Below are 72,089 nucleotides of genomic sequence, written 5' to 3' on the forward strand. Positions count from 1 at the left end.
AGTTAAGCAAATACTAAAGAGTTGAGTTCATTTCTCAAAAATCTATAAGGGAACTAAGTATTCCCAAGAATTTAAAATATTTTCACATTTGAACAAGAAAGGGAAACATCGATTTCCAAGAGAGCTTTTAAGCTAAGTTTTGAGTAATTATCTCAAACCAAAGAAAGAAGTTTGTTTTTAAAACATATGAGCTAAGTATATTTTGGGAGTAGTATTGAGCATCGATATGGGGATACGAGTTCATATTAACTCAAGTCCCCATAAACCATGTAGCCATCATGGGTAGTAAAAGATCATACTTTTTAGATGAATTCTTAAGTGCTTTTTAGCATAGACTAGTGGATCCACTTAGTTAAGGCGTTCTATATGACGGCAAAGTATAGGACAGTTCTAACAGCATGGGCAAGACGTTGTATCACCACTTACGCTCATAGTGGTGGTTGTCGGTTAGAGAAACTCCCACATAAACTATATTACTTTATTATATGAGTAAAGTTGAGTTTGTTATTGCATTTTCTTTAACGAACTAAGGTGTTTTCCACTATTTTTACAAGCTTTCTATATATTGCATATGCTTTATTGCTTTATAATGAGTTAAGTTATTCAGGAGTTGAGTAAAGCGAAGGTAAGCGTTCCTTTCAGATTCTTTTCAAGCCTATGTTGTGTTTAGCATTCCAACTCGCATACTCGTACATTCAATGTACTGATGCTAATTGGCCTGCATCTTCTTATTACGTAGACGCAGGTAACTAGGATCATCACCCAGCGCCTCGTTGATCCAGTTGAGCACTCAGAGTTAGTTGGTGAGCCTCCTTGCATTCCGGAGGACTCCTTTTGCTTTGCTTTTAGTATTTCATTGTTAGGATGATCGGGAGTCTTGTCCCGACATCCCTCTTTGATTTAGAGGCTTCATAGACAGTTAGTAGTGCATTTGTCTTTACATTATCATTTCATATGTTAAGACTTGAGTAGCCATTTTGGCCAAGTTAAATGTTGATTTTTAAACATTCTAAGTTATTTTATTTAACAATTGAGTAAGTGCATTTGATCATTGTAATAATGCTTAGAGTCTTCCGCTGAGTAAGTAAGTCAGGCCAAGGGTCCGCTTGGGGCCAACAATGGTTCTCGAGTGCCAGCCACGTCCGGGGTGTAGGCTCGGGGACTGACAATTTTGATGAAAATAACTACTCATACAACATACATATGTGGTGTCAAATATTCACTCCAAAAAATTTAGAACAAAAGCTAACTCAGATGGAGAGTAGATGTTAATTTAAGCCAAGTGAATAGCATTATCCCTAGATCTATTGATTCAATAATATATTACTCAGATAAGGAGAGTCAATACAAATTATCAAAACTAGAGCTCAGATTAAATCTAGTGACTCGTATTAATTTCATCTGATATGGAGGAAGGTCTAAAGCCAACACATGAACTTCATACTTCACAAAAATTTAGTCATGAAGACCATAAAGAACAATGCCTATCACCACTATATCATAGTCAAGTAATTTTCATTAAAATTAATTTTAAAGATACAAAGAAATATCTAAAATCATTATCTAAACGACCTCAAATTGCCAAATCACTTCATAACAATGAATATCTTAATGAACCTACTGAATTTCAGATCAATTAGAGTTCAAAAATAATATTTATCTCCAAAGCTATGATCAAATTCAGATTCAAACGATTTAAAGAAAAATAATTAAATCTATATCCTTATCATATATATATCAATTCATGTTAACTCATCACGTGTAATCATGTACCACATATAACATAAATAAAATAGATATAAAGGATGACATTCATTCTAAATCATATTTTAATTCCATAGAACAACTATAAAATCATTTTTACGACCTCAAAAAAATATAACCACATAACAATGTGTACTTCTTACTAGGCCGTTTACAATGAACTTACCAAATTTTAGGTCAATTGGAGTCTATAAAGAATCTTTATTTCCAAAGCTATGATCAAATTCAAATTCAAGTGATTTAAGCATCTTTAGGAATTAAAACAACATGACCTACATTCTTATCACATATCAATTTACGTTAAATCACCATGTGAATTCATGATAAATATAACTGACATGAAGAATGACCTTATCATATACAAATCAAATTTTAATCGGACAAACTACCTAAAATCCATCTAAACGATTTTCGATGGAACTATCAAATTTCAAGTCAATCAGAGATCATAAAATTCAAGATTGCCTAAACTATGACCAAATTTGAAAAATAATTGTTCTAGGCATGGTTAAAGATTAAAATAACTTGATTCAAATTTTCATTCTCTTTTTATAATTATCTCATGAGCACAAGGTATACGATGTGTCCTTCCTTTGTCGAAGACACACAACACCTTCTTATCAAATATAGTGTTTCTACTTTTCAGACCGGTGAAAACCTTTAATAACTCTTCTCATGAATTAATTAAGTGTTACTAGTATCTAAAGGTAAATTTCCTTCCGAGAAAAAAAATTCACCACTAATATTCACTTAGAACAATTTATACATGATACCTATTATTTAATCATAATTCTCAATTCATATATTAATATCTCACATATATAAAATGTTAAGATCTTGTAATAATTCCAAATAAACAAACCACATTAATGATAACCATTTATTAATTATAAATTCTTAATATATGTATTATACTATATTGTGAGGAACAAATGCTCATGTAATTAGTCAACAAAGAGAAAAACAATCTAAAACATTTATGATTCTTGAATCACATTGGAACGAAGATGCCTACCGGACCATAATTTATATCCAACAATGTGCATAATTGTTTTTTTTTTTTTTAAAAAAAAATCCTAATTTATGTTCAAACATCACAACGACTTCACCGCCGTAGCTGTCGAACTAAACCCTCTCTTCCTTTAGCAACCATACATAAAACCATGTATTGGTATGATTAATTCTTCACATGCAGTAACACATTAACGTTCTTTACCGATCAATTCCTCTTCAAAAATATTATCTCGGCCATTAATCGAACTCTAGTTAAAACTACATATTAATGTATATATAATAATCATATACATACATAAAACACGTTATCTAAGAAGATGTAAGCATGGCTCTTGATGCCAATTGTTGGAAAACAATATGCACAACGGAAGCTTATCAGAATCTTACTGTTTACATGAATAATAGATAAGCAATAATGTTTATGATAGAACACATTAATCATGTTAGAACACATAAACTAGCTGAAATTTAATTCAAGAATTACCTCTTGAAGTGTGAGTAAATACCTTCAAGCAAATCCTCAAGTTAGACAGACCTTCAAGCGAATCTACAAGATAGACAACAGTTATGATCTTCTACAGTGATCCCAAGCTCACATCCGAACTTTCTCAATACTTGGGCGGGCAAGTATGAATAGAAAACTAATTTAATCTTTTTTCTAGGTTAGGAGAATCTATAAAGAGATTCTTTGTCAATCCAAAAAGGAGTAGAAAACCTAGTTTTTTATGGAAAATCCAGAAAAATCCACATTATTCTTCCTTTTCCCATACAAATAAGATTCTGAGTTCTAGTTAAATATGGGAACTGTAGGGACCACAAAATTAATTACTGAGGCTTCATATTATGGAAATAATTCCAAATAATTAATTTGAATTATTCTTATCATAATAAATTACAAATCATTCCACTAGAAATTCGTAATTGCGCTCCTCTGTTTATATTTCGAAATCCCTCATTAAACACTTATGTAATTCCTCATGTTAAGATTACAGATACTAATCAATAAATTAAATTAAATTACTGACGAAATTTAACTTAATGATTAATTTCCTTTAGAGCACTACTTAGCTTATTTCATGTGTCAGATTCATAAATCCACTTGCAAGGTTTGACACGATGAAAACTTATAAGTTTCTCAAAAAGACATATCTATCAATCTCTATAACGAGAAATGGATTCCATCAACTAACTTATTATTTCACCAATATATATTATTATCATCCAATCTACAAGGCATATTGACCCATCTCAGAATCTCACCTTTTAATAAATCAAAACAATAATTAATATATACAGATCATAATAGTTATATTAGGATTAAGTATATAAGTACATTTACTAGTTTAGAGAATGTGTTTTTGTCAGTCAGTCTAAAACAACTATCTCTACTCGGCCCCGTTCAATACATACAAAATGCACTAGCACAAGAAGTTGGAACTATACTGTTCCCTTAATTAAGATAAATTACATATAATCTTGTGCTACAATCATACCGATGACATGTCCAATTTTCATCTTATATTGTGAACAAAAAACTTTATACTTATAAGAACTGATGATTTAATCCTCTGTTTATAAGTTAAATCTCTATACACTAAATTATCTATTATATAAGTAAACAGACACCATAAACAAATAAATGATCTATTAAAACTGAATAAATATTTATTATATAATAAATATTATATCTTAACATATGGTTAATAGTATATATCCCAACAGGTCAACATTTAGTTTCTAAATTTATATTTATTTATTTTTCTTCTATGATTACTTTGAAAATTCTGTCATCCATTCTCTCAAGTTAAAAATTACTAAATGATGAAAAAGATCTTTTAAGTGAAAAAAGATTCTTTAACTGAAAGAATCAGGTGAATTGTTATAAAAAAGAGTAACTTATACTATTATAAAAAAGCAAAATTCCTAAAATTACATACCAGTAAATGAGATATAAAATTCGGATATTGAAAACTACACTTCTTTATTAACAAATAAATATATAATTATTTACCATGGCAAAAGAGAGTGTAGCTAGAAGCACAAAATTAAAATCACATGCCACATTAAAACTAACAAAAATGTATAGCAACGTGTAGTGTTTGTAAGAATCTCCTCATTGATTTAGTGGCACACTTGGCTCGTAGTTTGAAGCGGGCCTATGGCACTATCCTTAAGGATATTTCACCGATAAAAGTGTATCCTCAGGATTCAACAAACTCTTCTAGTATTAAAACTAGAAGCCAGAATCTAACGAAGAAAGATATTTTACTTTAAATCTGTGCCAATAAGGCACAATCAAATTTTGAATAATGCCATAAAGGCAATTATCCACTGCCATATTCACTCAATAAATTTGTTGGCCACATTTAAGAATTACTTAATATAATAGTAATAAGGCTAAAGTAATATAAGGTAATAATATGTAATAAATTCTTTTGACCATCTTTAATAATATTTCAAATATTATTCTTATACATTTTAAGATAATAAAGATACTTTATCAACCCTTGGTACAATATGAAATCCAAGAAGTATGACAACTTCATATATTTATTGTTAGTAGTACTTGTAATAATTATTCCTGATTATTTTTCTTAAATGATGGTATTTTACATTGTAGTGCTAAATTTGAGTATAAATTGTCATTCAAAATTTATTATATTATCGTTCTTTTGAAATACTAACCAAGACAAATAAATATATTCAAGGGGCCAATTAGAAGATATTACCTTTTTTAATTCTTTTTTTTCCATATATAGTAAAGAATTAACAGAGAGAAAAGAAAAATAAATGAAACAAAAATAGAGAGTAGAAGATCTTATAAGTTGGGTATTAAGAAAGTAAGTAAAAATTCTCCAAATTTATCAAAAGATACATAAATCTGCATGTTACTCAAATAAAAATCATTCAAAAGGCATCATACATAAGCTTTAGGTGGTGGTGGGCATAGCTACAACGACATTTTAAGCAAATCATTATTCATCGAATCACTGGAAATATTTTTGTTTTATTTCCAAAGAATTTCTTATCTGATTGAAACTGCAAAGAATTAAGCAAATCAGAATAATCAAAAGCTAATACACTTTTTTCCATCTCTAGAAGAGTATGAATGTCACGATCCAAAATTGACGTGATGGCACTCGTCTTATAATCCCACCAAGAAAAATCAGCCTAAACCTCAATCAATACGATAAATTTCGAAAATAAAACGATAATAATATTCCAATACTATAAAATAATCCGGAAATTTGTAATCAACTTAAATATACCTCCAAAACCTGGTTGTCACGTGCACAAGCCTCTAATGCATTATACAAGAATTGAAAGAAAAATACAAGTCTCATATGACATTGTTTCTAAAGCAGAACAAGATCATAAATAAGAGTAAGAAGGTTCGCTGAGATGACAAACATCTACCTAACAAATCTCCAGGAAGCCTCAAAAAAGAAGAGAATAGAAAGTATCATGAAGATTCGGTCTCATAACCTACAAAAATGTAGAAGCAAGGGGTGAGTACCAAACCACACGATACTCAACAAGTAAACTTCTAAACACAAGCTAAGGGAATAGAATACGGGTACTCCTTACACCCCATCCGAACCTCCACAACTACAACCTGCATAAAACCAGCCCAACCTAACAATTCACAGTTTACATAGCACACAGCTCAACAACAGCACTCTAACAATTAGTTATCCTCAACAACAAACTCAATATTCATCAATCACACGTTCCACAGAAAGACTCTCACAAGATCAGCAACACACAAGATCAAGTTCACCAATGATAAAGATGTGCAATGCAATGAAATTTAATGTCAAGTATAATGATGCATGTCTGACCTAATGATACACACCCGTTGTCTCACAATCCGGGACCCATAGGGAACATATATGTTCATGCATCCATCGCAACACGCGATACGTCCCTCGATATATAGTATCTATCGCGGAGCGCGATACGTCCCTCGATATATAGTATCTGTCGCGGCGCACGACACGTCCCTCAAAATGGTACATCCTCTTATCACATAGTACTTATCACAGCCATGTCTCAGAGCCAATGCAAATGGCATGTTCACACAAATAATGAGGATATGATCATTTTCACAATAATGCACAATTCACAACAAAACAATCGTGATACAACATCAACAATGAATTAATAAGCCTTTCAAACCATTCTCAACACGTCACACACCAATAATTAATCACATTGCCTTTTACTACCCCTTTTTCATTGTTAGAATTATTCAATATGGACAAGTCAACCCATCACCAAGTCCCATTACTCCCCAACACATACCACAAGGAAATACACGATTTTATACACTTAACAAGGGTTTAGAAATCTACTTGCCTTAAATAGTTGAACGATTACTCCTGGACTTGAGTCTTCCTCTTTCGTTGGACTTCCAAATCAATGCAATCTATCCGAATAAATAATCACAATAAGATTTCGATACTAACAATTCCCATATGTCTAGCTTAGACCCAAGAACTCACCCAAACCTATAATCAAGTTCCTAAATCTTGATACCACTTAACATATCATCAACTCTTTCAATTTTCTCCAAATTTCAAGCCTAGTGTCACGGACTTAGAGTCTTACTACAGCTCCGTGCGGCACTTGACAACTTACTCACGAATTTTTCACGATCTTGTAAGCTCAAGTAAGTCCTTTGAAACTAATATCGCTAAGAGAATGAAAAGGAAGACTTAGAGAATTTCGGAAGAAGGCTTTTTGTATTGCTTGGAGAATGCTTACAACTTGCTTGCTTGGATGGTTGGATGCCTTTGCAAATGAATGCCACCCACTATTTATACTAACTCCTAAGGACTAAAGTGCAATTAAAAATTACTTACAAGTCCCTAAGATATTTACACAAAAGCCCCTCTCTAGAATTCTCTACACACTCTAGAGAATTCTAAGGCTTTCTTGGAAACTATCTAAATTATTCTAGAGAATTCTAAGGAATTCTCTAGCATTCCTGAATAATCTTAAAGGTTCTAGAGTTCTCCGCAAACCTCTCCATAACTCTAGACCTTTCCGTCCCTATTCGAACACAAAATTCGACTGCGAAGTGGCGGGACATGACACTCTCCCCCACCTATTGATGTGATGACCGCATCGCATTGCTGCTACATCGTCATCCGAGCCTTGTGCGTGCGCGACCAATAGTCCATTGACTCGATTAAGGCCCTTACGCAACGCCTTCAACGTCTTCCATATCGCTTCTAGCTCGGTCTTCTGACCTACCTCCTTCCTAGGAGGCAAGCGCTTCGACATCTTCGTTGGCATCACGACATCGTTCCCTTTTGGAACCTTTTTCGAGTGTGGCGGCAGGGACCCTTTCGCACCATTGTCTTTCTTCGAACTTGCAATGGTGGCTCCAGACATCGACTCTTTCTTCTTAGGGTTTTTCTCGAACTGCATGGCCGTTAGGCGGACTTGTCCTTCCGTCTTTGGCACCTTGACCATGGGCACCATACATGATCTTCCTTGCTCCATGACTAGAAGTTGTTGGAGGTAGGGGTCGATCACCGCGTGGCACTGCTGGAAGAACTCTTGCCCAAGAATTATGTCAAAGAGATCTAAAGGAGCGACAGTGAAGTTGGCCTAACGTTGCCACTCGCCTAGCGTGATGCTCACTACATGCGCAAATCCGCTCACAGGAGTCGGGGGTGCATTGACCGTCCTGAGTTAGGTGTTACTTGGATTGTAACTCAACCCCAACCTTGTCAATGCCGTCTTGGTCATGATATTGACCTCTGCACCCGTGTCGACCAAAGCACAAACGGGTTTTCCATTGATCTTAAGGTCGACATACTGCGCGTCGTATCCTCTTGGCTTCTCTGGCTGCTTTGTGATGGCTCCGCATAGTCCTATCAAGACCAACTACGTCGTCTCTGCGCCTTGTCCTTGCTCTTGGGCGTCTTTCTCCTTCTGCTCTCACAGGATAGAACCAAGGCTCTTCAGTTCAGGGCACCTTGCATAACCATGCGGCCCGCCACATATGTAGCAACCACCTTTGTTGGCAACCTCTGTCTTCCTCTCTGTGTTGCCATGACGTCCAGACTTCTTGCCATTAGACTTGTAGGTATCATGATTCTTGAGATGTGGCCGCTGCTCCTCGCCTTTGCCACGGTCTCCCCCACCATGGTCATGACTACCTCTCATCTCTTCTCCTCTGGCTCTGTCAGGCTTCTCATGCCTGAAGTCTGTCAAAGCTTCGGCTTGCGTGATGGCTTCGTCTATGGTCCTGACTTCCCGACGTTCCAACTCCGTCCTGGCCCAATTTTGTAGCCCATCCATGAAGTGGAACAACATATCATCATCCGTGAGGTTAGGAATTTGAAGCATGAAGGTAGTAAACTCCTGCACATATGCGCAGATGCTGCTCGTTTGCTTCAACTCCCTCAACTTGCGCTATGACTCATAGATGACGTTGTTAGGGAAGAAGGCTTTCTTGAATTCCTCCCGAAATTGCTCTCAGGTGTTGATGGTGCACGTCCCCTTCCCTATCTCGGCCTCCTTACGCCTCCACCATAGCATGGCCATCTCTGAAAGATACAACACGGTGGTGTTTATCTTACTCTCGTCGTTCTTCAGTCCGTTGCACTTGAAGTAATTCTCCAAATGCCAAAGGAAATTCTCCACCTCTTGCACGTCACGGACGCCTTTGAACATAGGTGGCTTCAGAGCCTCGACCCTGGCCTCCCTATCTCGGTCAAGCGACGATGATCCTCCAGCTGCCACACCTTCCTTGAGTGTTTTCATCTCGGTCTTCATGGTCTCAATCGTGCTCAACGCCTCCATGAGCCGACAGTCCAAGGAAGTGATAGACTCCTTCATCTCAAACTCGGCCAGCTGACGTCCCTTCAACTCTTTACGGATGTTTTCGATCTCCTTAAGGGTGAAGTCTTCGAGAGTCTTGAATTTGCCATCGGCCACGTTCATGCGCCGGCCTAATATCTCCACAGCCTGCCTCGCCACTTCAACCCTTGAGACCCACTCTTCTCCTGCGGTGACGTCGATGGCCTCCTCGCTGTGTTCATCGTCACTGGCCTCGGTGGTTGAGGGTGGATGAGATGTTAGAGGCTCGCTTGGTGTGGGATCCAACAACATTTCTTCATGACTCTTTTGGTGCTTCTTTCCCTTTCGGGCCTTCTTTCCGCCATCCGAACGGACATTGGTGGTGCTGGCAGCGTTTACGTCTCCTTCGGTTGCCATTCCCTTAGTATCAAACCTTTGCTCTGATACCACTTTGTCACGGACTTAAAGTCTTACTACAGCTCCGTGCGGCACTTGACAACTTACTCACGAATCTTTCACGATCTTGTAAGCTCAAGTAAGCCCTTTGAAACTAAGATCGCTAAGAGAATGAAAAGGAAGACTTAGAGAATTTTGGAAGAAGGCTTTTTGTATTGCTTGGAGAATGCTTACAACTTGCTTGCTTGGATGGTTGGATGCCTTTGCAAATGAATGGTACCCCCTATTTATACTAACTCCTAAGGACTAAAGTGCAATTAAAAATTACTTACAAGTCCCTAAGGTATTTACACAAAAGCCCCTCTCTAGAATTCTCTACACACTCTAGAGAATTCTAAGGCTTTCTTGGAAACTATCTAAATTATTCTAGAGAATTCTACGGAATTCTCTAGCCTTCCTGAATAATCTTAAAGGTTCTAGAGTTCTCTGTAAACCTCTCCATAACTCTAGACCTTTCCGCCCCTATTCGGACGCAAAATTTGACTGCGAAGTGGGGGGACGTGACACTAGGGTTAAGTTCCAATATCTCCAAATATTATAATTCTAATGATATTCACATAATACCATACACCTAATATTTAATTACATATCTCAATATATCATAAATACTTAATTTATAAGGTAATAATTAAATAAAAACTTAAATCGAAATTCACTGGTGGCGAAACCAGTGACACACTACGAAAATAAGTTGTTACACTAACCTTCCAATGTATATGTATTATCACACCATAATCAATGTACAATGATTATATCATAACAACCTTTAAAGCATCTTGTCCCCCCGTTGAAAAGATTACCAACAATAGCACGTGAATTGCAAATTTCTAACTTCACAATTCATTATTCTTTCTTCTTATTAACTTTTCTCTCAACTCCAACAATATTATATTATAATAACATGCTATACCCCTATACACAACATATGAACTAAGACTTGATTATACTTTCGCTTATTCCCCTCGATTTCTCCTTTCTCTTCCACAAATCATAAAAATAATAATTAAAATGTGACATCTACTAATATATTCAAATTCACAGGTTGTGACATTTACCTGAAGTATTTGGCCCTCGTTTGAGGCTGCGCTGGTGAGCTTCTGTTATTCTCCCTTTCTCTCTTTTCTTTTCTAATTATCTACTAAAAGTGACAAATCCTAGTAACTCATTTTAATATATGGGCAAAAAAATAAATTATAAACTTGACCCATTAACCACTAATTAAATTAAAAGAAATTATTTAATAAATACATGTCAATTAAGTAACTATAGTTATCGAATGGTTTAAAATTTTCAACCAACTTCACCGACCAATCATAAATGACTCGAGACAACTATCGGGAGGGGTAAAAATGATAATTTTATAAAAGTTTTCAAAAATGACCTTGCGGGTCATTACAATGAATATATTTTTTCTTGTATAGAGATGTGATACAACATTAAGTTATGCATGTATTTATAGTGTCTGAGGTCATGACCTACTACTTTATCATACCATTTTGGCATAAAATTAAAGCATAAGTGAGCTAGCCTCAGTGGGAAGAATCTAGAGTTTGGGAGAGATTTGGAGAAGACTCTAGAATATTCAAGAAGTTACCTGTAAGACCTTAGAAAACTCTAGACTTGTAGAGAATTCTAGAAGAGGGGCCTATTTGTAAACATATAAGGACTTGTGTAACAATTTCTTATTTGCACTTTAGCTCCTAGGCGTATAGTATAAATATAGGGGCATTCATTTGTATCTCAACCAAGCAAGAATCAAGTAATCTTCCAAGCTAGGGGTGGGCATAATTACCGAAAAATCGAATTGAACCAATTAATTTCGTTATTCGATTCTGTTTTGGTGTTTTCTTTTTGGAATTTCAATTTTTCGATTTGGTATTCGGTATTGGGGTCAAAAAAATCGGAGCACTGAAAAACCAAAATTTATTAACTAAATTAAAAATAATATTTTAAATTTTATTCATTATATATTTTAAACTTTAAGTTTTAACTTATAAGTTATAACCCAAAAAAGAATATTAATTTTTGAAGCCTTAGATTCAAAATAAAAGAAAATTATCACGACCTGAGCCTACAATTGGACGTGGCAAGGAGGCTCACCATAGCTAACTTGAACTGCATGTGGTATCAGCGAAACGCCTGTTGATGATCCGGCCTGAATACATGTATATGCATCATGAAATGATGCAAGCCAAATGGCTCAATACATGAAATGTACGAGTATATAAGGGGAATTCTAAAGCATAAACATAAGCTTGAACTAGTAGAAAGAAACATACTTACCTCTTCTCAAACTTACTCAACTCAAAGAATACTCAAGGACACTCAAAACTACTGAAACTTACTCAACTCATAAATAAGGTTCTCAACTTAAATATAAGATATTCAACTCAGTGAAATAAGGCTCAACTTAATAATAAGACACTCGACTCTTGGTACTCAAACTCTGGATACTCAACTCAATATAAAGCAACAATAAGAGATGCAATATATGAAAAGCTTTTAAAACAGTAGAAAACAACTCAATGTATTTAAGAATACAATATACTCTGTTTGTATGCAAGGATTCAATATAAACTATGTTTGTATATGAAAATACAAAATAAAATCTCTGTATATAAAAATATAAAATATCTCTGTGCGAGTTTCTCTAACCCACAACCATCACTATGAGCTATGTGATGATACAACGTCTCGCCCACGCTGCCAGAGCTGTCTTATACTTTGCCAGGGTATAAGACCTCTCAACTAAGTGGATCCACTAGTCTATGCTAAAAAGCATTAAGGAATCATCTAAAAAGTATGACCATTTTCTACCCACGTTGGCTACATGGTTTATGGAAACTTGAGTTATTATGAACTCGTCCCTATATCGGTGCTCAATACTACTCCCAAAATATACGTAGCTCATATGTTTAAAAACATAACTCTTTATGTGGTTTGAGATAATTACTCAAAAACTAGCTCAAAGGCTCTCTTGGAAATCGGTGTTCCTCTCTTGCTTAAATGTGAAAACATTTACTATTTGGGAATACTTAGTTCCCATATACTTTTTTGAAGAAAGTGAACTCAACTCTCCTCTTTGTCAAAAACATTTCAAAATCATATTATAATATGATCATTGATGACTCGGGAGGTCATACTGCATAAACATTGATGGTATATCTAGATACAATATTGCTCATACATTGATGGCATACCAGATTGTCATACTAATCATGTTTTTAGAAAACTCTTTTCTCAAAACTCATCTTTACTTTCTCAAAACTCAGTTTAAGAACTCAAGTGTTGGGTTTTAAAAAAAGCTTTTTAAAATTTATAACTCAAATCATAGGGTTCATGTGGAATTATGAACATGAACGACTCAACTTAGGGATCTTAATAGAAATAAAGAACCTTGATACTCAGAACTCAAGACTCAATTATGGGCATGAACAACTCAAATCAAGGGCTTCATGGGTAACATGTAGTAGTCCCATGATTAGGAATAACATCTCAAAAGGGATTAGGAACTCAATACTCAAGACTTATAACTTAAAGATACTACTCCTCTCAAAGATACTCAACTTATGGAGTTCATGCGGAGTTTATGGGCATGAACGACTCGACTCGAGGGTCTAAAGAACATTATGGAACTCATGTATACGACTTTTCTCATCCTCATTCTTACTTCTTCAAAACTTAACTCAAAATCGATAGTTGATCTCAAATGATTCACAATTTAACTCAAAGGCTTTCTTGAACTCTACTCTTGACTCTCTCTTGAATGTGAATTATGAATTCAAGAGTTATGGTTCATGATACGAAGGATCTCGTGATGATTAAGTAGACTCATGAATGAATTCTCATACTCACTTGCTCGAGTCTTGAAACAAGTTATTAAAAATTGTAGAAGACTACTCAAAAAGACTCAAAGGGACTTACTCAAAATGTTCGAAAGAACTCTCAAAACTTAACTCTTAACTCTACCTTGAATTTGAATTATGAATTCAAGGTTATGATCATGCTAGCAATGATTTCTGGGTGTTTAGAAGTAGTTTAGAGTGTTTAGAATCGATAGGGCTTGAAGGTACCCTTTTAAAGGACTTATATGGGCGAAACGGCGGAGAAGGGGTGGAGGCAGGCGACCCTGGCGCACTGAGTAGCGCGGGGCGCCAGCCCTCTATCTATAGAGGAGTGGTTGGGGCGCTCTGGCTGGCGTGGGGCGCCAGGTCCCAACCCAGAGAATTCCGATGACTTTCTTTGCTCGTTTTCTCACCCTAACTCGCCTAGAATCGAATGATTTCTTTCCCAATCACTTGGATTCGATTACTTAACATAAGTACACTCTAATCTACTCAAAACAACACCCAAATCACTAAATTTCATCTCAACAAATCATCAAAAACCCCAACAAAATAAGATTTAGAATGAACTTCAAGAATACTAAACAAGAACTTAAATCTTTCAATCTTTATGGACGAATTCGAATATGAAAATCATGTTTGGCGATTGGGTGAACGAACCCAACGCTATGGAAACTTACATACCTCTTAGGGATTAAACCCATGGCGAAAATCCGCAACAAACCTTAAGAACCTCGACGAACGCTTTGATCCTCTCCTCTTTTCTCCTCTTTTCTCTTCTTTTCTCTTCTTGAAATCTCAACTAAAACCCTAGGCGTATATTAGGATTATAAAACTGAACCTAATCAGATTAGACCTCTAAAACCTTACTAAAAATGAATTAAATCTAATTGGGTAAGGAAAAGACCAAAATACCTCTTACTATTTTCGGGTAACTTTCCTTATTTGGACAACACAACTTCAAATGGACATATCTCCCTCATACGAGCTCGAAATTTAGCAAACTCGGTGGAGTTGGAAATATTATTCAAAGTCCTTTCATTTGATACCTTGTAGCCCACCTAACTCATCTTGTACTGAGAGTTATGGTCATTTGAAATTGACCCAAAACTCAGAAGAACTTAGGAATGATTTATCTTTATTTCTTTTTGGAACTCAAGGTGCTACATCTAGTGACCTCAACACTGAAGAAATTTTAATTTCATGGAATAAAATCCTACTCACAACGAAGGATGGTTCGAGTCTCAGTTCAAAAAATTTATGGGGTGTTACAAAAACTCATCTCATACATCAGTAGTTTAGTACACTACAGTCACAAACATTCCAATCTCCATAGACCACCGTCTGCCAATCTTCCTTCGCAGCCAGCTGCCGCTTAAATAGCAGCTGAAGAGCTAAATAGCAGTTGCAGCAAGCAGCAATCAGCATCCATCAGGTGGCTTTGCAATGCTGCACAACTGCAGTGTTGCGAACAGCCAACAACAACTATCAGGTGGCTTTGCAATGCTGCAAAGCTGATTCTCATTTTAGTTTTTATTTACATCGAAAAATCATTTTAAAAGAAAATCGAAATATTATGATTTGGTATTTGGTGCACACTTTTTCAAAACTGAACACCGAAACACCGAACCAAAATTTGATAAAACTGAATTGAAGAACCGAATGTCCACTCCTATTCCAAGCAATATAAAAGCCTTCTTAGAAATTCTCTTGTGTGTTTCTTCATTCTCTTAGCGATCTACTTTGAAAAGACTTACTTGAACTTACAAGATCATGAAAGATCCGTGAGTAAGTTGTCAAGTGCCGCACACAGTGCATAGTAGAAGTGTAAGGATCCGTTTGACCATGCAGTATGAAATCATAATTTGAAATCATGATATGAAATTATGAGACGAAGTTGGAGTTTTGTTTCGACGTGCGATTTGAACTTTTTATATTGTATGTTTTTTCAAAATAAAAAAAAACTCAATAAGTTGTAAAACTATTAAGGCAGAATGGCCTGAGAGGTCCTTGTACTTGACTCGATTTGTAAGTTGGATTCTTGTACTTACGACTTTGCCAACTAAACCCTTAAACTCATTCAAATACAATATTTTAGACCCCTTTCTCATCCGATGTGTGTGCGTGTAGTACACTCATTTTACACATGAAATACCACATCATTTTTTAATGACACATCATTATTATTATTATTCTAATGACACATCAGAAATTAAATATTTAAAAATAAATAATATTTTAAAAAATGCAATTTTCTCTCTCTCTCATTGTACTCATTTCACCCCTTCCCACTTCATCTTCTTTGTACCCACCATCTCCCATTTTCATCCCAAAATAAAAATCACCATTTTCATCTTCATAGTTCACACTCAAAAATTTCTTACAAAATGTGATAGATTATAATTAGTTCTTGCACATTTTTTAGGGTTCTATTTATTTTGATTTGATAAAAAGGGATATCAAGAAAACTTTAAATTGAAAAAAATATGTTTATATGTAAATTCAAGTAATAGATCTTAAAGAATTAAGTTTATAAAATGGTGAATGGTATATTTTCTTGCAAAACCTTTTTTCATGTTTTTATTTGATGATTTTATTGTGATAATGTGTACGTCAAAGAAGAAGAGAAAAGGAGTAGGGGCGGGGGAGGGTGGGAGGGTGGATGGGAGTTGAGGTTGAAGAAGAAGAAGAAGAAGAAGAAGAAGAAGAAGAAGAGAAAAGGAGTAGGGGTGAGGGATGGTGGGGGGTGGGGGCTGAGGTTAAAGAAGAAGAGAAGAAAAAGGGTGGGGCTGAAGAAGAAGAGAGAAGGGGTAGGGTGGGGCAGGTGGGGTGGTGTGAAGAAGAAGGAGGTTTTTTGTATTTAAATTTTTTTTATCATTATTGCTTTATCTTATAATTTTGATAATTTCAAAATAAAAATATTGTATTCACTTGCTTCAAAACGCGTGGGGTCACGTATTTGTCCAACTAAGTCATTTCAGTGCCACATAAGCTCGGTCAATGGTCAGAGGATTTTAAAAAATAGAGTTTCATTAAGTTTAAGGGTTCATTTGACAAAGTGATGAGTAAAAGGGTTCAACTGACAAACGAAGCCAAGTACAGGGGCCTCCCAGGTCATTCCGCCAACTATTAAAATTGTCTCAATTCTTTATACAATCTTATCAATTAAGTACAAGTTTATAAAACTGCATCATACACTGCCATAAATATATTCTAAAAAATACAATATTTATTGATCAATCTTTAATTCAATAAAAAAAAATTAAACATAAGTTGTGGTGAGATCCTCCCACATGTATGAACAATCTTCTCACGTTGAACTTGCATTTCTCGTTCATATGGCTGAGAAGACGAACCAACATTGTTACTTTGAGCCATTTGTTGATCAATTTGATTGGTAGATATATTTTGATATATAAAAATAATGAATTTTGAATACAAATGGTAGAGTAGAAATTGATTTGAAGTAATAATAAATTCTATGTCAGTGAGAATAATTTTTATATGAGATATAAATGGTTTAAAAAATAATGATATGAATTATAAATTTTATTTACATATGAAATGATCATTAGTAGATATATATGTGAGGTTGTTTTTACAAATATAGACTTGTGAGTCAATTTTTGTATTTGAAAAATCTCAAATCATGATTTAAAATTCTCAAATTATGATTATTGGAGAATTTGAGATTTCATCTCATAATATGAAATTATGTAATGAAATCAACATAAAATTGCATGTCCAAATGTTGAGTACATCTGATGATTTCATATCGCTATTTCATATCGCATGTTCAAAAATCTACTAAGTCTATGACAAAGTTATATCAGAGTGAAGGTTGATCTAAGGGAATAGGTAATGAGGGTGACATCAACGTTGCTAGCACCACCAACATCAGGCGGGATGTCGTGAAGAAGCACAGAAAGGGAAGTAAGAACCTTAAGAGTAACAAAGAATTGTTACTTGACCCTTAATTAGCAAAAATATAATCTTATGAGTCAAATTTCTTTACATTGTAAAATAAAATAAAATTACAACTAGGAAGTTGAAATCCTACTTTTTTGGAAAATTTGGAACTTCTTCATTATTTAAAATTGAAGTTGAAATTTTTTATTCACGTTTCATAAATAAACAACAACATGTCAAGTGTAATACTACAAAGTGGAGTTTCGACTCAAGAATAAATATTCCAAAACAGTTCATCAAAAAGAAGTAATAGAAGTACAATAAATATTAGCTAATAATAAAAACATCAGATGGTAACATAACAAAAACTACAAAACAATAATATAAGAATAAATGTACAAGGAATCAACGTATAGTAACAAAAACTGAAGGACAAGAAACTACAGAAGCAATACTACAACGATGGAAGCAAGATTGAGTTCCTGTGGGAAAGGCGGTGTTAATATGAATGGATAACAAGACAACACATTACTATCTACTAACCTTCTAGCCTAAATCCACGCCTCCCCCCACCACACTCTCCTATAAAAGGTCAAGTCGGTAAGTTGAAACTGCGACATGCATAACCTGTTTAATCGCTTTTTACCTATACTTTTTCGGTCTACCTCTCCTGAAACCGTCCATAGCTAAGTATTTACTTATAAACATAAAAATATGTGAATTACTAGTTCGACAACTTAGGTTATTCTAATACCTTGTTTATTAATTATGATTTAGTCATGCTGTAAAATTGTATAAGGGTTGAGGAACTTTAGATAATTTTATACAAATTCTTAATTTCTATGTTTATTAGGAGAAGTAGTACGTCACTTAAAATTTTATCTTCAAATCAATGGGCCCAAGTACCACAAACACAAAAAGAAATAAACTTTTATAAAATGAGTAATTGCGGACACGTACTAATTCCTATTAGTATAGTTTCTATAAATTGAGTAATTCCTATCAGTATAGTTTCTATAAATTGAGTAATTCCTGTTAGTATAGTTTCTATAAATTGAGTAATTCCTGTTATGTATTAGTAGTCAGAAAACATACTACAACTCTAGTGCCTTTTTGAGAACAAGTATTAACTCTTCCTGATTTTGAATCACAATTCTTTTCATCACCAATCTTGTAAATACATTAATTTCTTTTATTGTTGATTAATGCGAATAAATTTTCTTTATGTTTTTAATACTTGTAATAGTATAACTTCTTCAAGTCTTGTTTTTCTAGTAACAAGAAATTCCAATTTTTTTTTCCTGTTCTTGTTTTTTCCAGCCGTTAGGAAACTTGGTTGACTGACTCTTAGGAGAATTTAAAGAAGAATGAAAGCATAATTTTCTTTTCAATTATATACGGTGCATGCTATAATTTTTTTATTCTACTACTAATAAATTGGTATGTGTATTTTGTTGAAGTGCATGCAAAATGGGAATATCAAAAATAAAAGTGGAACTTATTCAAGATCACAAGAAGAGGATGAAAACTTTAGTAAAACGGAAGGCTGGCTTGGTCAAGAAAATTTCGGAACTCTCAATACTTTGCGACATAAAAACATGCATGATCATATAGGAAGGAAATAATAATCACGTTATAACTTGTCAACATGATCAAATCTAGCCGCAGTGGCGGCTCAAGCTAATTAGTGGCCTAAAAATCAAAAATAAATTGGAGGCCTAAATTTTAATTAGTTTTTTTATATGTGAGATTCAAAGTTATTTCTCTTTTTAATAAAAAAGTTTATTTTTTATGGTATTAAACTAAAGATATATATATACCAAAATATTTTTTAATCGCGTGGTCTTAAACCTATCACGTGGAACTTAAATTTAAAATTTGATCCATAAAAAAGAAACATTCTTTAATGTTTCGAAACAAACTAAAAAAGAGAATAAATTAAAAATATAGTATTTTTTTTTGGTTAAAAAAAGGGCATATATTCTTTTCTTTTCTTTTCCATATTTCATTGCTATTCTCATACAACTAAATCACATTAGTTAATGGGACCATCTGTGCCCAAAAAGAATTCCAATAAAAATTCTTGAAATGATAAATTACCAAAATTATAAACATCTAAGCATAGAGTTTAAAACTTCGAAACTTACCCAGTACAATGCCACAAACCTCAGTTGACATAGCGATCTTTGAGATTTAGTACAAACTTACTATAAAAATCACATTCCTACATTTCAGGATGTACAATTGAACACTGAATACAGGTAAATTACTCGGTTCTATAACTCATTGAAGCAATACAGACAAAATAGAAACTCTAAAATGGAACCATATGTGCCTAAAATCCCAACAAAATTTATTGAAATGATAAATTACCAAGATTATAAACATCTAAACATAAATTTAAAACTTCGAAACTTACCCGAGAAGAACTGGCATTGGGGACACCTTTAAAACTTAATTTGAACAATAGCCAAATAGTTTCTTTTTGAGATAATTTGTAGGGTTAGGGATAGAAAAAGTGAAAAAGTGGGGTTGGGTTGTGGGGTCATGGGACTTTTCATCATTAGAACTTGGGGATAAAAATACAAGTATATAAAATATTATTTTCATCCCAACACTTCAACATTAAATAAATTCATTCCTCCATAATAAAAATTAAATTACAATCCCAAGAAGTATAAAAAAATATTTAATAATATTAGGTATAAACATTTTCCGAGGAAACCTCAGAACGTTTCAGAGAACTCTTCGTCTTCTTCCATAAACCTGCTTTACGAAATCATCAACCTCCATAAACTGATCATTCTCCAACAAAACTTCCATCTTCCATTATTGAAAACATAAAGAAAAGTGAGATCCTATAATCGTTCTTGAAAAACGAAGTGAAGTTTTTTTTTTCATCAATCTTGTTCCCCAAGTTTAGTTGAATCTTTTTCGATCTTCTTCCCAAGTTCAGTTGGATCTTTTTTTTAATCTTCTTCCTCTCAAGTAAGTTTAATCGTGTTTTCAATAACTTTTAGCCTATTTGATTTTTTTATTGCGATAGTGTAGTGAATTTTAGATTTTTTGCTTAAAGATCTGAAAATCTGACTCGTTTTAGTTCATGCTTTTTATTCGGAATCGTTACTGACGTTTTGCTTTGGATAATGCGTAGAATTTTTTGATTTCTTATGTTTATCTGGCCTATCGATAGTGTAGCGAAGTTTTAATTTTTAGCTTTGGATATATTTATCTGGCCTATCGTCGAAATCATCATTGTATTTTGGTCGACTTTAATGGTGTTTATGTCAATGGCATTGTCGAGTTTTGTTGGAACTGGTACTTGTTTTGCATATTTATTTTAGCATTACTCTGTTTGTGTTAATAGACAAGTGGTCGATATTTTGATATGAAAATTATGTTTTTGTATATAGTATAGTATGGCTTAAACTAGAGGCAGCATCGTTAAACGATTTGTTCCTAAGGCTTCAAAAAATAAGAAGAGAAAGGTTGAAGAAGTTTCCAGCTCTTCAAAGAAGAAAAAAATTATAGTTGAAGAGCCTAAGTCTAACTCGGATTCTGATACAATGGCTAAGATTGACAACTATGAGGACAGTAGTGCCCAGACTAGTGATGATGTTGAATCTAGTGAAGAGAAAACTGACAGTGGAGATGAGGAGAGTAGTAGAGATACCCGGAGATACTAGAGATGAGGATGATGATCCCCTGTCCTTTCCAATTTGTGCAAGAGAAATCTCTGGTAAGTCCTATAATATAATGACATGGATGGATGAGTTAGGATTGTTTCCAACGAAAATTTCTGTGAGAGAAAAAATGACTCTTTATCGTGATTTTAGAAAAAATTTAGTTCAAGAAAAAATTTATAATGACTTTAAAGAAACTTGTTTTGGACACTTGAGGCATATTCCAGAATATTTCAAGTTCAATGGACAGATAGTCCATTATATGTTGTTGTGACATATGAAAAATGGTAAAAAAAATAATTGCATGAGATGTAGTTCTGTGTGAATGATAAGCCTGCTTGTTTTGGCTTAAGAGAATTTGCATTGATTACGGGACTAAATTGCTCAGCATACCCCCGTGATGCAAAAATGACAAAAGTACTTCAGAAAGGTGAGAAATTTCATTATAAAGTGACCAAGAATAAGAATATTACTATTACAAAGTTGATGAGTTTGATTAAGGGTACCAGATGAAAAAGGAACAGAAGTTGAAGTGCTCTTTAGTTTGGTTCGTCCACTTGATGTTGCTTGCCCATGATCGATCTAAGATTGTGGATTTAAATCACATTAAGATGGTGGATGATTTAGATTTCTTCAAGAGTTATCTGTGGGGGAAAGAGTGTTTTGATCTAACAGTGATGCATTTGAAGAACAAAATTAATTTGAAGAAGCAGAGTGAAGTGTACAATGAAAGAGGGAATGCATTGAATGCTCTGTATGGCTTCCCCTAGGTATTTCTGGTACTTATTATTAATTATGTACTTGATTTATAGTAAACTCTTATATATTTATATAGTATTTTATAGTCTCTATTTATTTATTTCTTATTTCATTAATTTTAGGTTTGGATATATGAGGTTTTTCCTCATCTTGGTAAGTATGCCAAGAAATCTTTGGATTCTCCTCTGCCCATTCTCCGTTTACTTAGATGGCACACGACAAAGAGCGATAGTATTATCGAAGGTGATACATTTAGTACAAGGGGAGAAGTACAAAGGTATAAATTTATTTATTATTATCTAGCAATATTTGTAAATTAGTGAATGGCTTTTACTATTTATAATTTTTTTTTTGTAGATTGTGCACCCATACCTCACACCTATTGTCCGTGAGACAAAACAAAATTACATGGCAACATTAAAGTCATATACGGACGAAGTAAAGGACACAATCGTTGATGCCTGCCAATTTGAAAGGTGTAACTTTCCTCACTTCAGTAGTAGAGAACGAGGAGGATGAAATATTGGGTGAGAACAATTCCAACCAACCTTGTGAGAATTCTGTTTCGAGTGGACAGAAAAATAAAGATGATAATTTGTGTGAGTGTGTTGCATCCCTTGAACAATCAATGATGGAAATTGTTGTATTTATATGAGATGAGAAATTGAGGATAGCTCAAAAGAACAAGAACAATAAAGGTAGACTAATTTATATACTATTTGTGTAAAATAATTTATTTGTAAGAATGTTAAGCCACTGATCTTGCAACAGTTGATGAAGACTATACAACACCAACAGTCGATAAAGTTGGTGTTGCAGTTGATGTTGATGAAATCCTTCCATTAGCAATAGTCGATGAAGATCTTGTTGCAGTTGATGAGTACTTTAGAAAAAGTTAATGACCAAAATGAGGAGTAGATGGCAGAAAAAGATGAAGAAAAAGAAGAGGAGAAACTGGAAGAGAACGAAGAAGAAAAAGAAGAGAAGCTGGAAGAGAAGAAATAAGAAGAAAATGAAGAGGAGAAGATTGAAGAGAAGAAAGAAGAAGAAAAAGAAGAGGAGAAGATCGAGAAGAAAAAGAAGAGGAAAAGATCGAAGAGAAGAAAGAAGAAGAAAAATAAGAGGAGCAGATTTGTAACACCCCATAACTAGAAAGATCTAGAAAGAAGTTAAAAGTGGAAATAGTCATTTTTGGAAAGAATATAAAATCTGGAAAATTTTAATTAATATGTTAAGTTGGATTTTTGGTCAACTTCAAACGACCATAACTTCTAGCTAAGGATGAGTTAGGTGTGTTTCCAGATATTTAAGGAAAGATCATGGAATAGTCTTTCCAATGCCGCTGAGTTTCCGCGATTCTGAGTTTGCATGAGTAAGATATTCCCATTCGAAGTTGGGGGCTGTTCAAATAAGAAAAGTTCAATCCAGATTTTGAAAGGGTAGTTTGGTCTTTTCCTTATCCAATTAATTTAATTCATTTTAGTGAATTAATTAAGGGTCAAAACTGAATTTGGTCAGTTTAGAAAATTGGAAATATACGCTATGGCTTGGAGAAAGGAGAAAGAAGGAGAAAAGGCAAGATTCACCAAGAAAGTTCAAGTTTGATTGTGGATTTCACCAAGGATTCAATCCTACGAGGTATGTGAGTTCACACAACGTTGGATTTGTTCACCCAAGCGCCAAACATGTTTAATTCAACATGAATTCATCCTAAAAGTTGAACATTTGAATGTTCTTGATGTGTGTTCTTGAATTTACTTTTGTTCTTGAATTTGGGATGAGATTGAGGAGTTCTTGAGAGTTTAAGGTTGATTTTAGAGTTGTTTTTTATTTGTTCTTGTGTACATATGTTGGATATCTGAATCTAAAGAGAATTGGAGAAAACCAATCGAATTTAGGCGATTTTGGGTTAGAAAATGAAGAAGGAACAAGTCGCTAGAATCTGGGTACCAGGTTCGCGACGTGGACCTTTTCCTCAGAATTGACAATTTGTTCTTCGCGGAGCGGAGCGGTCACGGACTGTTTTGCCTCAAAAGTTATTTTCGCGATCAAATAATTAAATACACCTCCGCATCGCGGACCAGCTTTCAGGCAATGATTTCTTGATCTTTTCTCGTGTTTAACTATCTAAAAACACTCTTAAACATCATGAGATCTTTCCTATCAAAAATCTCAATCCTTTAATCCATAATTCAATTCAAGTATCATTTAAGATTCAAGTCAAGAGAAGTTAAGAGTCAAGTCAAGAGAAGTTCATAGAGTCTTCCAAAAGTCTTTTACAAATGATTTAACTTTGTTTTAAGACTTGAGTTTTGAGTTCAGTAAAGAGTAAAGGTGAAGTTCATTTCTTCAAAAGTATATGGGGACTACGTATTCCCAAAGAGTTTAAAATGTTTTCACATTTAAACAAGTAAGGAAACTTTGATTTCCAAAGAGCCTTTGAGCTAGTTTTCAGAAAAGAGTAAATGCTTTCACAATTAAGCAAGAAGGGAAACTTTGGTTTCCAAGATAGCCTTTGAGCTAAGTTGTGAGCAATTATCTCAAACCACAGAAAGAAGTATGTTTTTAAACATAAGAGCTAGTATTAGATTTTGGGAGTAGTATTGAGCCCAATATGGGGGAGAATTTAGACAACTCACAGTCCCCATAAACCATGTAGCCATCATGGGTAGAAAAGGGTCATACTTTTTAGATGATTCATTTAGTGTTTTTTAGCATAGACTAGTGGATCCACTTTGCAGTTCAGGTTCTATACCCTTGACAAAGTATAGGACAGCCCTGGCAGCGTGAGGCAAAACATTGTATCATCACAATAGCTCTTAAGTAATGGTTGTCGGTTAGAGAAACTCCCACATAAGTAATTGTATTCTTATATACACAGTTTATAGTATTTTTTACATACTTTTCAAAGTTATATGTATCTTTGCATACACATAGAGTTGACATCATGTTTTAAACAATTTTTCCTTATATTGCACTTGTTTTAAACTGTTGTATATTGAAATGAGTTATGTTATGCTGAGTTAAGTTGAGCCATGTAAGTTCTTCAATTCCTTTCAAGCTTATGTCTTGTTTTAGAATTCCCCTCGCATACTCGTACATTCAATGTATTGATGCTATTTGGCCTGCATCTTCTTATGATGCAGACACATGTAATCAGGATCAGCATCCAGTGCATCGTTGATCCAGTTGAGCACTCAGAGTCAGTTGGTGAGCCTCCTTGCTTTCTGGATGATCCATTTGGTTATGTTTTGTTTTATTACTTGGTTATTTCAGTTGTTAGGATGATCGGGGGTCTTGTCCCGACATCCCTCAAAGTTTAGAGACTTCATAGACAGAGTTAGTTGATGTTAGTTCATGAGTCTTTACTTTTCCTTTTCAATTAAGTTGAGACTTGAGTTGCCACTTTGGCAGTGAATGTTATTTATTACATTCTCAGTTATTTATTGAGTGTTTACATCCCTACTTTATTCAAATAAGGAGAAACGTCGCGGTGACTCGAAAAATAATCAATTGAGTCAATTTTAAAAGAATTTCAAGAATAATGGGTTTTAAAGGATTCACTACCTAATTTTAGAAAAAACTAGGAAACCAATTAAATGATCTACGAAACCATTAGATTCTAGGAAAGGGGTTCAAGTTATTCCGAAGGAAAGGTGTTAGGCATCCTTCGAAATCCATAATTATGAATCCCGACTGAGTTTATTTTTTCAAATTGAGGAGGAGATAAACAATATACAAGTAAAACAAACATGCGATATACACAAGTAGTAAAACAAAATAATAATATCAAAAACGACCTAAGGTTTGTCTAACATCAACATATACACAATAATGAATAAAAAATATAATTCGAACACTATTCAATTAGCTTCAAATGGGAAGTGAATTCGGGGAACCTGTAAAGACACTTAGTTAAAGTGTTAGTAATAAATCAATATGAATAAAATGAATAACTCAAATAAAAGCCCGTCTTAACAACATGAAAGGCCTTCGAAATTGACGGTAACTTCTTCATCGGCCAATTTTAACAAACAAAATATATAAACTTCAACTAAATTTTCATCTTTAAAAATGAGGAGGCCTCGAAAACAGATGGAGATATTTTTTCATTAGTCAATGTTAACTTATAACAATAATGCTAACTATTAAAAGGTAGAATAGTGAAACAATTAAGACAAAACCACATGAACAGTGGAATAAGAACAATTAACCCAATAATACAATCAATAAAGTTTTAGCAAATGATAGATACGTAAAGTAAAAAAAAAATTAACAACCATCAACAAAAAATTATATATAAGATTGACAATAATTTAAAACAATATTAAGACAATAGCAACCAAAACGTGTTACTCATTAATGGAACATTGTAAATTGTACACCATATATTCAACAAAAATAAAATTAAAATCACCTAGCTAAGTGTAGAAAGCAAAGAATTAAAAATAATAAAAACAAACACCAAACAATGCTATACATGTCACGACCCGAGTCTATACCCTGGACGTGGCCGACACTTAAGAACCATTGTTGGTCCCCAAGCGAACCCTCATCCTGGCTGACTACAAGAGGAAGACTAACTTAAGCATGCAAAAGCTTAAAACTGAATAAAATTTAATAAACTCAACCTTTCAAAACTTTAACTCAAATGAAAAACTTAGAATAAAAATAATATATTCTACTCGCCATAAAATAGGCACTTAAGTCTTTAAAACATTTAATAAAATAAATGAATAATACAGACTTCTCAACTATACTGACTATCTATGAAGCCTCTAACTGATAAAGATGGAAGTCGGGACAAGACCCACGACATCCTGACTGAACTGAAAAGTAAATGAAACCCTCCGGAAGCAAGGAGGCTCACCATAGCTAACTCGAACTCTCGGATGTATCAACGAAGCTCATATTGATGATCTTGAATACCTGTGTCTGCATCATGAGAAGATGCAGGTCAAATGGCTCAGTACGTGGAATGTACGAGCATGTAAGGGGAATTATAAAACATAAACATAAGCTTGAATCTTGATAAAAAAACAACATACTTACCTTTTCTCAACTCACTCAACCCAAGAATAAGATACTCAACTCAAAGATTAGATACTCGACTTCAAAGATATGATACTCGACTTGAAATACTCAACAATGGATACTCAACTCATGAATACTTAACTGAACTCATTTCATTGTAAAGCAGTTTAAAACAAGTGCAATATAAAGAAATGAAAAACTGTTTAAAACATGATGCCAACTCATAATCATAAATTCATAAAAGACATACCATGCTCCCTCTCAAAGTCTACTTGTGCAATGCATGAATGAAGTCCCATACCCCCATTCATACTAAGAAAAACCCCTTGAGGAACCATACAATTACTACTGTGGGGGTTTCTCTAATCGACAATCATCACTTAAGAGTTATAGTGATGATACAACACTTTACCTCACGCTGCCATGGACCATCATATACCCTGCCAAAGGCATAGGACCTGAACTACTAAGTGGATCCACTAGTCTATGCTAAAAAGCATTAAGGAATCATCTAAAAAGTATGATCCTTTCTACCCATGATAGCTACATGATTTATGGAGATATGAATTATCTGAACTCAAACTCGTCCCCATATCAGTGCTCAATACTATCCCCAAAATACTCAGCTCATATGTTTAAAAACGTAACTTTTTCTTTGATTTAAGATAATTACTCAAAAATCTTTCTCTTAAAAAAGATGGTACTCAAACTGCTTAAAACTCTTTTGGAAATCTCAGTTTTCTCTCATCTTAAATGTGAAAACATTTACTCTTGGGAATACTTAGTTCCCATATATCATTTTAAAGAAAATGAATTTTACTCTTACTCTTTACTCAACTCAAAGCTTAAGTCTTAAAACAAAGTTAAAACATTTGTGAAAAGACTTCTTAAAATAAGGTTCATACCGAATTATGGATGTGAACGACTCGATTCAAGGTTTTCAATAACCATACATATAACTCAATGCTCGGAACTCAATAACTCAGAACTCAAGGACTTCAATGATACAACTTATTTCAAGAATGCTCAACTCAGAGGCTTAATGCGGAATTATGGGCATGAACAACTCAACTCATGGACTTTATGATACTACTCATCTCGAGAATGTTCAACTCATAGGGTTCATGCGAAATTATGGACAAGAACAACTCAACTCAACTCATGGAATTCATGGATAATATGTAATAGTCCCATGATTAGGAATAAAATCTCAAAAGGGATTAGGAACTCAATAATCAAGATTTAGAACTTGGAGATACTACTCCTCTCAAAGATGCTCAAATTATGAAGTTCTTGCGGAATTATGGGCCTGAATGAATTGACTCGAGGGTCTACATACCAATATAGAACTCGTGTATACGACTCTTCTCATTCTCATACTTACTTCCTCAAAACTCTGTTTAAAACTCAAGTGTTAGCTTTGAAAAACTTCTCAAGATTTATAACTCAAAATAGGTTCATGCTGAATTATATACATGATGAAATCAACTCAACGATCTCAATAAAATATAGAAACTCAATAATTAGGAATATAATTTTAAAAAGAAACATGAACTCAAGAACTCAAATCAACTTCTCTCAAGAACACTCAAATCTATGGGTAGAATCCTAGATTTCTGTTTTACTGATTTGAAAGTATATGTAAGGCGTGAGGATGAATTAGTCCAACACTATGATAGTCTTAAATACCTGGAAGTACAAGCTTCTAGAATAACTTAATTAGAAGTAGTCTTGAAACCCTAGCTTGAAGATAAACGATCAAGAAAACCTTTCCTGAGATTCTTGAAATTAGTTTCTTGAAATCTCTATGACCAAGAATTATGATTTTCATTAGTGAAGATGATAATCTGATTGTTTTGAGCCTTTTATTAATCAAGAATTTGATTGGGATTTTCTTGGAGGTAAAAAAAAAAAAAAACCAACCCTTTTTAATATTTTTCCATCAGCTAATTCGTAACAGCACTGTATAGGTTACTAATCATAACTTTTTACTCAGAAATTGTATTGACGTCAAATTGATGGCGTTGGAAAGTAGATTCAAATACCTTTAATTGGATAGGTTATGGCGCACGTAACTCTTTATATTCTAGGAGATATGGTTGTTTGAAGTTGACCCAAGTAGAATCTTACATCAAAACATAATCGATAAGGAAACTTCAAGAACTTATCAAGAACTCTAATCTTTCATCCTCAAGAATGAAATTTTGCTAAAAATAACATGATTGGCATGTGGGTGAACAAACCCAACGCTATGGAAGCTTAAATGCCTCTTAGGGATCAAACCCATGGCAAAAATCCGCAAGAATCTCGATGAACACTTGATCCTCTCCTTTTTTCTCCTCTTTTCTCTTCTTGAACTCTTAACTAAAACCCTATGCGTATTTTAGGATTATAAAACTAAACCTAATATGATTAGATCCTTAAAACCTTAATAAAAATGAATTAAATCTGATTTGGTAAGGAAAAGACCAAAATATCCCTTACTATTTTCGGGTAACTTTCCTTAACTGGGCAACCTGACTTCAAAAGGTCATATCTCACTCATCCGACCTCGAAACTTAGCAAACTCGGCGGCGTTGGAAAGATAATTCAAAGTTCATTCCTACAGTATCTGGAAGTACACCTAACTCATTCTGACCTAGGATTTATGGTTGTTTGAAGTTGACCTAAAACTTATACTTAGCTTAACTTGCAAAATTTCAGATTTTGCTACTTTCAATTTAATTCTTTTTGGAACTTAAGGTGCTACATCTAGTGACCTTAACACTTGAGAAAATTTTTAATTTCTTGGTAAAATCTCACTCACTACGAAGAACAGTTCGAGTCTTAGTTCAAAAATTTTTCAGGGGTGTTACAATACACTACCTTATTTGATAGTCAAAAACGTTAATAACATAATAAATAAAATTAAGACTTAGACAAAATCAAATAAAACCCAACTCAAAGCAAAATAGCCAAACAAAACTAAAGATGCAGATCTGAAAATTTGGAAACTAACAAAAGTTCAACTTAAAAATAACAAGCAAAGAGACAATGGCATCAAAAATAAAATATTAACAGTAACACACCACCACAATTATATATGAAGGAACAAAGTAAATCGGTCAGCAAAAATAAAATAAAAGAATAAATAAACAAAGAGGAGAAAGATTTGTATTACCATTTGGAGTTCGCCGGATTTAACGTTGCAACAACTGGTTGTTTACCGGAGTTGGAGTCTGGAGCTTTGAGTTTTGTTTGTCGTCGTTCCGGCGTGGTCGCGGGTTGCTGGAGCTTAAAGCTCACGCAGGAAATGGCTGAGCTTCAAGCTCACCGTTAATGGTTGCTTCCTCGGAGTTCGCGGCTTTGGGTCGGGGTTTTGGTTTTTTGCTGGTCGGAGTTTGGTATCATAACGATATGGGTCTGGTTGTAACTAAGGAGACGAAGGGCTTTAGGTTGTTTTTCTTCGGTTTGCTATTGTTTGGGTCTGATTTTCTGGTAAAGAAAAACAAAGGGGGTTGTTGGGTCTGGTTGCGGAGAGGGAAACGATTTTGGACCTTGGTGGTGGCTGGTTTGCTCCAGTGGAGTCTGTGATAGATTTGGGTCTGGTTTAAGAAGAAAAGGGAATGAGCTGCTGGTTGCCAAAATTCATGGTTGTTGGTGGAAAAAATGGTGGTTTCACCGGAAAAATGGAAAAAATGAAATGGGGTTTTGGTGGTGACCTCACCGGATTTCGGTGGAACTCCGGCGACTTGCCGGAAAATAATTGAACAATTAAAGAATATAAAAATTTGTAAATTACACCCCTAAAAATATTATCCACCACCCATTTTATTTTTTAATCTAATCAAAACTTATATAGGAAATAATTTTACAATGGCCTCAAATTGTGGGCATGAGATTATGACCCAAAATTGTTGGTTAAATAAAATATCTGTATTTGCATTAATTTCTAGACTGTGCAAAATATCAAAATGAATATTAACAAATGTATCAAATAAAATGAATATTAAAAAAATATAATGAACGTAACTAATGACATGTGAAAATGCAATTTTAAAATTAACTGATAAAAAATCCTAAATTTTGATAAATAAGGATAGTTATCGATAAACTTATTTAAAATTATAAAAAAATTATCTTGAACTATTAAATAAATAGTACTTAAAAGTTACGAATTTTGAAAATGTTAGGCAAAAATTGGATGTCAACTGTTGTCCCTTTCATTGGATATGATTGATGAAAGAAATCGTGGACAACGAAAATTGACAAACCCGATTTTGGCCGAACACATGACCTTTATATAAAAGTACGGTTGAAATATGGTGGAAGTCGATCCCGGACTTACCTCCAAAAGGTTCCACGCTGTGTTGCGTCAATGTTGAAGTAGTCCGCACCTGTGGCTCAACTGAGAATGCATCCTCTTGGATGTTCTCGAAAACTCATCAATAGAGACAAAATTATAGAAAAAAAGGTAGCATCTCTTATGATACGACAAATGAAGATGATCCATTGATAGGATAAAAATGCATGGCCATCGGTAGGACGAATGAAGATGATGATCCATCGATTGGATTTTGAATGTATGTCCATCGGTAGGACGAATGAAAAAATATGATCCATCGGTAGGATATCAATGTATGTCCATCGTTAGGATGAATGAAAATGATCCCTCGGTACGATATAAATGTATGTCCATCGGTAGCACGAATGAAAAGAGATGATCCACTAAATGCATGTCCATCGGTAGCACGAATGAAAAGAGATGATCCACTAAATGCATGTCCATCAATAGGACAAATAAATATTCTTTCAACGCAAGTCTCCTCTAACTTGAACGTGGAATGGATAGGGTGCACATCATTCACCTCTAAATAGATACGACTTGAATGCAAATATCTTTCAACGCAAGTTTCCTTCGACTTGAACGTTGATAGATAGGATGCACATCCTTCACCTCCGAATAGATACGACTTAAATGCAAATATCTTTCAATGCAAGTTTCCACCGACTTCAACGTTGAATAGATATGGTGCACATCTTTCACCTTCGAATAGATATGACTTAAATGCAAATATCTTTCAACGCAAGTTTTCATCGACTTGAACGTTGAATAGATATGGTGCGTATCCTTCACCTCCGACATTGATGCGACTTAAATGCAAATATTTTTTAACACAAGTTTCCACCGACTTGAACGTTTAATAGATATGGTGTGCATCCTTCACCTCCGAATAGATGCGACTTAAATGCAAATATCTTTCAACACAACTTTCCACTAACTTGAACGTTGAATAGATAGGGTGCACATCCTTCACCTTCGAATAGATGTGACTTAAATGCAAATATCTTTCAACGCAAGTTTCCACCGATTTGAACGTTGAAAAAATAAGGTGTGGCAGATCCTTCACATCCGAATAGATGCGACTTAAATGCAATGGCCTTCTCGGTGAATGAAAATGCAATGGTGAATGAATCGATGATTGTCCACTGTAACGAGGTGGATGACTCGATGATTGTCCACTATAACGAGGTGGATGGCTCGTGTGTCTTGAAAATGTCATTATCTTAATGCTTTCGTCTGTCCCTGTACTCGAAAAGGAACGGTTAGTAGATACAATCTTGCTTTAGCTAGCAACATGATCAAGAAACTTTAAGGCGAGATTCAAACGAGAATGTGTACAAAGTGCCTGATCACTTTGACACAAGTGAGCAACCATCATTTTGCTCTTGAACACTTTGTGTTCATTATACTCATGTCTTATTGGGGATTTGTACGAGGCGTCGGTGGCTCGCATCCTGAGCTTATTTTGCTCCATTATGGCAATGTTGGAAACTCTGACATCGACTTTGAACTTCAACTGATACCAGAGATCATTTGAAGTTGACTATCGAACTTCTGTCAGTACTTGTTGGAATTTTTGAGGTCTTCCTCAAAAATTCTGTCCCAATTAGATCTCTTGACAAATCTCACAATACTCTCCAATCTTGACTTGCTGGGGAAAGCTCTTTTATTGTGAATTTTTGAGATATTCTCAAAAAAATTATCCCAATTTTTATTACAAAGAGAAAAGAAAATCACATTGGGTATATGGCTGAGCCGTCGTGGCGCCTACATATATTATTGAGTCAGGAATCAGGTCAAATGTAGTTCTAATCCTGTAGATGATGAATGTTGCAAGGAATCTGAGACAAGATCATCAGTAGAAAATTCACAATATGAACATGATGAAATAAGAAAATAATATTCCTCGCGATATTGAAAGCCTAAAGACAATATCACATTTTTGGGCAGAACAAACCAATGAAGTAAAATAGGCGTCTCACACTGACAGGATTAACCTAATGACACTTTTTACAATGAACAACCCCAAAAGGAAAGGCAAATTTTATTTTTTTTAATGGAAAGAATTTTTTTTAAATGTTTTGGAAAATATTAAAGAGTGGGTGCTTGCCTTTTTTTTAAAAAAAAAAAATAATATAAAGAGAGTCAAATTTTGACTACAATTGGTACCAGGAGTTAGGATCGCATGTAAATCTTTTTTTTTTCTAACTAAGATTGAATTCAAGGTAACTCTCACAACTTCAAGTGGTACCTCAAACATACTTAAGTATCAACAAGATTTATTCATCTTTCTTCAAACAAAGATTTTGAATTGTAGTAATCCCCATGTTTCAAGTGCCCTCACAAAAAGAAAAGTCCTATTTCATACATATTTGAAGCGTTTTATTTTAGGACATTTTTCGAAGTCCACTCATACTCACAAGAATGTTCAATGCATGCAACTGTGATACCATATGTTTGGCCCTTATGTAAATCTCCACTAATGTGAGAACATTTGGAATAAGATCATGTAGGGCTTGTAATGTAGGCTTAGGGACGGGTAGGATATATATTTGGGATAAGAGTGACTTAATTCCTTCTTGAGCGTCACAGTGAATTTGTGCTTTTGATGATTGATACACCTTTGGCGTTTGATCCTTTTCGTTGTCCATTTTTGACTTCTTTTGAATTCTTATTTGTTGGAGCTTTTCCTTTTTCATCCCTTTGTTTTGAAATTTTCTCCTCTTTTGTTGGAGTTTTTCCTTGTTGTCTTTCATTGACCTTGTAGGGGTGTTTTTGTCTTTCTTTATTTCTTTCCACCTTCTTGCTTTTTTTTTAGAAGTAGTTTTTTTTTTTGGCTTCCTTGGCTTTGGAGACTCAATATCCTTTGCCTTTGGCAACTTTAAACACTGATTTTCTCTTATAATTTGCTCATCTTTTGCTCGCTCAAGAAGGTTGTGCCAAGAGGGATAGTGCATGTAAGCACTCAAAAGGGTAATGGCTAAGATGTGGTTGTTCAAAGAAAAGGTTTCAGGCTCAAAGTGGGGAAACCTAGGGATTAATGTCATTTGGTAGGCTTTGAAAGACACAATCGGGTCAAAGGCCTACAATCCTTTCCTAAACCAAACAATACTCAGGATTTTGCCTCGAAAAACATTCAGGCCAAGTTCTAGATCAACAATGCAATGCAATTGAATTTCGATCTAAAAGCTCACCACACAATGCACATGAAAGCATGAGGTTGGTTTTATTCTTATCTTGAATGCATGCAAGAGAATTTTCAAGCATCACAAAAGTAGAAATGAGAGGTACCAAAAGAGTCTATAGTTTACCACAAAGTCAGTCCCCTCCATCATACCAAATATATTATATGATCCTAACTTCATTGGTCCCAACTGAGTTGAAGACATGACTCTTACGATATATACACAATTTTTATTTTTTTTAAAGAATGAATACCGAACCCAAAAAGGGCTGCCTATGTATCTCATTGATATGAGAATCAGGTGTGCATAGTTCATGTAGATATGTTTTTGAAAATATGGACAAATTATTATTTTTTAATTTAAAAGAATGAATACTGAACCCAAGAAGGGCAGCCTACGTATCTCATTAATATGAGAATCAGTGTTACGCCCCAAGCCTACACCCTGGACGTGGCCGACACTCGTAGACCATTGCTAGCCCCAAGCAGACCCTTGGCCTGACTTACTTAAATCAGCGGAAGACTTAACTCAACAGAATAAACTCAATGCAATAGTTTAAATGATAACAGCTTAGTCAAAATGGCAACTTATGTCTCAAAACAAAGTATCTACAAATACATAGATGAGAGACTCAATACTAACTATCTGACTTTCTATGAAGCCTCTATAATACTAAGATGGTTGTTGGGACAGACCCCACAACATCCTAATAAAGCAAAACTAGGAAAGCGAAATAACAGAGTCTTCCAGAATGCAAGGAGGCTCACCACTGACTCTGGAGTGCTCAACTGGATCAACGGCATGCTGGATGCTGATCCTGGTTACCTGTGTTTGCATCATAATAAGATGCAGGTCAACTGATATCAGTACATTGAATGTATGAGTATGCAAGTTGGAAAGCTAAACAACAACTTAAGCTTGAAGGAGTATAAAGGAACACTTACCTTGGCTCTGTTTAACTCGAGAACAACTGAACTCAATATAAAGCAATAAGACACATGAAATATATATAAAGCTTGTAAAACAGTGTAAATAACTTAGTTCGTTAAAGATAAAGCATTAACAAACTCAATTTTACTTAAATATAAAAGTAATATAACTTTTATGGGAGATTCTCTAACCGACAACCACCACTATGAGCCTAAGTGGTGATACAACATCTTGCCCACGCAGCCAGAACTGTCCTATACTTTGCTGTCATATAGAACGCTTAACTTAGTGGATCCACTAGTCTATGCTAAAAGCATCTTAAGGAGTCATCTAAAAAGTTTGATCCTTTACTACCCATGATGACTACATAGTTTATGGAGACTTGAGTTAATATGAACTCGCATCCCCACATCGGTGCTCAATACTACTCCCAAAATATACTTAGCTCATATGTTTGTAAAAACAAAACTCTTTCTTTGAATTGAGATAATTACTCAAAACTTAGCTTAAAAGCTCTCTTGGAATCGATGTTCCCTTTCTTGCTCAAATGTGAAACATTTATAAACTCCTTGGGAATACTTAGTCCCCTTATAGCTTTTTGAGAAATGAACTCAACTCTTTACTCTTTGCTCAACTTGAAACTTGAGCCTAAAAATGAAGTTTAAACGTTTAATAAAGACTCTTGAAAATTTTAAGAAACTTTGCTTTGACTTGCTTCTTAACTTCTAGACTTGACTCTTAACTTATTTGACTTTGATCTTAACATTCCTTGAATTGGATTATGGATTCAAGGTTCATGATCTCATGTTTACGGATGATTTCATGATGTTTAGATGTACCTTAGAGTGTTAGAAACAACTAGAAAACATAGGTACATCGCTTAGGAACAAGTACAAAAAGGTGGGGAACGAATGGGGAGAACTGGCGTCCCTGGCGCTCTGAGAGGCGCGAGGCGCCAACCCTCAAACTTCAGAGAAGTCTGGCTGGCGCGACACGCCAGAGGCCAAACTTCAGAGAATTTTTTGTGGCACCCTGGCAAGCGCGGCGCCCCAGCTCATTTGCCCAGCGACGACTTTTGACTTTTCTCTTCCGTTCTTCATCTCTAAACCTCCCTAACTTCCATAGTTGCTTCCCCAAACACTTAGGATCAATTATACCCTCAATATACAACCAATATAACTCGAAAAACAACTCGGAAACATGAATCAACTCACCCCGAGCATCAACAACTCAACCAACAAGAATTCTACAATTTGTTCTTCAAGAACCTTACTTCTTCAACATGTACACAACTCAAAATCAATGGATTGAAACAAGTGTGTGGTTGAACTAACCCAACACGAAATATCTCACATACCTTAATAGGGATCACCCCCGATGAATTCCACTCGCAAGCTTGGATGATCTTGACGGATTTTTGCCTTTTCTCCCTTTCTTTCTTCTTTTCTCTCTTCTCCAAGCCCTAAGCGTATTTCTCAATTCTCCAAACTGACTAAGTCATGTTTTACCCCAATGAATGCCTAAAATCAAATTAGAAAATTAATTAGCGAAAAGACTACTTTGCCCTTCCCTAAATTCGGATTGGGACTTTTCTCAATCCAACATCCCAACTTTCGAAAGGCATATCTCACTCATACGATGTCGAAATCGTGCAATCTCGGCGGTGTTGGAAAGATCTCTCCAAGGGAATTCCAACCATATCAAGAGCTGCTCCTAAATCCTCCTGAGCTAGGAGTTATGGCCGTTTGAAAATGGCCAAAACTCACTTTCTTAACTTAGACAAAATTTCCAGATTTCCTTATTCTTTCCATAAATCAATATTTTCATATTTTGAATTCTTTATAGTCCTTTCTAGGTGTGAGATATTACAATCAGGTTCGCGTAGTTCGTGCAGATATGCCTTTGAAAATATGCACAAACTATTTGATTTTTTATTTTTATTTTTATTTTATTTTATATAGCTTAAAAGAATGAATACCGAACCCAAGAAGGGTTGCGTACGTATCTCACCGAGATGAGAATCAAGTTCGCGTAGTTCGTGCAGATAAGACATAAAACAATTTTAGGATTTAGACAAACTCAAAGCGATTTCTTGTATCCTCCTAACTGTCGCTCTTTGCACTGTCCGTTGAATGTGGTCTCCTAATTTTACAGTAACCACTTGTTGTTGTATTCTTTTTTGGATGTCTCTTCGAATTGTGTGTTCTCCCAATTATTCACAAGAACTATACATTATTATCACTATCCCCAACTGTTGTCGAGGGCGATTTCCCTGCAAAAATATGAGAAAAGTGTGAAAGCAAGACCATAATAATAATAAAAAATAAATAAAGGAGTGTAAGTTCATAGTCAAGGACTCCCCTGATTTATCATTTTTGACTGATTATTCATGTCCTGTGAAATCCAAAGACTCGAATTTCACGAGTCCTCCCGTTCCTTGCAATTTCAGATGAGAAATAACCTTCAAATTCTAACACTAATCAACCTCTCGCTAGAAAGGAAGAAAAACTCAAAAGATAAAAGTGTTAGTTTGTGTTTATAATGAATAATGTAAAATATCACACAAAGAATTAATTAAACATATAAGCACTACTTTGATTAAAGACAAACTCAATTATATCACATAACATACAAATAATTATTGTGCGCTCTATACAAATATGTGACCCTTTTGTGCCAAAGGTAGGCCTATCGATCTGAAGGATGTATTACGTCATTTGACAACATTTGATTGTCCCCCAAAATAATTAGTACAAATTTTATGAATAATTCAAATAGGATTACAAAATAAGGAAAAAAGGATACCAATAACCAATCTCACACAGGGGTATCATCCTAAACTAAGTCTTTGTGGGAGGTACTTCCTCTTGAGCTTCTTGTCATCTCTGAATGTCAACACCTTTTGAATGAAATGGTAACCTGTAAAGATCCTTCTTCGACTAGAGTAAGCTATTAAATAAACCCCAACCTCGAGTGACAATGATTTGCCAAATGTCGTATGATCCTTTAAATTTAAGCACATAAGTATGATTGTCCTTTATTGACCAATGGGCCAAATAGACACAAGGTGGGCTTCTAATGAGCCCAACACACCTTGGGTGTTGGGTCAACTTAGTTCAAAATGCGCTAAATTCGGGATTTGGTTTCACTCAACACTAGTTGACTAAGACTGGCTTCTGAAAGACCGAGAACCCAAGAAGACAACTTAGGCTGGAACTCACGATAACCATTCGACGCATGACGTACCAATAAATTACCGATCATTCCAAAAAAAGGTCGACTATAAAGAACTCGGCCGCAATTATGCAGAAACCGTTCTTAATATACTATACATACAAGTTGGAAAATGTCATGAATGCAATGACAATATACATACAATTAAATGAATAATGAATAAACAACAAGTACAATATACAAACAATCAACAAAATATACAAGATACAAGATATAATACAATAAAACAAAAGTCTCCTCAATTTGATAAAATAAACTCATAATGGTTAGAACATGTATGTCCACAGTGGAGTCGTCATTCTGTTTACATCCCTACTTCATTCAAATACGGAGAAACGTCATGTTGACTCGAAAAATAATCAATTGAGTCGATTTTAAAAGAATTTCAAGAATAAATGGGTTTTAAAGAAGTCGCCACCTAATTTTAGGAAAAACTAGGAAACCAATTAAATGATCTACGAAACCATTAGATTCTAGGTAAGGGGTTCAAGTTATTCCAAAGGAAAAATGTTAGGCATCCTTCGAAATCCATAATTGTGGATCCCGACTGAGTTTATTTTTTCAAATTGAGGAAGAGATAAACAATATACAAATAAAACAAACATGCGATATACACAAGTAGTAAAACAAAATAATAATATCAAAAACGACCTAAGGTTTGTCTAACATCAACATATACACAATAATGAATAAAAAATATAATTCGAACTCTATTCGATTAGCATCAAATGGGAAGCGAATTTGGGGTACCTGTAAAGACACTTAGTAAAAGTGTTAGTAATAAAAAAAATATGAATAAAAATGAATAACTCACATAATAACTTAAAAATAAAAGCCCTTCTTAACAACATGAGAGACCTTGAAAATCGACGGTAATTTCTTCATCGGCCAATTTTAACAAACAAAATATATAAACTTCAACTAAATTTTCATCTTTAAAAATGAGGAGGCCTCAAAAACAGACGGAGAGATTTTTTCATTGGTCAATGTTAACTTATAACAATAATACTAACTACTAAAACGTAGAATAGTGAAACAATGAAGACAAACCCACATGAACAGTGGAATAAGAACAATTAACCCAATAATACAATCAATAAAGTTTTAGTAAAGGATAGATACGTAAAGTAAAAAAAAATTAACAAACATCAATAAAAAATTATAGATAAGATTGACAATAATTTAAAACAATAGTAAGACAGTAGCAACCAGAACGTGTTACTCATTAATGAAACATTGTAAATTGTACACCATATATTCAACAAAAATAAAATTAAAATCACCTAGCTAAGTGTAGAAAGCAAAGAATTAAAAATAATAAAAGTTCAACTTAAACAGAACAAGCAAAGAGACAATGGCATCCAAATGAAACTAAAGATGCAGATCTGAAAATTTGGAAACTAACAAAAGTTCAACTTAAACAGAACAAGCAAAGAGACAATGGCATCCAGGGGCGGACCCACGTGTTGCCGAGGAGGTACCCGAACCCCTTCAAAAAAAAATTACACTGTATATATAAGGTGAATTTTCTGGATTTATGTGGATATATATATTTTGAACCCCCTCAATGACAAGGTGAAGGAGATAGCCTAGTGGCAGCTCCCTTCAAAGTTAAGCTTGACGTCCAGGGATTGAATCCCTGGGTTAGCGTTTTATTTTTTAGTTTTTTACTTTCAGTTTTTTTTTTTGTTCCAGTTCCGATTTTAATGTTTTTTTTTTTTTTAATAAAACGTGCTAAAATGTGGTGTTGAACCCAAAAAATTCAAGGGTCCCAACTCCCATACTCCCATAATCCCATTCCTAAAAGCTAATAACTTTTTCACTTTTCAAATCCCTAAATCACTTTCTTGTTCTTCCCCAACTCAAAACTCAAATATTAAAATCATCTCCTATAATATTCTATTGTTGATTGTTTCATACTTGATACTTCATGCTTGAATCTCACATTCAATTCGAAATGAAAAATCAAAACTCATGCTTATTGCTTAAAAGGTAAAAGTTTTTTTCTCTTCTTCTTCTTTTCTTTCAATTTTCAAGAAATTAAATGGGTCTTTATTTTTTAACGTTGTAGGCTTGTAGTATCTTTGATTATCTAAAGTGGAGGCTCAAAGCTAAAATTAAAAGGGTTGATTGTTTGTCTTTTCTCCAAGGTAAGCTTTTCTCTCAATTTTCTTGAAAAGTTCATCTTTCTTTATTGAATATTGACTATCTTCATTTTAAATTGTGAAATTTTTTTGATTGTTTTTTTCTATTCTTTCTGTGATAGTCGTAACTAGATTGATGAACCATTTGAATTTTGATGGTAATATCTAATGTAATTTGTAAAAAGTTATCTTTAATGCATTTAACAATTAACTATTTTGTATAGATTCATAGTCAATGGAGAAGTACTTTTTTAAAGTATCAAATTCAAGTTCTATTACTCAGAATCAACCTAACCGGGAAGAAAATGATAACCATTTGGAAGTACCATCACACTCTTCTCAAGAATTTGATTTAAGTTCTTTAAAGGCTGATCCAGGTGAAAGAACTCAAATCTTGGAATTTCATCCAAATCACCGTGACGCTATTAGAAGAGCGTATCTCCAAAAAAAACCTTGTCAACCTCTATTAAGAGAGTTTCCACAAACAAACATTTTTGGAGATGTGCGTCGTTTTAATCATAAATGGTTTGATGAATTTCATGATTGGTTAGAGTATAGTATAAGTAAAGATACAGTCTTTTGTTTGTATTGTTATTTATTCAAGCAAAATAACAATCTTCAAGGCGGAGGTGAAACATTTTCGAGTGTGGGGTTTAGAAGTTGGCATAAAAAAGCTAGTTTGCAACACATGTTGGTGGGCATACTAGCATTCACAATCAGTCAAAAAGAAAATGTGAAGATCTAATGCGACAACAACAATCCATACATGCTTCATTTGAGAAACAATTTAATCAAGATAAGCATGGGTATCAAATCCGCTTAGCAGCTTCAATTGATGTAGTAAGACTTCTTGTAAAACAAGGCTTGGCATTTCGAGGTCATGATGAATCTAAATTATCACTTAACAGAGGTAATTTTCTTGAGATTCTTTCATTTTATGCCCAAAAGTGTGATGAAGTTCATAAGTTTGTATTGGAAAATGCTCCTCAAAATGACCAAATGACTTGTCCAAAAATTCAAAAAGATTTTGTAATTGCTTTCAAGATTGAAACAATTAAGGGCATCATAAAGGAACTAAATGGTGATTATTTTTCCTTATTGGTTGATGAATCTTTTGATGTTTCACGCAAGGAGCAAATGGCGGTTGTTTTACGATATGTTGATAGAAGAGGATTTGTGATGGAGAGACTTCTTGACATTGTTCATGTTAAAAATACTAGTGCTTTATCTCTAAAAGAAGCAATTGTCAATTTACTTTCTCAACATTCCTTGAGTCTATCTTATGTGCGTGGACAATGCTATGAAGGAGCAAGTAATATGCAAGGTGATATCAATAGCCTTAAGATGTTGATTAAGAAAGAAAGTAGATCGGATTATTCCATACATTGTTTTGCTCATCAACTTCAATTAACTCTTGTTGGTGTTTCTAAAAGATGTCTTCAAGTTGGAGAACTTGTTCATTTGGTTTCAAATATTTTTAATGTTTTGGCGGCTTCTTATAAACGTATGGATGATTATCGAGAATCTCAAAAAAAAAAAATCAAGAAGCTTTTGATATGGGTGAGCTTAAAACAGATAGAGGCTTGCATCAAGAAGTTGGTATTTCTAGAGCTTGCGATACTCGTTGGGGATCTCACTTCAAATCTTTTAATTGTTTTATTCTCAAGTTTGGTACAATTATGGACATTCTTGATAATATTGTTGAAACTGCACATTCTGTGGATGAAAGATCCAGGACAACACGATATATCAGAATTGCTCAAACTTATGAGGTTGCATTCATGTTGCATTTGATGAAAGAAGTTTTAGGAATTACTAATGATCTTAGTACATGTTTACAAAAAAAAGGAGCAAGACATTGCAAATGCCATGCTACTTGTTAAAGTGGCCAAGAGAAGGCTACAGGAGTTGAGGGAAAATGAAAGATGGGATTTATTTGTTGTTGAGGTTTCTACATTTTGTATCAAGTATAATATTGTGGTGCCTAGTTTTGATGAGCCGTATGTTAATTCTGGAAGATCACGGCGTAAATCTGCTGATTATACTGTTTTTCATCATTATCGTGTTGAAGTATTTTGTAAAATAATTGATTGGCAATTGCAAGAACTCAATGATCGTTTTGATGAGGTAACAACCGAGTTGCTTTATGGAGTTGCTTGTTTGAATCCGGTAGACTCATTTTCAAGTTTTGATATCCAGAAAATAATGAGAATGGCTGAATTATATCTTGATGACTTTGATGAACTTAGCATGTGTGCACTTGAGAATCAACTAGCAAATTACATTATTGATGTCTGTGATATCGATAAAAGGTTCTCTGATTTACATGGGCTTTGTGATCTTTCAAAAAGATTGGTTCAGACAAAAAAACATTCATGTTATCCTCTTGTATTTCGTTTGGTGAAATTCGCTTTGCTTTTGCCAGTTGCCACTGCATCCGTTGAAAGAGCTTTTTCGGGAATGAAATTTATTAAGAATGAATTGCGAAGTCGAATGAATGATGACTTCTTGAGCGGTTGCATGGTTCCTTTTATGGAGAAGGATGTGTTTAAGGATGTTTCAACGGATGATATTATTTTGTCTTTTCAAGCAATGAAACCTCGTCGAATAGTATTGTAAACGTGCTTGAGAAGTATTAGCATTGACCTCTTTTTGGAGTTTGTAGTTAGCACTCTAGTCCTAGAGTGAGACATTACGAAGTGCTAATTTTTTTTGTTCTAGTTATCTCCATTTTTTGCTCTACTTAGCATCCTAGTTCTAGATTGACATATTGTAAAGGGCTAACTTTTTATTTCACGTTAATCACTCATGTTAGTTTCGGATTTCTTGTAACAAAACTAACTTTTTGTACCTATAAACTATATACTACTACTTCCTTGAAATTTTATTTTGTTGGCTTATTTACACGTTTATACTTTTATTTTTCGAACCCCCTGAACGAAAATTCTGGGTCCGGCACTGATGGCATCAAAAATAAAATATTAGCAGTAACACACCACCACAATTATATATGAAGGAGCAAAGTAAATTGGTATGCAAAAATAAAATAAAAGAATAAATAAACAAAGAGGATAAAGATTTGTATTACCATTTGAAGTTTGCCAGATTTAACGTTGCAGCAGCTGGTTGTTTACCGGAGTTGGAGTCTGGAGCTTCGAGTTTTGTTTGTCGTCATTCTGGCGTGGTCACGGTTTGCTGGAGCTTAGAGCTCATGCAGGAAATGACTGAGCTTCGAGTTCATCGTTAATGGCTGCTTCGAGTTCATGGTTGTTGGTGGAAAAAATGGTGGTTTCACAAGAAAAATGGGAAAAACAAAATGGGGTTTTGGTGGTGGACTCGCTGGATTTCAGCGGAACTTCGGCGATTTGTCGAAAAATAATTGAACAATTGAAGAATATAAAAGTATATAAATTACACCCCTAAAATCTTATTCACCACCCCTTTTATTTTTAATCTAATCAAAATTTATATAGGAAATAATTTTACAATGAGCTCAAATTGTGGCTTGAGATTATGACCCAAAATTGTTGCTTTAATAAAATATATGTATTTGAATGAATTTCTAAACTGTGAAAAATATTAAAATGAATATTAACAAATAAAATGAATATTAATTTTTTTTTAATGAACGTAACTAACGACATGTAAAAATGCAATTTTAAATAACTGATAAAAAATCCTAAATTTTGATAAATAAGGATAGTTATCCATAAACTTATTAAAATTATAAAAAAAATTATCTTGAACTATTAAATAAATAATACTTAAAAGTTACGAATTTTGAAAATGTTAGGCCAAAATTGGGTGTCAACATTGAGCAGTTTAGTGTACTATTTTCAAAGTATTTATCTTGAATAAAATCTTCCCCTAAGTAAGAAGGTCAGGCCAAGGGTTCGCTTGGGGCCAGCAATGGTTCTCGAGTGCCAGTCCCTCCCAGAGTGTAGGCTCGGGAGGTGACAAACTTGGTATCAGAGCATAGAGTCGAAGAGTCCTAGGGAGTTTATAAAGCTGTGTCTGTAGAGTCCTAGTTATCGGTGTGAAGTACACCACATCTATAATTAGGAGGCTGCAACATTTAGGAATTTTTTCACTTCTTTCATACTCATTTCGTTTGTTATAGTTTATCTCTAAAAATATTCTTTTTAATTAGTGTTTGCGTGTGTTTTACAGTTAATCATGCTTCTACGAAGAGCTGTTAGAGGTCGTCCTGCTAGGCATAATGTTGAGGAGCAAGGGGTACCTAATGCACCTAAAGTGCAACCCCAAGGAGAAGTTACTAATGTTGAGTTCAGGGAAGCAATAAGGATCCTAAGTCAAGCTCACACTAAACAGGTTGGGCAACAAAGAGGGGCTCGACAATAAGAGGCTGACACTTCGAGGATCCACGAATTCTTGAGGCTGAACCCTCCAAGTTTAACTGGTTCAAGCACTACTGAGGATCCAGAGAACTTTATTGAGGAGCTGCAAAATGTATTTGATGTCATGCACGTTGCTGATACTGAAAGGGTGGAATTAGATGCATACCAACTGAAGGGTGTCGCTAGGATTTGGTTCGATTAATGGAAGAAGAACCGAGCTGAGAATGCACCACATTTGAGTTGGGTTTGTTTTGAGAAGGCCCTCTTGGGCTGTTTCTTTCCCCGAGAACTGAAAGAGGCTCAGGTACAAGAGTTTCTCACACTTAAACAGGATTCTTTGAGCATTCATGAGTATGGGTTGAAGTTCACCAAATTATTCCGTTATGCTCTGGAGATGGGTGCGAATATGAGGAGTATATGAGCTTGTTTGTTGCTGGGTTGTCTCGTCTGTCGAGTAAGGAAGGTAGGCTGCAAAGCTACTAGGTTACATTGATATATCAAGGTTGATGGTCTATGTGCAGTAGGTTGAGGAAGAGAAGCTAAGGGATAGAGAAGAGTTTAAGAACAAGAGACCTAAGACAAGGAATGAGTACGGGCAGCAGAAGAGTAATGCCAATCGTTCATCCTTCCAACAGAAACAGAAGGGTCTTGCTCTATCATCTGCTAGTGCACCTACACCTAAGAACAAAAGTGAGTACAATAGTTAGAATTTCAGAGCCAAGCCTGCCTATTCTCAGGGTAGTATGGCGCAAGGGGGTAATAAGCCTCCTGCCTACGCTAAGTATGGTAGGAACCACTCAGGTACATGTAGTGAGGGCTCCACTGGTTGTTTCAAGTGTGGACAGAATGGTCATTTCATGCGAGAATATCCAAAGAACAAGCAGGGTAGTAGTAATGGGGGCAATAGAATCCAGTTTTCTTCAGTTGCTCCACCAGACAAAGCTGCACCTAGAGGGGCTACTTCCGGTACTGGCGGAGGATTAAACCGCCTATATGCTATCACAAGTCGCCAAGAACAAGAGGATTCGCCAGATGTTGTTACTGGTATGATCCAAGTCTTTAACTTTAATGTTTATTCTTTGCTAGACCTATGAGCGAGTTTATCCTTTGTAACTCCATATGTTGCGATGAATTTTGATGTTATTCCTGAGTAACTTAGTGAACTCTTCAGTGTTTCTACACCTGTTGGTGAGTCTATTCTAGCAGAGAGTCTATCGTGATTGTCCCATTTTCATCAATCACAAGAGTACCATGGCTGATTTAATTGAGTTAGACATGGTAGATTTTGATGTCATTCTTGGTATGGACTGGCTTCATGTTTGTTATGCCTTAGTTGATTGTAGAACTCGAGTTGTCAAGTTCCAGTTTCCAAATGAGCCAGTCTTAGAGTGGAAAAGTAGTTCAACAGTGCCTAAGGGTCGTTTCATTTCGTACCTTAAGGCAAGGAAGTTAGTTTCTAAGGGGTGTATCTATCACTAAGTTCGAGTTAATAACTCTAGTGTTGAGATACCTCATATTCAGTCAGTTGCAGTTGTAAAAGAGTTTCCAGAAGTCTTCTAGATGATCTTCCCGGAGTCCCTCCTAAGATAGACTTCGGTATAGACCTTCTTCCAGATACTCATCCTATATCTATTCCTCCATACACAATGGCACCAGCAGAGTTAAACGAGTTGAAGAAGCAGTTGAAAGATCTCCTTGATAAGGGTTTTATTCGACCAAGTGTCTCACCTTGGGGTGCTCCGGTCTTATTTGTGAGAAAGAAAGATGGTTCCCTTAGGATATGTATAGATTACCGCCAAGTGAACAAGGTTACTCTTCCACGAATTGATGCTCTTTTCTATCAGTTTCAGGGTGCTACTTGTTTCTCTAAGATAGATCTTATATCAGGATACCATCAGTTGAGGGTAAGGGAATGTGATATTCCAAAGACAGCATTCAGGACCATTATGGTCATTATAAGTTTCTAGTCATGTCCTTTGGTTTGACCAATGCGCCTACGGCATTCATGGACCTTATTAATAGAGTATTCAAACCTTATTTAGATATGTTTGTTATCATCTTCATTGATGACATACAAATCTATTCAAGGAATGAAGAAGATCATGTTAGCCATCTCAGAATAGTTCTTCAAACTTTGAAAGATAAGGAGTTGTATGCCAAGTTCCCTAAGTGTGAGTTTTGGCTTGAGTCTGTGGCATTCTTAGGCCACATTATGTCTGGAGAGGGAATTAAAGTTGATACTCAGAAAATTGAGGCAGTGCAGAATTGGCCTAGAACCACATCTCCAACTGATATTAGGAGTTTCTTGAGTTTAGATAGCTATTATATAAGGTTCGTAGAGGGGTTCTCATCTATTTCGTCTCATTTGAAAAAGTTGACTTGGAAAACTATGAAGTTTCAATGGACTGAAGCTTGTGAGAAAAACTTTCAAGAATTGAAAAAGAGGTTGATTATTACCCAGTATTGACCTTACTAGAAGGTACGCAAGTCTTTGTTGTCCATTATGATGTGTCTAGAGTTTGGTTTGGGTTGTGTGTTAATGCAAAATGGCAAGGTTATAGCTTATGCCTCCAGATAGTTGAAAGTTCATGAGAAGAATTACCCAACCCATGATCTAGAGTTGGGTAATATAGTGTTTGCTTTGAAAATATGGCGTCATTATTTGTATGGGGTTCATGTTGATATATTACTAATCACAAGAGTCTTCAATATGTGTCCACTCAGAAAGAGCTTAACCTCAGACAAAGGAGGCGGTTAGAATTACTCAAGGATTATGACGTGAGTATTCTTTACCATCCATGTAAGACAAATGTTGTTGCTGATGACTTAAGCAGGTTGTCTATGGGTAGTACCACCCATGTTAAGGAAAAAGAGAGAGAGTTAGCGAAAGATGTGCATAGACTTGCACGTTTGGGAGTTCGACTAATAGATTCCATAGAGGGAGGAGTGGTGGTGATGAATAAGGCTGAATCATCATTAGTGTCAGAATTGAAAGAGAAGCAAGACCAAGATCCTATTTTGCTTGAATTGAAGGCAAATGTTCATAAGCGAAAAGTAATAGCTTTTGAACAAAAAAGAGATGGCGATTTGAGGTATCAAGGTAGATTGTGTGTACCAAGGGTGGATGAACTCCAATAGAGGATCATGGATGAAGATCATAGCTCCAGATATTCCATTCATTCGGGTTCCACAAAGATGTATCGCGATTTGAGAGAAGTTTATTGGTGGATTAGTATGAAGAAGGGCATTGCAGAGTTTGTTGCTAAGTGTCCGAATTGCCACCAAGTTAAAGTAGCCATCAAAGGCCCGGTGGTATGGCTCAGAATATAGAAATTCCAGAATGAAAGTGGGATATGATTAATATGGATTTCATCACAGGTTTACCAAGGTCTCGCAGGCAGCATGACTAAATTTGGGTGATTGTCGATAGGATGACAAAATCAACCCACTTTTTGCCAGTAAAGACCACCCATACAACAGAAGACTATGCCAAGTTGTATCTTCAAGAAGTGGTTAGACTTCATGGGGTTCCGGTCTCCATTATTTCAGACAGAGGTGCGCAATTTACTGTGCAAGTTTAGAAGTCATTCCAAAAATGCATGGGTTCAAAGGTGAACTTAAGCACTGCCTTTCATCCTCAGACAGATGGACAAGCAGAGCGTACTATCAGACCTTAGAGAATATGTTGGGGGCTTGTGTGATTGATTTCAAAGGTAATTGGGATGATCACCTACCTCTTATTGAGTTTGCTTACAACAATAGTTACCACTCTAGCATCCAAATGGCACCTTATGAAGCTCTTTATGGGAGAAGATGCAGATATCCTATTGGAAGGTTTGAAGTTGGTGAAGCAGGGTTGATAGGACCAGATTTAGTTCATCAAGCTATGGAGAAGGTGAAAGTGATTCAAGAGAGGTTGAAAATGGCACAGAGTCGTCAAAAATCCTACACTGATGTTAGGAGAAGGGAGTTAGAGTTTGAAGTAGATGATTGGGTATACTTGAAGGTATCACCCATGAAAGGTGTTATGAGATTTGTTAAGAAGGGGAAACTTAGTCCCTGGTATATTGACCCTTACAAAATATCAAAAAGGGTAGGTAATGTAGCTTATGAGTTGGAGCTACCCCAAGAGTTAGCCACGGTTCATCCGTTTTTTCTCATCTCTATGTTGAAGAAGTGCATGGGCGATCCTTCATTGATCATACCAACTGAAGATATTGGGATCAAGGATAGCTTATCTTATGAAGAGATTCAGGTCCAGATTCTAGATCGCCAAGTTCGCAAGTTGAGGACTAAGGAAGTAGCATCAGTCAAAGTTCTTTGAAGGAACCAATTTGTTGAGGGAGCTACTTGGGAAGCTGGAGAAGATATGAAAATGAGGTATCCACATCTCCTTGAAACCGGAGAAATTCCAAACCAAGGTACTAATTCTCTTCTTAGTACTCTTTAATTTATGAGATTGCATGTTGTATTTGCATTGCTTGTTGGGAGTTTGAGTTGAATGTTAGATATTACACCCTTATCCTACTAAGAGTAAGCTCATTCGATAATGAATGTTCCCAAGGAGGATATATTGTAACACCCCGTAACTAAAAAGATCTAGAAATAAGTTAAAAAGTGGAAATAGTCATTTTTGGAAAGAATATAAAATTTCAAAAATTTTAATTAGTATGTTAAGTTGGATTTTTGGTCAACTTCAAACAACCATAACTTCTAGCTCAGGATGAGTTAGGTGTGTTTCCAGATATCTGAGGAAAGATCTTGGAATAATCTTTTCAATGCCGCCGAGTTTGCACGATTTGAGTGAAATATACCCATTCGAAGTTGGGTTGTTCAAATAAGGAAAGTCCAATCCGGATTTGGAAAGGGTAGTTTGGTCTTTTCCTTACCAAATTAATTTTAATTCGTTTTGGTGAATTAATTAAGGGTCAAAAATGAATTTGGTCAATTTAGAAAATTAGAAATCTATGTTAGGGCTTGGAGAAAGGAGAAAGAAGGAGAAATGGCAAGATTCGCCAAGAACGTTCAAGTTTGATAGTGGATTTCGCCAAGGATTCAATCCTACGAGGTAAGTGAGTTCACACAGTGTTGGATTCGTTCACCCACGCGCCAAACATGTTTAATTCAGCCTGAATTCGTCCTAAAAGTTGAAAGTTTGAATGTTCTTGATGTGTATTCTTGAATTTACTTTCGTTCTTGAATTTGGGATGAGATTGAGGAGTTCTTAAGAGTTTAAAGTTGATTTTAGAGTTGTGTTTGATTTGATTCTTGTGTACAAATGTTGGGTATTTGAATCTAAAGAGAATTAGAGAAAAAGAATCAAAGTTAGGCGATTTGGGGTTAGAAAACGAAGAAGGAACAAGTCGGCAGAATCTGGGTATCAGGTCTGCGTCGACGCGGACCTGTTCCTCAGAATTGACAATTTGTTCTTCTTGTCACGGAGTGGTCACGGACCATTCTGCCTCAAAAGTTATTTTCGCGACCAAAAATTTAAATACACCTCCGCGTCGTGGACCAGCTTTCAGGCAATGATTTCTTGATTTTTTTCTCATGTTTAACTATCTAAAAACACTCCTAAACATCATGAGATCTTTCCTATCACAAATATCAATCCTTGAATCCATAATTCAATCCAAGGATCAGTTAAGAGTCAAGTCAAGAGAAGTTAAGAGCCAAGTCAAGAGAAGTTCATAGAGTCTTCCAAAAGTCTTTTACAAATGATTTAACTTTGTTTTAAGACTTGAGTTTTTAGTTCAGTAAAGAGTAAAGTTGAAGTTCATTTCTTCAAAAGTATATGGGGACTATGTATTCCCAAAGAGTTTAAAATGTTTTCACATTTAAACAAGTAAGGAAACTTTGATTTCCAAAGAGCCTTTGAGCTAGTTTTCAGAAAAGAGTAAATGTTTTCAAAATTAAGCAAGAAGGGAAACTTTGATTTCCAAGATAGCCTTTGAGCTAAGTTTTGAGCAATTGTCTTAAACCACAGAAAGAAGTATGTTTTTAAACAGAAGGTCTAGTCTTATATTTTGGGAGTAGTATTGAGCATCGATGTGGGGGAGAGTTCAGACAACTCACAGCCCACATAAAGCATGTAGCCATTATGGTAGAAAAGGGTCATGCTTTTTAGATGATTCCTTTAGTGCTTTTTAGCATAAACTAGTGGATCCACTTAGTAGTTCAGGTACCATACCCTCGGCAAGGTATAGGACGACCCTGGCAGCGTGAGGCAAAATATTATATCATCACAATAGATCTTAAGTGATGGTTGTCAATTAGAGAAACTCTCATAGAAGTAATTGTATTCTTATATACATAGTTTATTATATTTTTACATACATTTCAGAGTTATATGTATCTTTGCATACACACAGAGTTGAGATCATGTTTTAAATAACTTTTCCTTATATTGCACTTGTTTTAAACTGTTGGGTATTGAAAGAGTTCAGTTATGTTGAGTTAAGTTGAGCCAGGTAAGTTCTTCAGTTCCTTTCAAGCTTATGTCTTGTTTTAGCATTCCCTTCGCATATTCGTACATTTAATGTACTGATGTCATTTGACCTGCATCTTCTTATGATGTAGACACAGGTAAGGATCAGCATCCAGCACATCGTTGATCCAGTTGAGCACTTAGATTCAGTTAGTGAGCCTCCTTGCTTTTCGGAGGATCCCTTTGGTTATGTTTTGTTTTATTGCTTGATTATTTCAGTTGTTAGGATGATCGGGGGTCTTGTCCCGACATCCCTCAGAGTTTAGAGGCTTCATAGACAAAGTTAGTTGATGTTAGTTCATGAGTCTTTACTTTTCCTTTTCAGTTAAGTTGAGACTTGAGTTGCCACTTTGGCAGTGAATGTTATTTATTACATTCTCAGTTATTTATTGAGCAGTTCAGTGTACTATTTTAAAAGTATTTATCTTGAGTAAAGTCTTCCGCTGAGTAAGAATGTCAGGCCAAGGGTTCGCTTAGGGCCAGCAATGGTTTTGAGTGCCAGTCCCGCCAGGGTGTAGGCTCGGGGCGTGACAAGATCAAAGAGAAGGAAGAAGAAGAAGAAGAAGAAGAAGAAGAAGAAGAAGAAGAAGAAGAAGAAGAAGAAGAGGAGGAGAAGCTGGAAGAGAAGGTAGATGAAGGCTTGGCAGAAGAGGGAAGAGAAGGTAGATGAAGGCTTGGCAGAAGAGGGAAAAGAAGGTAGTGATGAAAATAAAGTTGACGTGATGAGTATTGTTATGGAGCTCAATGGTGAGCTAAATGGTGATGAGTAAGGTATTTGTGATATTGATTTTTTAAGACAATTGGTTTTTGAAGTGGATTTTAAGACAGACGGTTTTTAAGATTATTAGTTTTTGGTGGGTGAAGTAATTGGTTTTTGAAGTGATATTTAAGACAGTTGGATTATGTAAATGTTATTTTTGTTTTGATGGATATTGTTGTTAGTTATCAACTTTAAATTCTATATATAATGCATTGTCTTACCAATTTCAAAAATACTTCATTTTATTAATAGACTGTACTACTACATGAGTAAAAGATATAAGATTGTACTACTGCATCCATGTTACACATTTCCAAAAAGCAACCACTATCAACAAACCATACAATATTATTTTTAGGTCTTTCTCTTTTTCTTCAGTCAATATCAACTTTTGTTTTAGTTGATCCCTATCTCTTTCGGTGTCTTTTAGCAATCCTTTAAAGTGATCCCTCTGCTCTTCGACCTTTTTGAATTAAACTCAATAGAAAATCCCTATTTTCTTCGGAGTCTCGAAGCCTTTCTAATATTTGAAATTTGGTAACACCTTGAAAATTTGATGTCTTGAGTCCCGGACTCAATTTTGATGGGTTTCTCATTGATGAATCATTTTCAAGCCACTTAAAAAGAGAGCATGCACCAATTGCACAGTTAAAGAATTATCGACTTGAGTTCGAATCGGTGTGTGACATCCTCAACATAGCTAAATTACCACAACAACAAACGTAAGACTTTTTTGCATTGGATGTTTGAGATGTTTGAGACATAATAAAAAGATATGTTTAAGTATTTTAAAATAGAATAGGACGGAAGAGTTCATGAATCCTTCTTTTTATACACTAAAAAAACAAATTTTACCGTTGAAAAGTGGTAATTTGTACTTAGTTACCGTTGTAAAATTTGGATAATTGAGTATTGTCACTGTTGGTCAAAATATATAGATAATTAAGACAGTCGATACTTTTTCATGTGCTTGGTTTAGATTGTACCAATGACATCTACACTTCAACACTAATAAGGTATATATGGGTTGATATCATGATCCAAAAATGATCTATACTACACCTACTAGAATATGACGCTTAAATATAGACCGTAGCTAGTATAATTTAAAAGGGAGAATGATAAACTAATAATAAACAATATTATTTAAATTTATTCAATTAAATAAGTTTTAAAAAGTCATGTAAGGGTCCACATACATTGGGGGTGGAGATAAATGATGTATGAGAAAGAGTTGTAGTTATACAATCAACATCTTCAAACTAATGTGTGAAGAGAGCACAAGTATGAATGAGAAATAGTTATGTGTGGTTATACAATCAACATCTTTACAGCATAAGCATGTGATCATGTATGAGCCCACAGAAATTGTGGTGGCAACCAATAATGTGTGGTTGAACAAGTGACATCCTCATAACATACTTATATTTTCTCAAACATTGTTCTAAGAATATTGATTGTATAACCACAATTCTTCCTCGTACATCACTATGCACCACACCAAATTTATGTGGACTCTTACATGATCATATGCCTTGTTTAAACTTATTTAATTGGATAAATTTCAAAAATATAATTTATTATTAATTTATTGTTATCTTTTTTAAATTTTACTAGTTTTGGTCTATATAAAAGTGTCAGATTCTAGTAGGTGAAGTATCGTCAATGCTTTAACATAGATATAAACCTGAATATACCTTACTAATGTTCGAGTGTAAATCTCATTGGTCATACATACACCACGGACATAGAGATGTATCGATTGTATAAACGGTCTATATAATTTGATAACCAATAAATATTTAGATATACAAATTTTACAACGGTAAAAAAAGTTCAAATTGCTACTTTTTTCAATGGTAACATCTGTTTTTTTTTTTACAATTCTTTAAGGATTCGTTTGGTAGTTATACTTAGATTATTTCTTAAGCATTGTTTGATTTGGTGCATTAAAAATAGTCACAATTTTATTACAAAATATTTTGATTTTTTTAGAGCACTTCCTTCTTTAATCATATTCTAATTCATGCATTAAAAATTATTACATTACGAATACCATGAATTTTCATATATTAATAATACACAGCTTAATACACAATGACTGGACTTGATAATAAACATTAATAAACAGTGTGCAAAATGTATGTCATCTTTTGATTGATCTATATTAGATCATGAGTAATTACAATAATAGCTGACAATAAATTGACCAAAATGCTGGCAGCCAAAAAAAAAATAGCTTGGTTACAAAAACAAATTCAATCAACAAATTCAACCAAGCTTAATTAAGATTTGTTGTTGTTCACACATGTGGTTCTCTTGTAAATTGAACATTTGTTCCTTCTCTTGCTTTTGAAATTCTCACCTACACCTTTGACACATTTTTTTCGTTTTCTTCCAAGCTTGGTATCAACAAGAGGCGGAAGAATCTTCACATTAAGCAATTCTTCTGGCACACACCATTTCGACTCGAGAGGGACAACATTAATAGAATCTAAGTATGCAAGGAGGTATGATTCAACTTTATACAAAGGCGAAGAGTACTCATAAATGCTCAGACCATACTCATTGTCATGCTTTGATCGCAAAGAAGTCATCACGTGAGAACAAGGTATCTTGATCAAGTCATATTCTCTACAAGAACATGACTTTTCTAGTAGGTCCACATAGGCAGTAACACCTGCACGGAACATGGTAAATTGATTGCCGTCCCCAATTACGTTCTCCACATATAAGGAGTCGCCCTCGATCATTTTTTTCTTGCAAGTTTTACGGCAGTAGGCACCATTTGATTACCCATTGATTTGAGGATATATGCATGCCTCTCCCTAAACAATTCTCTAAACCTCTTAGCAATCGAATTAAATATTGATGCCACGGGATACTCCATTTCGTCTATCAACATAACATTGAGTGACTCGGCGATATTTGTGGTCATCACATCATATCTATTGCCAGGAAAATGGGCCCTGCTCCACTTCTCAAAAACATTATCATACTCAAGGACGACGGCTGCCGCAGAACATTTGTTCTTGAATTCTACAAAATGATTGTCAAACTCCTCCAAGGAATAAGCCTTTGCCGCATTGTAGTAAAGATAAAGGTAATCTCCACAATGATGATTTACACGGTGATTTACACGGAGATTTTCACTGAGGTGCCTCATACAATATATGTGGTGAGCATGATTGTAAACGTTCACAATACCGTTGGCGATGCTTTTATGTCTATCGGAGATAAAACACAAACCTGGTTCATCGACCACAATCTCCTTCAATTTCTCAAAGAAGAATGTCCAAGATGCATCATTCTCTTTGTCCACGATACTAAAAGAAATTGGATAGACATGATTTTCTGTATCTTGTGCAACAATACCCAATAACACGCCCTCGTATTTACCATGTAAATGAGTGCGATCAACCGCAATTACCTTTCTCATATGGGCAAATCCCTTAATGCAAGCACCAAAGGCCAAGAAATAATACATGAACTTATGACTATCCTTGTTTACCATGATAGAATAGCTAGAACAAACATTAAGTGTCTCAAACATGTAGGAAAAAGTCGGTAAGCATGAATATCCGTTCTCCGCTGTCCCTCGAACCATTTCCTTGGCAACCACACCTCCCTTCCAACATTTCTAATAGCTTGGACTACAACGAAAAGAATTAAACATAGCCTTTTTAATCTCTTTAACATTTGGACCCTTGCCATCACGATACATATTTACACAAAGTGAAGCAATGACTTTGATTGAGATTTTTCTATGGCTATTGTTGGCATGTTCAACACCACAACTATGCTCGCCAATGTACTTGTAGATACGAAATCTATCCGAACACTCATATTTCCTCGCCCGCAACATCCATGCACAGTTGTGAGATACACATTTCACCTTTAAATATTTAGTACAACTCCTCAAAGTAGCAAAATCAAAAGACTTCTTTGCCACCACTTCGGCTAATAACAATTGCAACTCATTCTTGTTAATGAAAGTTTGATTTATGCATAAATTAGTTCCATCGGAGAAGGAATGGTTGGATTGTGATCTCAATTCATGTTTTCCCTGCATTTCTTCACAACATTCGCGTTCGGGATCTTCCGCATCTACTAGCTGATTTTTCACATTCATTGGATGATCGTGTATATTCATTGAATTATCACCCAAACTCTCATTTGAATGATCACCCAAGCTCCTTTGAATGATCACCCAATTTTTCATTTCCAATAGAATCATTGTCGTCGTTAAATGAATTTGTTGGTTCAATTGGAGGCTTCGCATTGACGTTTATCCTCAATGTAAGCCTAGAGCCATCAATACCACTATCTAACATGTACAAGCTAACGTGGCGATCATTTTTTTATGAATGTGGGATGTATTTTTCCCCTCCCATTCATTTGATAGAAAATCACCAAGTCATTTGGCTCGCAAGTTAACTCACCGACCTCAATTACGCTTGCAATTATATTGTCATATGACCATTGCGACATAACGCATTGGGCACTATCGCCTTACTAAAAGATTTCCAATTCCAGCTTTTGTGAATCTCCTCCCATACTCCCATATAATCTCCACCAGCAACAACAAATTCAGCTACTACAAATATCGATACTAGATTACAGTATCGGTCTTTAACGATCTATGAAGTACGAAATCCGTACAAAAACGCTGCTAGATGAGATCGGGGTGCAAAATTCAGCTCCTGCAATGGCGAAATGTTTTTTTAATGCTTTTAAACTAAAGAAATGTATCTACTAATGAGTTATCAACTGATTATGAAAGTTTTCTCAAATTTCTAAAATGGCGGAAAAATCATTTTGAAGCTTGATTTTTGAAAGAAAATGAAGTAAAAATGGAGTAGGAGATGATGATGATTCTACCTTTGAAGTGGATAATATGGCTGGAAAAGTCACCGAAATCGAAAAAAATAGCAGCAAAAATGAGCTGCTTGTTGGAGACTTTTTCTTTTTCTAAAATAATTTTAAACATTGGAAATAGATATATTATTCCATATTTGTTGGAACAGAAGGGGTGACCAAAGTGGAGATATGGAAACTTAGGAGAGTGTTTTTTATGTCCCAAGTAGGGCACATGGATGATGTCATTATTAGTGGGTATACCACTAATTTTTCAAGACTTGTGACTTAGGACCCGTTTGGTAGGCAGTATTAGATAGAATAATCCATGGATTAAAATTTAGTCCATCTAATACATTATTTGGTTACTTCATTTAATTTAATCTATGGATTGCTTATCCACCATATGCGGTCTTATCTTATCCCTAGAAAATGGAGGGATAACTAATCCAAAGTTTGTTAAACCTTGGATAAGACCCCCTAAATGACTAAACTAACCCCTTATTCCTTTTCCTAAATTTATTTTGTAATTTAATTTCCTTTTTATTTATATTGGAATGGTTATAAATGTTCTTTTTTAATTCTCCAATCCGTTTGGTGTAATTTAATGATTTCACTAATATTTTTTTCTCCATTTTTTCTTGAATTTTTTTTTATTCAAGATAGTTTGTCGATTACCCGCTTGAACTATTTGTTATTTTTTTTTAAAAAAAAAAAAGCTTTAGGTATTGAACAATTTATATAGTCTTAAATATATGTTAAGATTGAGATATACTTGACCAACAAAAAAATAGAAATACATTGTGCCATTAATGATCATAATTCTTAGTAGTACATCACACCTTATAATTAATAACAATTTTATGTACACACACACACACACACACACAGATATATATATATATATATATATATATATATATATATATATATATATATATATTTGATTTAACTAATTAAATGGAATAGAAAATCCTACAAAAAAAAACTAATTAAATGGAATAGAAAATCCTACAAAAAAAAAGTCTGGTCCGGCGGTTATCTACCTTGACTCAATTACATGAAATAAACATTCATAATAACACAAGGGTATAATAGGAAAGAAATTTTTTGTAGAGTTTTAAATCAAACACAAAATTAAGTGGAAAGAAGTGAACCAAACACTTGACAAAAAATAATTCTTGCATTATTAATCTATGCATTACTAATCCTTGCGTTACTAATCTCTGCATTACTAATCCCTGCATTATCAATATTTGCACCAAACGACCCCTTAATGTCACATTAAGTCTTTAGAGTGGCTATTTTGCCAACTCTCCCAACTTACGCAGTACAATGCCACAAAGCCTCAGTTGACATAGTGATCTTTATGATTTAGTATTAACTTACTATAAAACTCGCATTACTGCATTTCAGGTACAGACGAAGACGAAATAGAAGCTTACTCGCTAGTAATAAAACTGATGAACTCAGATATATACACATTCCTAAACATTGCCCTTAGAATGTGATTCAAAGATAGTTGTTGAGATGATCAAAGATAATTACAATATCCCTTGGCAAATGAATAATATCATTACTGGTATTCAAAATAGTTCATGTACTATTACTTGCGAGGGCAACGTTGTTATAGGGAAGCCAACCAATTGCAGATGCCTTGAAATGAAGTATTACAAATGAGAAGTTGGATATTTTTGCATATGCTCACCTACCATCGATAGCCATCGGACCTTACAAACTTGATCTCATACAAATGGAGTTCCTAAGGCATAAGTAGAGGAAGAATTATTTTGTATAGAGCTAATCCAGTTGAGATGTTATAGCTAATTTTGTCTATCACGCTGGACTTGTAAATTTGTGCAAAACTTGCATAGTTTTTGTTAGAACCTTAGTTTTGGCGAAGCAGCTATTGGAACAATGGACCGAGCTTAAACTCTCCTTAGCCTTGTAATTTTATTCATCAATATAAAGGTCTCACCATCATACGGTTATAATTTATTTTTAAAAAAAAAATACAAGAGATGATGTAGAGTCAATTGACTTCAATTTTATTGATAAAAATCAAATCATTTGGATATTCACCATTTAAGATTTCAAGAGATTAATTAAGAGAGATAAGGAAATAGTGAATGATTTATGGGACAAGTACTAGTTGAGAGATTGAGGAAGACGATGAACTCTTAAGAGGAAAGAAAGAAAAGGAAAAAATGTAATTTCTAAAATAGAATTAATTAGAAATAAATTGGTAACTTGCCATAGCAAGTCAACATTAGCCGATAGTGTAAAAAAAGATACACTAACGATGCACAAAACTCAAACTCTAATAATATGGGTGATTTTCTAACAAACCGTTAATAAATGAATTTTAAATGGAGTGAAAACATGAACACAAGTACAATTATGTATATGACATGGGAGTTCAAATTTCAATACTCATCTGTTTCAATGTATGGGAACCTATTTACTCTTTAATTCATTTTAAAAGAATGATTTCTTTCTAAATTTGAAAATAATTTAATTTAAATTTATTATTATTATTATTATAATCACACAAATATGATGTCATATTTAAGATCATATTTTTTAGAAGTTTTTATAGCCACATATAAATTTTGACATATTTAAAAATCTTCATTTTCGTTTGGAATTTTGTGTCCATACAAAATATGTTCACAAAAATTGAAACAGTTTTGAGTAAAGAATGAAGTTGATTTCATGAAGAATATAAGAATATTCTCTATGCATGGATGGGTAGCGAAGTACTACTACATGAGTAATAAATAAATGTCCACTTTTGAATTGACATGCCTATTTTTTTTTAAAATGATTGACATAGTAAGTTTACCATTTTATCTTTATTAATTATGAAGTAAATGAATTAAAAATTTAAGATTTTCAAGAAGTTCTACATTTTTCAAAGTAATTAATTAAGGGTTAATAGCTAAAAATTGTCCTTTCTTGATTTGTCAAAATGGACAAGTAAAAAAAAATTGAACAAGTAATTAGAGACAGAGGGAGTACTAAAACAAGAAACAAGACAATTTATTTCCCATATATTTCTACCTTTTCTAAAATCATTCATAGTCAAGTATTTACTTATAAATAAACATAAAAATATGTGATTTATTAATTCAACAACTTAGGATATTTTGATACATTATTATTAATTACGTTTCGATCATTTTGTAAAATTGTATAAGAGTTGAAGAAGTTTTGATAGTTTCTACAAACCATGAGATTTTATATTTATGAGGAAAAATAATATGTAACTTAAGAAATTCAAATTAAAATTTTAACTTCAAATCAATGGGCGAAGTACCACACAGACAAAATCAAATAATAATATTTTTATAAACTGAGTAATTCCTATAAAAATAGGGTAAGTAAAGCGGTGGAAGAAGTATTCACATATTTTTATAAACTTAGTATTTAGTAATTCCTAAGAAAGTAGGTAATTATAATTATAATTATATTACAAACATTCTTATAATAATAATAATTAGTATGATTTCTAAAAAACAAAGAAACCGACGCGTGAAACTTATTATATATAATAATTATGGCAACAGTTGGCCATACAAGAACAAGTATTAGTTCCTGGTGATTTTCTTTTCTTTTCTTTTCTTTTTCATATTTCATTGCTATTCGCATACAACTAAATCACATTAGTTAATTCTGAAGGTTTGATTCATCTACTAAATTCATTAATTTTTTCTTCCTTCATAATCTGGTAATTAGTATGCTTTTATTTGTCATCTGATTTATCATCATATAATTTGCAAATGTAAGCTTCCGTATGATGCCTAATCACTTTCGAACCCAACACCCTTTACTTGAAATTTTCTATTTGAGATCCTTTTTTATTTATTAATAAAAATCTAGCCCTAAGCATACCTTGAATAGAGAATTACTTAAAAAAAGAATAACTTCACAAAAATTGAAACAGATTGAGTAAAGAATGAAGTTGATTTCATGAAGAATGTATGAATATTCTCTATGTATGGATGGGTAGCAAAGTACTAGTAAATGAGTAATAAATGTATATGTACATGAATTTAGTAAGTATAATAAATGAGTGAAAAAGAGCAAGTTTCTGCAGGTTAGTGCTTCTGAAATACTTGTACATGTCTTTACATTTCAGTTTTTAGCTATTAATCAAGCTTGTGCCTTCAAAATCATTGTATTTTGCTCTTATCTGCTTGCTTATTAAGTGCCCCAAATTTGCAAAAACTTTATATTCAAGTAAGTTGTGATCTAATTCATGATGATTTGTTTCAGAAATGTTAAGAGTTATTAGAGTCCCAACCAATTGAGGGATAGACTAATGGTCTGTTTATATGAGTTAACTTCTGGGGTTGAAATCCTACTTTTTGGAGAATTTGGAATTTCAAATCATAATTTGAAATTGAAGTTGAAAATTTATGTTCACATTTCATAAACAAACAACTTGTCAAGTGTAATCCCACCAAGTGAAGTTTGGATAGGATAGAGTGTTAGCTGATTTCACCTCTCTCTCAGAGATAGAGAAGTTGTTTCCAATAAACCTTCGTCTCAAGAATAAATAGTCCAAAGCATTTCAACAAAAGAAGTAATAGAAGTACAAGAAAACATTAGCTAATAACAAAAACAACAGATAGTAACATAACCAAAACTACTGTACAATAATACAAGAGTAAAGGTACAAGGAATCAATATATAGTAATAAAATTAGAAGGGTAAGAAACTACAAAAGCAATACTACGAGTGATAACATGAATGGACAACAAGACAACACACTGCTACCTTCTAACCTTCTAGCTTAATTCATGTCGGTAAGTTGAAATTGCGACATGCATATCTTGTTTAATCGCTTTTCACCAATATTTTTTCAGTCTACCTCTACCTCTCCCGAAACTGTTCATAGCCAAATATATACTTATAAAATGAACATGAAAAATATGTGATTTATTAATTCAACAACTTAATTAGGATATTTTGATACATTATTAGTATTAATTATGTTTCATTTTGTAAAATTGTATAAGAGTTGGAGAAGTTTTGATAGTTTCTACAAATTCTGAGATTTCTATGTTTATGAGAAAAAGTAATAAATAACTTAAAAGAAATTCAAATTAAAAATTTTAACTTCAAATCAATAGGCCAAGTACCACATACACACAAAATCAAATAATAATATTTTTATAAACTGTAATTCCTATAAAAATAGGGTAAGAAGAGCGGTGGAAGAAGTATTCACACATTTTTATAAACTGAGTAGCAATTCCTTAAGAAATAGGTAGTTATAATTATAGTAATAATAATAATTAGTATAGTTTCTAAAAAAGAAGAATCGGACGCGTCAAACTTGTTATATATAAATGGCAACAGTTGTCCATACTTGTAGAACAAGTATTAACTCCTGGTAATTTTCTTTTCTTTTCCATATTTCATTGTTTTAAGTGTTATGTTATTGCTATTTTGAAGCTTTGATTCATCTGCTAAATTCATTATTTTTTTCTTTGAACTTTATTTGGTGGAGTAATATAATATGAATTCATGTTACGTTCTTCAAGTTTTGTATGAATTAATCATACATGTATGTGTATTTTCTTGAAGTGCAGATAAAATGGGAAGAGCAAAAATCAAAATGGAACTTATTCAAGATTACAAGAAGAGGATGACAACTTTAGTGACACGGAAGACTGGCTTAGTCAAGAAAATTTCGGAACTGTCAATACTTTGCGATATCAAAGCATGCATGATCATACATGAAGGAAATAATCATCAAATCTGGCCGAATGATCCAAATGAAGTTACAGAGCTAATAAATCTCTACAAAAACCATCCATTCCAAGGCCGAAGTAAATGTGGTAAGACCTTGTCCAACTATTTCGAAAATGATGAAAAGAAAAGGGCTGGGATCAAAGTAGAAAAGGATCCTCCCACTTGGGATTCAAGATTTGACTATTTCGAAAATGATGAAAAAAAGAAGGTTGAGATCAAAGTAGAAAAGTATCCCACTTGGGATTCAAGATTTGACTATTTATCTGAAAAAGAATTGCAAAATCTTGCTGGTGTTGTTGAGAAAAAGATAAAAGGAAAAATAGAATTGTTGAAGAGCATGAATGTTCATATTGGAAGTTGCTCAGTTTCTCATCAACAAATATGGGACAACAACTTGATGAACCAAACTACTCTGTCTCTGTGGCCTATTTCTAATGTGAATTCTTTCACCGATTACAACAACTTCTTTCAATCAAATATTCCAATTAGTGGTGTGAATTCAATGGGAGCAGGGATGGATAATGGGCTTCTTACTATCGAGGATTATCAATTTTGCAATGCAAATTATTCTAAGATGATTGAGGCTGAAAACTGGTCTGCAAATGTTGGAATTGGTTCAAGTTCGACAATGCAGCCTATGGGGAGTAATGGGATTGGTTCAACTTCGACAATGCAGCCTATGGGGAATAATGGAATTGGTTCAAGTTCAACAATGCAGCCTATGGGGAATAATGGGATTGGTTCAACTTCGACAATGCAACTTATGGGGAATAATGAGATTGGTTCAACTTTGACAATGCAGCATATGGGGAATGATGAAATTGGTTCAAGTTCGACAATGCAGCCTATGGATCAGTACCCTTTCATATACAATGACTCTACTCGGGATATTGCTTCAAGTTCGACAATGCAGCCTATAGGGGATAATGGAATTGGTTCAAGTTCGACAATGCAGCCTATGGGGAATAATGGAATTGGTTCAAGTTTGACAATGCAGCCTATGGATCAGTACCCTTTCATATACAATGACTCTACTCGGGATATTGCTTCAAGTTCGACAATGCAGCCTATAGGGGATAATGGAATTGGTTCAAGTTCGACAATGCAGCCTATGGGGAATAATGGAATTGGTTCAAGTTTGATAATGCAGCCTATGGGGAATAATGGAATTGGTTCAAGTTTGACAATGCAGCCAATGAATCAGTACCCTTTCATGTACAACGACTCTACTCATGCTATTGGTTCAAGTTCGACAGTGCAGCCTATGGATCAGTACCCTTTCGTATACAATGAATCTACTCATGATATATCTTATAGCTTCGTGTAGATTTTATTTTTGATCATCAGTATTGTTAGCAGTTCCTCTTTTGTTTACTTTTGAAGCTGTTGGATCAGAGTAAACAAACTACGAACTGGCTTTTTTGTTAGATCAAATATTAAGTTTGGTGCTTCTCTTTTGTGATGATACATATTTGTTCACTTATACTTGTTCATATTAGCCCTTTTATCATAAATATAATAGTACTGCCTAGTTACACTGAAGATTCACTTCCAAAATGAATGTGATAATGGACTTACAATACCGCAGATGAAATATGACAGGATATCACAACAATAAAGGAAAAATGTAACTAAGAAGCTATACAACAACGACAGTACTGCATTGTTAAAATTCAATGTCATATATCAGAAAGCTTAGTCAATAGAAGCATAGATATAAGAAAACTTTCATAGGTTCCAAATAGATGCTAAGATGAAACATGGAGTACTGTAGAACTTCACTTACTTTGGAAGAATTCATTCCAGCTGAAAGTAGGAGCTGTATTACTCAGTCTCGCTTTATAAAAAAAGATATCAATGAACTTCTATGAAATGGTTTCACGGAATTTAACCAATTGTCTTGATCATGGAATATCATTGAGCAATAGAGAACCTGAGATCCGATGCGAACAATCAGTCAAAGGAGCAGAACTTAGAGCCTTTACTTTATGTAAAGTACACTCACTCTAACAACGTACCTTTTACATGATGGGACAGCAAGGAAATGAGAACAGCGGCTTAAAGTTCAGATTTTAAGTAACTACAGAGCTGATTGTTTACTATCTATGCCATACCTTGAGGACGAAGTTGTAAGTACTCTTAGAGAAGCTGAGAGTAGGATTGGGGATCACATCTCTCTCATTCATATTTCTGCTGATGGAATCTGCAAAATTGTACACCAAATAAGTTATCTTGTGGCACAAGTAATTCATGCTCAGAAAGGTCATATGTACAATTTGCAAATAGTCAATAATTATGTCAAATAAATGGTTGAGTTGAAATTAAAGATATTAAAATGGATCGAAATAGAAATAACATTGGGTTTGAAATTGGAGATATTAAAATATCTTGAAATAGAAATGGAGGCATACATTACAATAATGCAAATAAAGGATATTAAAATGGGTTGAAATTGAAGATTAAATTGGGCTCAATTGAAATTTTTTTTAAAATGGATTCAAACTTGAAAAATTGAATGAGTTGAGATGAATCCAATTCAAATTATCTTAAGATCAATCCATAAAATTCTGAACAAATTGACCAGACTCATTTTGACATACCTAAGTATGACTAATTAATGATCATACTGACATAAAAAGATAATTATTCGAAAAAGGCAATAAGAAAATCTATCACGTGAGTCTATAAGTCTTTGGATTAGCTTTTCAAAGTACCGTAAAAGATTTCACATGTGTCATTAGTCATATATAAATAGATGATTAAGGATTATTCAGTCATAGTGCGTGAGTATTTATTCCCCTAAGGTATTTTCACTCACATAACTATATTGTTACCTAAGTCATTCAGATTCGATGCCGCATCCGTGTCAATACAACATGAGTGTAGACGTGAGTGTGGGTATGGATTCCATACTGGAACAGTCAACTAATTTTTGATACTTTGACCAAAATCAATTAAGAAATTCAAGACAAATATAATGATTTTTGTAATCAAAACAAGAACCAAAGTGAAATTGAAGAAAATTAAATACTTATATGTAGAAATGTTTGTGTAAGTCCCTTTCCTAATATCTCTATCTAAGATTCTCCTCTTGATCAATATTTTCTCCCTGAAATACCTTGTTAGTTTTCCACATAATGTCTCATAATTTAAACATATAACTCTATTTTTTGTTTGTACGAATGTCTCTGAGAAATGTCAAAAGAAAACGTGTTGATGAAGATTGTTAGATCAAGAAATTTTTTGATGATTGATAAATAGGGGAACATATGAAAGGAACTGTTTGCGTCAACATGTTCCTGTCACACCGAGTCAGAGTGGGATTAGGAGAAGGACAACCACGCAAAGCAGAAGTTATAAGGCGGTGGATGGGTTGCAATTATGAAAAGAATCCAGTTGCATAAAGTTTCCTTTCATAGAGGATCCCTACATGGAAAGAAATCTCAAGTCAAAGCCGCAAACAAAATCCTAAAAGGAAAAGGAATCCTTAGAAAGACGGACTCTAACTCAAAGAACGAGAAGTCTCACATCTATAAATACAATAGAGTTTTCACAAAAAACCTTGCACACTTACACAAAGAGTTACAAGCAGCACACAATCAATAGGGCCAACTCAACAACAGTGGAGGCCTAAAGCAAAACTTAAGAGAGGGGCCTAATAGCTTTTTTCATCATATATACTTTTATTTAAAATCTAGTTTTCTAGCTATTTTAGATGCAAAGTCATTAGGTACTGTTTTATAATCAATTTGTTTTTTAATAATTCATTTTCAAATTATAATATTGCTAATTCATTCAATATCTCTTGAGACATTGTTGATCTTAAAGAAGATTTAATCAATTTTAATTTCAAAAAAACTTCTTTAGGCTGAGGCAACGGTTATAGGAACTGTTAACATTATTCTATAAGCAATATATGTGTATTTGGAAAAGAATCAAGTCTTTTTATTTGATTGAGTATTTTCTTTAAATCACTATCTTCTACTTGTATCATTTCACTTAACACTAATTCAAAAAATAAATCTAAACCATCAATTTCAAGGTTAAGACAATACTTTTTAAATTCTCATCATCTAGTGATCTCAATATTTTACCACTAAATAAGAAACCCAAAATATTTTCATATGCTTCAATTGGCCGGTTCAAATCAAATTGTTTCTTACGAAATTCAGATTTATTTTCATCTCATATGCAATTTTCTTAGTAGAAATCATAACACTACATATATATATAAGAAAAACATATATAAGTAATTGTTTTTTTTAAAATAGGGGGCCCAAAATATATGAGCCCTAAGCGATGACTTTAGTGGCCTAGGGGTTAAGACAGCCCTGACAATCAAATAGAGTGAGTTCATATTTGAAAGAGTTCTCACCTATTACAATACTTCTAGAAAGCAAATAGGTTAAAATAAAAAATCAAAAAATACTCAAACCTAACCAACTCAAGAACTAAGTGGTAACTTCCTCTGGAATAGGTTCTCTCGTTGATCAGTTTGAATCACTCAATATTATGCACTCCTCACAACCACTCTTATTTGCCAAGAATAGCGTTGTATTCGTGTGAATCGAGTAAGCCTCAATAACATCAATGTTGTGAGTTATATAAGAGTGGTGATGGATGACATCTTCCATACTTTGGTGAAGGAATCTAATCCCAGTAGAACTTGGTTTCGACCTCTACACATTTTATCCTACTTTCCTTTCATGAAAGTGTAAGAAAATTTCTTTGTTTACTAATATATTCCTTGATGCACGTATTTTCTTTGTTCACTGATGCATTTCTTGATCCTCAAGGAATTCTTCTTGTACTTGGAATCTGCATAGCAACTTCTGATCAACAATATTAATTCTCTAAGGAATTAGATCATTCAATGTCTGCAATCTATTATTCAGAAATATAATCAATATTTCCAAATGATTTGATTTTTCTATAGTTATTTGTCAATCATCAAAATTAATTTTAGCTCAACTCAACGATCGTGGTTGTGTTTATTATGTTTCAAGGTTATATAGGCTGGTTTATTGTGCTTATTTGGTAATTGTTTGTACTGCAAACCTTGTAAATAGGCATTTCTGGAACTCTCGGGAGAGTTATTTAATTTAAGATTTAAGTTATGTAGCCTATTGAATTAACTGTTTCTAGGAGAATCAATTAGTTAGTTAGTTACAGATTAGTTGGTTAATTACAATCATTGCCAGCTGGATCCAACGAACAGCTAACAACTAATTCTATAAGTACAAAAGCACATGTAATTGCAATTATGATTTTCAGATCCAATAAAACAGTTTCTCTCATTTCCTTCTCCATTTCCTCTGTAAGCTTAGAAATCCACATCAATGGCGGATGTATGTGCTGTGAGATAAACACAAAATTGATATGGTATCAAAGTAGCGATATAACCTCCAGCTGTGCATAGAGTTTTGAGTTCATCGCAACTATTCAATAGGTGCAGAGATGCAAGAGGACCAACCTACTGCATCCATGGCAGCTCCAGCTACATCAGCACTTGATCATTATCACTCTTTATACCTTCAAGCTTCTGATTCTCTAGGACTGGTAATAAATCCGATTAAACTCACAGGACCAGATAATTACTCCCTGTGGAGTAGATCGATGAAACTAGCTCTGCAAGGGAAAGGTATAAGCTTGGGTTTTTAGATGGTACTTGCCCTAAGAGCAAATTTAGAGGAGAACTGGAGGAATTATGGGGAAAATGCAATGTGATCGTGTTATCCTGGATTGGTAGCATTGTTTATGTTGAATTGGTTCCTAGCATAGTTTATGCTTCGACTGCTAGGAAGGTCTAGGAAGAATTCAAGGAGCAATTTGACCGATCGAATTTGACTAGGATCTACTATCTGTGGACTGAAATTGCAAATTTGAAACAGGGAACTGACTTTGTGACATGTTATTACTCAAAGATGAAGGATCTATGGAATGAAATTGATGTCATGTTCCACTACCTTCCTGTGACTGTGAAGAGTCTAATCTCTATGTAGACAATCTGAAATCACAACGATTGTTGCAGTTCCTTATGGGACTCAATGAGAATTACTGCAGCCCGAGGACCAGCATTCTCTCTAGAAATGCAAATGTAACAGTGAATGAAGCCTATGCTATCATGACTCAAGAGGAGGGAAAAATATCATTGAGTGTAGTTGATGTTTACAAGGATCCCTTGACAATGTTGGCTGGTAGGACTACTCAAGGTTACAGACCAAAGAAGCAGGGAAACTCTGGAGGATCTATAGGAGCTATAGGTGGAGGAACTCCTTGCATTCACTGTGGTTACTAAGTTCATCTGAAGGATTATTGCTATAGAGTAGTCCGCTATCCTCAGGACTTCAAGAGCAGGAGGAAGTCCTCCCAGCAGGCACATCAGACACCACTTACACAGTTCAAATCAATAGCCAACTCTAGCTCCAATGCAAAACCAAACAATCTGCAAAGTTCAAGACCATACCATCCCAGTCATGGATCGGGTTACTTTCTCACAGAGCAACAGTATCAGGAACTGCTTGGCAAACAAGATCACCCTACCACCATTAGTGAATGTGTATCTAACATGGCAGGTATACATTCATTGTTATCCAATATTTTTACTTATGAGTGGATTGTTGACTCTGGATCTTCTCATCAAATTAAACCTTGTAGAGAGTTGTTATTGACATTAGGAAACTTGAAAATCACCTTAGTGATAAAGTTCAAGTGACAACTGGGTGTAGATCACAGACCACAAGTGCAGGGGATGCTTCTATTTTTGGGACTTCTAAGATTTAGAATGTCCTTCATGTTCCTGATTTCAAGTTCAATCTTCTCTCAGTGTCTAAGATAACCACGGACTTGTCATATGTTGTTCTATTTTTCCATGATTTTTGTGTCTTTCAGGGACTTTACAATGGCAAGGTCTTGGGGATTGGTAGAGAAAAGGAAGGTCTATATCTCTTACGGGAGAAGATTACTCCAACTATCAATGTTGCTAGTCTCAAGCTCTATGCAGAAGGAGTACTTTGGCACCTCAGATTAGGTCACCCTCCCATAACTGTTATACAACATATACCCTCTCTTAATAAATGTGTAACCACCAAACTACAAGACAAATGTCACATATGTCCTCTAGCTAGGCATCATAGGTTAAGCTTTCCAACCAGTTGTAGTAAAACAACTGCATGTTTTGATCTGTTACATGTAGATTTATGGGGACCTTATAGAAGGCCTATCTATGATAAGAAATATTATTATTTTTTACTACAGTTGATAATTACAACAAATATACTTGGGTTTGTTTGGTACAATCTAAATGTGAAGTTACTACTGTATTGAAAAAAAATGTGCTTGATTCAGACTCAATTTGGTACTTGTGTCAAAACTTTGAGTTCTGACAATGGGACTGAATTCTTTAATTCCCAGTGTGAGCACATGTTAGGTTCTCGTGGCATAGTCCATCAAAGTAGTTGTCCTTACTCCCTTCAACAGCATGGTACAGTGGAAAGAAAGCATAGGCACATCTTGGAAGTGGTTCGAGCCTTGAAATTCCAATGTGAAGTGCCCATCAGTTTTTGGGGTGACTGTGTCAGGACTCAGTTTACTTGATCAATAGACTACCTTCTCAAATGTTCAAAGGTAAGACACCTTATGCACTTTTATATGTTACGGAGGCCAACCTTGATCACCTAAGGGCATTTGGCTGTCTATGTTATGTTAGCAAACTACCTAGAGGTGATAAGTTTGTTGCAAGGGTAAGAATGGTTGTTATGATTGGTTATTCTGAGACTCAAAAAAGCTACATGTTGTATGATCTGGATGACAACATTTTTTGTTAACAAGGATGTCAGTTTCAAAGAATCTGACTTTCCTTTCAAGATGGATACATTAATGAGGAGTTTTCCTTTATGGATAGACTAAGAAGTGATGAGTTTGTGAAGATTTCATGATAGAAGCTAGAGTAAGAGTTACTAGTATGAATGAATTAGAGTATACGTTAACCAGAAAGAAGTTTATGTCAATGTAACATTGTGTTAGTGAAGGCCAAGTATATGTGTAGAATAAAAGAGCAGAGTATTCATGAGCTGATAGCTCTAAGCTAGGCTTATGATTTTTAAGGGAGAGCCCATAATATTCAGAGGGTTATAGAACTAGTTAGGCAATGATGCATAGTGAATGAGTAAATAGTACTTAAGTTGTGAAAGGAAGTGTAATGGTAAATTGTAAGTATGAAGACTAAGAGATAAATATTGACTAATTTTCACGAGGTTTTAGTGGGCGAGTGTTTCTTAATTTTTATCTAGTAGTGGTAAGTTAGTATAGTAAGCGAACAATCATATTGATATCCGGGTTTAGTAATAAACATTAATCTTGAATTTGAGATGAGTGTCGTGATCAAAAGAATGACATCATGAGGGTGATGATGTTAGTTTGAGATCTAATCTAGTAGACTTGACATAGAGTAGGTGAGGAATTGAGATGTTAACTGCAATGAATTTGAGTGGTACAAGTAAGAGATCTTAACTTTTAGATGAGAGCAATGAGCGAGGCTAAGTCATTATATTAGCAAGAGCTTTAAGGGGTGTACCCGAGATCGCATGTAGTCGGATAAGGTTCCAAGTAAGTTAATGATTTTCCATGTGTGCCTAGATAGTATATTTAAGCTGTCAATATGGAATAGGCTGATGTAAGCATTATTTGTTTTCCTTAAGAGTTAGATGAAACAACCTTATAAGTCAATGAGAAGAGGATAATAGAAGCATCTTAGAAAGAGGTCTTA

General features: G+C 34.4%; 4 protein-coding genes across 4 annotated transcripts; 3 read left to right on the forward strand and 1 right to left on the reverse strand.

Annotated features, from left to right (window-relative positions):
* Positions 1–41,841: 41,841 nt before the first annotated feature.
* Positions 41,842–44,344, forward strand: LOC125809396 (uncharacterized). Its single transcript, XM_049489044.1, has 4 exons — positions 41,842–42,657; positions 42,765–42,869; positions 42,946–43,712; positions 44,203–44,344. The coding sequence occupies exons 1-4, from the start codon at positions 41,842–41,844 to the stop codon at positions 44,342–44,344; spliced, it is 1,830 nt and encodes a 609-aa protein (XP_049345001.1).
* A 10,643-nt stretch (positions 44,345–54,987) lies between these two features.
* LOC125809397 (uncharacterized) lies at positions 54,988–56,216 on the reverse strand. The gene is made up of 2 exons (XM_049489045.1): positions 55,499–56,216; positions 54,988–55,382 (listed from the first exon to the last, which is right to left on the reverse strand). Exons 1-2 carry the CDS (start codon positions 56,214–56,216, stop codon positions 54,988–54,990), a joined length of 1,113 nt encoding a protein of 370 aa, XP_049345002.1.
* Positions 56,217–63,164: 6,948 nt separating this feature from the next.
* On the forward strand, positions 63,165–64,649 carry LOC125809398 (MADS-box transcription factor 3-like). Its single transcript, XM_049489046.1, has 4 exons — positions 63,165–63,815; positions 63,897–64,039; positions 64,163–64,237; positions 64,319–64,649. Exons 1-4 carry the CDS (start codon positions 63,165–63,167, stop codon positions 64,647–64,649), a joined length of 1,200 nt encoding a protein of 399 aa, XP_049345003.1.
* A 4,130-nt stretch (positions 64,650–68,779) lies between these two features.
* Positions 68,780–69,620, forward strand: LOC125809399 (uncharacterized). The gene is made up of 4 exons (XM_049489047.1): positions 68,780–68,881; positions 68,935–69,126; positions 69,214–69,300; positions 69,354–69,620. The coding sequence occupies exons 1-4, from the start codon at positions 68,780–68,782 to the stop codon at positions 69,618–69,620; spliced, it is 648 nt and encodes a 215-aa protein (XP_049345004.1).
* The last annotated feature ends 2,469 nt before the right edge of the window (positions 69,621–72,089 follow it).

The sequence above is a fragment of the Solanum verrucosum genome, unplaced genomic scaffold (assembly GCF_900185275.1).
Source record: "Solanum verrucosum unplaced genomic scaffold, falcon-dt-bn FXZP01000062.1, whole genome shotgun sequence".
NCBI lineage: Eukaryota > Viridiplantae > Streptophyta > Magnoliopsida > Solanales > Solanaceae > Solanum > Solanum verrucosum.

Bases quoted from the DNA above. Each gene is read 5' to 3' on its own strand.
- LOC125809396 (XM_049489044.1), top strand. From the start codon at position 41,842: ATGCGACAACAACAATCCATACATGCTTCATTTGAGAAACAATTTAAT. The intron at 42,870-42,945 runs GTTGCATTCATG...TACAAAAAAAAG, and splicing joins GAATTGCTCAAACTTATGAG to GAGCAAGACATTGCAAATGC. The intron at 43,713-44,202 runs GTAAACGTGCTT...GAAGTTTGCCAG, and splicing joins AAACCTCGTCGAATAGTATT to ATTTAACGTTGCAGCAGCTG.
- LOC125809397 (XM_049489045.1), bottom strand. From the start codon at position 56,216: ATGGTAAACAAGGATAGTCATAAGTTCATGTATTATTTCTTGGCCTTT. The intron at 55,383-55,498 runs GTAATCAAATGG...TGTTCCGTGCAG, and splicing joins ATATATCCTCAAATCAATGG to GTGTTACTGCCTATGTGGAC.
- LOC125809399 (XM_049489047.1), top strand. From the start codon at position 68,780: ATGCAAGAGGACCAACCTACTGCATCCATGGCAGCTCCAGCTACATCA. The intron at 68,882-68,934 runs GTAATAAATCCG...CCTGTGGAGTAG, and splicing joins CTTCTGATTCTCTAGGACTG to ATCGATGAAACTAGCTCTGC. The intron at 69,301-69,353 runs GTGAAGAGTCTA...CGATTGTTGCAG, and splicing joins TCCACTACCTTCCTGTGACT to TTCCTTATGGGACTCAATGA.
- LOC125809398 (XM_049489046.1), top strand. From the start codon at position 63,165: ATGGGAAGAGCAAAAATCAAAATGGAACTTATTCAAGATTACAAGAAG. The intron at 63,816-63,896 runs GTGAATTCAATG...AATTATTCTAAG, and splicing joins CAAATATTCCAATTAGTGGT to ATGATTGAGGCTGAAAACTG. The intron at 64,238-64,318 runs TATAGGGGATAA...TTTGACAATGCA, and splicing joins TCAAGTTCGACAATGCAGCC to GCCTATGGATCAGTACCCTT.